Source organism: Wolffia australiana, chromosome 4, assembly GCF_029677425.1.
Source record: "Wolffia australiana isolate 7733 chromosome 4, ASM2967742v1".
In the NCBI taxonomy this organism is placed as follows: Eukaryota; Viridiplantae; Streptophyta; class Magnoliopsida; order Alismatales; family Araceae; genus Wolffia; species Wolffia australiana.
The window spans coordinates 14,282,666-14,354,754 of NC_135838.1; positions in this window are offsets into that span (position 1 = coordinate 14,282,666).

Sequence of the window (72,089 nt, forward strand, 5' to 3'; positions counted from 1 at the left end):
TCTAGGAGGAAGTAAGTTGGAAAACGTGGGGCTCTGTTTATAGATCATATGCAGATATATTGTGGGGAGAAAGATGAAGTTGTCTTTAAAAATCAAGCTGAATCCGCTCAATGATTAGGAATCAGGGGACATCAAAGCAGAAGTTAGATGATTCCTAGTCATTGAGTTAATCTAAATATTTCTTTCTCCTTATTCTTGTTTACACCGTCACATCACTTTTAGGGCTTTCATTTTTGGCTCCCATTATGTTAAATCATCGTCTAATATTTTCCAAACTTGGGATCTAAGATGGATCACGTTGCATCACGTGTCTTGATAGACGGAAAAAGAGATCAAGATTAACAGTTAATTTATTATAATATTACGATGTGGGTGACATGGAGGCACATCAGTGCATGCTTCATCACCGTACTTCTGGTTAAGCGCCAGTGGTTATTGGACACATCATCACCATGTGTATAAGTGCACACAATGTGTACATGTGGTGCCATGTATCTGGTGACACGCCAGGTCGGTTGTCGCAACTTCTGACTTGTCAAAAATAAAAAGAGAAAAGGTAAATTTATTTTATTCCTTCCTATTGATTTCCGAAATTCCATTTATTGTAAATTAAGTCTCATCTTTCACTGATTTGAACACGTCAAGTGTGAATTTTTTTTTTAAAAAAATCCTTAGCAGTCATTCGTCGTTATGGCTTTGCAATTCACAATGTTACAATGGCACTTTTGGCAATGTTTAGTGACTTAATCATCGTGGAAAATGATGATTGTAAAAGATGACGGTTCAGATCCTGGCATGTGGAAAGATCAAAGATTATTCCTTACATGCCTTAATAGTTTAGTTGAATATTAAATAAATGCAGAAAATACAAATAAAATATATTTTCTTACTCTGAAAATATTTTCTGAATAATATGTAGAATAAATAGGAAAAATAATGTTAGACTCAAATTACTTTTTAAGAAGTGAACGTCAGAAAGATCACTAAAGTACTAAAAAAATGATAAAGTTTAAAACATTATTGTAAAAGTTGATTTCATCAGTTAAGTCGCGACAATACACACGTGCAATTACTTTAACAAAAATAAACGTATGAATATTCATATATTGACCTATTAAAATTCATTTTATGAGTAACTTAATGTAATTGTGTTAACATTAAAAATATTATCAGAGCCAAGGTTGTGAGGTCAAATGCTAGAGGGAACGTACTGCGCTAGTCCATGTCCAGCCCCTTTCTATTAGTGACAGATTTTATCACTGTGGTAAGAGCTTTACTCCAACAATCTGAATTCACAAAATTACGCTGGAACTCTCTATCTCGTTAATATGAGACTGATTGGTTAAGGATATCGGACCAGAGATTCTTCCTCGATGAAGAAGCCTCACCACTGAAAGAAGTAGCCGCCCATTCCCCAGACCTGATATATTTGGATCTTTCAAATCACATTTGCAATCTGTGGTTTGCAGTAAAATCTTCCAAGGGTTATTCAACATTTCTATATAAAAGGTGGAGATTCTAAGGTCCTCGAAATACCTTTTAAGGTCCAAAGAAAGACCATAAAATCGGGAAGACATGTGCACAAGCTCTGGATGAATACGAGCATATGATCGTGTTTTTTGTTCTATTTTCTCATTGAAAATACCCAACTGATGGAAACCATGTACGGCATGGAGGTGAATGATAACGTCAGGTTTATATGTGAATTAAATAAACATTTTGTATTGTTACTGAAATAAAAAAGATATAGATCGGGTTTCCGTCATAAGTAGGACTCAAATGTATCATCCGAATAAAACCAGTTGAAAATGTTGCCTTGAAATAGGCGTATTCATCCAGGAATTTTTCAAAAACTATTGACTTCTTTTGAAAGTTATGCCAAGGTAGTCAGAAAATGTCAGTCCTTATCTAAGTGCCAAAAAAATGCGGGAAATCAATGGCGTGTTGATAACGTTCACCCCAGCATGCCAAGAGGTGAAGAGTGGAAAAATGGGTCAGGCTGAAGACCAGGATGAGAAGCCATAATGTCGAGCGACTTTTGCGTATCGAAAAGGGATGTATGTGCCTGCTTGTTTTTGATAGAAGGGGGAGTTGTAGCGAAGGAGAGAGATTGAGAAGAAGAAGAGGAGATCGGGATTGAAGAAGAAAATCCCATAATGTAAACAATAGAATGTCCAAGTATTTATAGGAGAACTAGGCGGTAATGCATTAAGTAACTGCATTAACCATTGTGTTCGATGCCATACTGTCGGTCATAATGACTTGGGTCAGTACTGATGCCAAACTGACCATGCCGCCTCCTATCGTCTTGTGAATCTGTGAAAGCCGTTATAAAGCGGCGTGTCAGAGGCTGACGTAGGCGACCCTCAATGCTTGTGGCGGCGTTCATACTGCCTTTCGGAAGCTTTCGTGTCACATCAGAGTTGAAGCGGTGTGTTGATAGTACACCCGCACTTGAGTATTCATCATTGTACTTGACAGTTTTAAGGGAACTCTGGATGGGATTCATAGGTCATAAACGGAGTTTCTGCCGTGTCGCAAATTTCAGTGAATATGGCGTTTTGTTGGATCGATAAAAATCACATTTTTTATTCGAAACAACCAACTCGTTGCCAATCCAAAACATTGATAAGCGCAAAAAATGGTCAAAATTAACAGGCTTGACAAAAAACAGTTCATTTCATGGTCTTCAATTAGTTGTTTGGGATTTTTTGTTGCGGAATGGCCCTTCCGAGTATCATCAACTTAGTGTCTCTCTTGCTGGTCGGTCTGGTGGGCATGAGAAAATAGAGTGTAGGGGATCTCTTCTTGTCTTCAGTGGGTGAGAGACGACTGGACAATGGGCATTGTACCGTCTTCTAAACTGCCTCTTAACAAGCTATAAAGCAATACGGTGATCGTCCATCTTTCTTACCACCATAAAACCCAGACACAAGCCAAAGATGTTAGATCCGCAGGAGGCTTGCATCGATTCTAAAGGACGATGAATATCGTACATGAATGTAATTAAATGTAAAACATACCTCGATCCATCGCGTCTTCTCTTAGTCGAATCAAACAAGCTTGAGGGTAGGCCTTTTGGATCAATACCGAATGACTTCATGAAGTCTCTCTAAGTAATGGGATGCTCAGGAGAAAAGTCAATTACCTTATGACCCAAGGACCTGGCCCCAATTTATAGGAAGAGGAGATACTTAAGCCTCTTTAGCCTATCTTAGGTAATCCCATCATTATAATTAAGACAGGCTTAGCCTCTACACAATTAATTACCATGCTTATTGTTATAAATGTCTTAATCTCGTCATTAAGTGAATCATATATAAATTGGGATTTATAACTTATAGCTTAGCAATATGCAATTATACATACACATATAATTGTCCATTGATGAAGAAATTAATCTAACAATCTCCTGCTTGCACGATATATATATATATATATCATCACTCTAGGAGCTCAAATTCATGTTATCATTATTAAGACATTTCAACCATTCTCCTCCATCATAAACTGGCATAGAACCATGGGACTTTTGTCACAATAATTGTGACTAAACCCAAACAATGATCACATACACCAATTCAATGAATGACATAGATCAAGTATGGATGTGTGGCATGGAAATCACACAACACGTAATTTCATACGTGTACATTTCCAACTTAGTCCTCCAGATTCTAAATGGAGATCAACTGAAGTTTGTTCAGACGTGCTTAAATTTAGGAGATTACTCATGCATGAAAAGAACTTCATAATGTGTCTAGTACCGAATGAGCATCAAAATACAAAATCCCATTGAATTACATATCCTCACGAGGTATTAAACACATATGAACAGTGTGCTCATGAAAGACATTTGGTGGTAGTCCTTTTGTGAGTGGATCTGCTACCATGAAGTTTGTCCCAATATGCTCAATAGACAACTGCCCTGTCTGAACTTTTTATTTCACAACTAGGAACTTGATATCAATGTGTTTTGATTTTGTTAAGCTCCTGTTGTTATTGCCAAACATAACGACTGACTGGTTATAACAATAGAGCTTCAACGGTCTTTCAATGCCATCAATGATTCTCAAGCTTGTGGGAAAATTATTCAGCCAATTGCCTTGATTTGATGCCTCATAGCATGCTATATATTCTACCGCCATAGTAGAAGATGCTATCAATGCTTGCTTTGCACTTCTCCAAGATATAGCTTCTCCTGCTAACAGAAAAATATTGCATGAAGTAGGTTTTTTGCTATCAACGCATCCAGAAAAATTAGAATGAGAATACCCAATGATCTCCAGGTGATCTGATTTCTTGTATGTGAGCATATGTCCTTTTGTTCTTTGAAGGTATCGCATGACTCTCTTGGTTGCTTTCCAATGATCCATACCTAGATTAATTAAATATCGGCCAAGTACATCAACAATATGAGCAATATTCTGGCGTGTACAAACTACGCATACATAAGACTTCCCATAGCAGAGGCATAAGGAATCTTTTGCATTTCCTGGCTTTCAAAAGTGTTCTTTGTACACTGATCGAGACTAAACTTATCTCCTTTAGCAATAGGGGTATCTAGAGGTTTACAATCTTCTATGCTATATCGTTTAAGGATTTTTTCAATATATCCCTTTTGAGACAAACCTAAGATATTTTGAGAGTGATCACGATATATCTGAATGCTCAATACATATGAGGCTTCACCGATATCCTTCATCTCAAAATGACTCGACAAAAATTTCTTCGTGTCGTGAAGTAGGTTTGTATTGTTTGTGGTAAGTAATATGTCATCAACATATAAGACGAGAAATATGTATTTACTCCCACTAAACTTATGGTACACACATTCATCTGCTAAATTTGCCTCAAAACTGAAAGAGACAATAATTTGGTGAAATTTATGATACCATTGACGAGAAGCTTTCTTTAGACTATAGATGGACTTCTTTAATTTGCAGATCATTGACTTTAGATCTCCGATCACAAAGTTTTCTATTTGAAGAATATATATGGTCTCATTAATGTCTCCATTGAGAAACGCAGTCTTGACATCCATCTGGTGTAGCTCAAGATTAAAATGTGGTACAAGTGCCATTATAATTCTAAAAGAGTCTTTCGATGAAACTGGAGAGAAAGTCTCATTATAATCTATGCCTTCTTGTTGAGTAAAACCTTTTGCACCAAGACGAGCTTTATATCTTTCCATATTACCCTTTGAATCCGTTTTGGTTTGAAATATCCATTTGCAGCCAATGGGCTTTTTACCTTTGGGAAATGGGACACGATCCCAAACATCATTCTCAACCATATATTTTATCTCTTTGTTCATGGCATCTATCCACTTTTGATAGTTGAAATTCTACATGGCCTGTTTTGAATTAGGAGGATCATCTTCCATGATCTCAGAATCAGCCTCATGTTCATGGAGAAAAAAAATATAGTCATCCGGAATTGCAGATTTTGTTTCTCTAATGGATCTTCTTACGGGCACTTGTATTTGAGGTTGTGATGTTTGTTTAACTACAATGGAGGAGCATGAAGCATTATCCTGAATTAGTGGTGCCTTTGTTGGTGCACCAAGTGTGATTAATTCATCTTCGTGGTCATCAACAATAACTAAAGGGGCATCCTCTAATTGTTCTGAAAAGACAATGTCATGAACTTTATCTCCCCCCGCAAACTCAACATCCTCAAAGAAATGAGCATTTCCCGTCTAAAAAATGGCTTTAGTAGTAAGGTCATAAAATTTTAAACCTCTAGACCTTTCAGAATATCCAACAAAATAGCAAGTGACAGTTCTGCAGCCAAGCTTCCGTTCATCAGGCAACAGGGGTCGTGCTTCTGCTTGACAACCCCAAATGTGTAAATGTTTCAAACTTGGTTTACGAGTCGTCCAAGGCTCATATGGAGTTCTCTTAGTTTCCTTTGTTGGAATTCGATTAAGTAAATAGGCAGCTGGCTTGAGTGCTTTGCCCCAGAGGTTCATTGGAAGAGGCAATTCTGCAAGCATACTTCTAACCATATCTTGGAGTGTTCTATTTCGCCTCTTGGCAACACCATTCATGTGGGGTGAACGTAGCATGGTGTATTGAGGAATAATACCACATTCTGATAGATGTTTAGCAAAAGGGCCTGGACATTGTTCACCTGAACCATCATATCGGCCATAGAATTCTCCTCCACGATCGGATTTTATGGTCTTAATCCGCTTGTTTAGCTGATTTTCAACTTCAGCTTTACATTTCTGAAACATTTCCAGAGATTCTGATTTCTCATGAATGAGATATAGGTGGCCGTATCGAGAATTATCATCTTTGAAAGTAATAAAGTAGCGTTGACCATTTCTAGTTGCTTTAGGGAATGGTCCACATATCTATATGAATCAATTCCAAGACATGTGAAGCTCGAATGATCCCTTTTCCCTTAGGTTTTGTTTATTTTCCCTTGATACACTTGATGCAAGTGTAGGTATTCTTGTCATCAAAGGGATCCAGAATACCATTTGACAGAAGATGATCGATTCTCTGATGAGAGATATGCCCAAGTATTTTGTGCCATAATGAAATGGAATTCTTATTCGTTAACTTCCTCTTGGCCCCTTTTGCACTAGTATGCAAAATTTCATTGGATGAGACGTCCACATCAAGTATATAAAGGTTGCTATCACTTAATAAAGAGCCAGTGCTGATTAGACTTGGTTCATAAAAGAGACTAACTTCACTATTTCTGAATATACAGGTATAACGAAATTTGTCCAAAACAGGTACAGAAATTAAATTACATGAAATTTCATGGAAATCAACTTATATAGTAGTTCATGAATTTCAGATTCTTCATGAGTTGCAAACTTCTGTTCAATTTATGCCATAAATTCTGTTGATGTGATGCCTTCTCGAATAAGATCTGCCTCATAGGATTCAGGCACAATGATAACATGCAATTTTATCATGCAAAATCATGGAATTTATAAGAAATTTTCACCTAAAACATTAATATTGCATGTTATCATTATGAAAATATAAGCAATTTCCAAAAAAGTTGATTTTTTACAATTTTATGAATGTTTAGTTAATTATGCACAATTTTATGATTTTATTTTAATGGAAAAATGATTTTTAAAGTCAAAATATATTTTCAAATGAATTTATTTCAGCTGAAAATATATTCTTATAATTTTTCTGATTTTTCCACATTTTTTTAGAATTTTCTGGAATGATTTAGAGCAAGAAATGAAATTTATTTCATAAAAAAAATCATTCTCGGACTTTTTTTATTCATCACAGGCGTAAATATCAAATTTTTATTGTTTTAAGGGCAATTTTTTGATTTTTTAAACCGCGAGGGGTTGTTTACAATTTTCCAGGCGATTTCTATGGTTTTTCTTTGATTTTCCGGGGGTACGTGGCGCTTCCGCAGAAGGCCACGTCGCCCTCTACTGTTACAAAGCAAAAAAATTCCGCTTTTTCTTTAAAAAAAAAAGAAAAAAGAAAAAAAAAAGAAACGAGTGACGTGGCGCAACCAGAACGCGCCACGTCACCCGTTACTGTTCATTTTCGGAGAAAATCGGCTATTTTCGAATAAAAAAATATATTTCTGCCCTCTGTGCATAGCGCGGTGCGCGCCACGCACAGAGGGCCACGTGTCGAGCTCTCGCGCCTTGAGCGCTTTGTACTCACCTCTAGTGTGCAAAGCACACTTATCACTAACCGAAATTTTTGTGTTATGAAGGGGTACGTGGCGCAAATTGGAGGCTTAGCGCTTGAACAAAGGGCCCACCGCGCGGCGAATCAGAGCGCGCCACGTGGATCGGCTAACAACCTGAGGAGAGAGAAATTCAAAAATAGGCCTAAATCTTCAAAAAATCATAACTTTTCACCCTGACATCCAAATGACCTGAAATTTTCAGGGTTTGTTTGTAATAACCCTAACCACCTTGCTGAGCCAAGAACACTATAAATTGGGCTCAGAAAGGTGGCGAAAGAGAACTTTGATTTTGAGATCCAATACAATTGGCCTGGAGGACACAGTTTATTTCAACAGTTCATTTCCGGATTGGGGCCTCTCCAAAGTCTTGTAAGTCTTCATACCTCTTCAGATTCGTGATTTCTTGAAGTTCTAACACGCCAAGGCATAGGCGAAAGGTATATGCCCTAGATTCATGAATTTTTAGAGAGAAATAGAGGATCTTTGGTTAGAAACCAAAAATTCTATCTTAGGAGTTAGATCTAATCATAATTCAACATTTTCTATCAGTTAGATCTGTCAATTTTGAACAGATCTGACTGTTTAGACAAAAATCCCCAAATTTCATGCACTTTCTCTCTCTAGATTAAACTTTCTTTTTCTCTCTCTAAAATTCAAAATTCAAGTTTCAATTCTTTAATTCTCATCAATCTGAACTTCCACACAAAATTTCATTCAAAAATTCTCTCATTCAATACCTTAATCCTAAAAATTTCATAAACTCTCTTAATTTTCTCTCTCTTCAAGTCTCTTACATTGAAATTCCACTTAAATTCACTAATTCACTCAGAAATTCTTGCAGACTGCCTCTCTAGGGTTCGACTCCTTACTCATCATTTTACTAAAATCTAAATTGAGAAAGGAATTATAAATTTCATTGCATAAGCCTAAGCAAACAACGACAAATTAGCGATTATAAACCGTAAAATTTAGGCCTATCACACAACACGTTGCATTGTCCACAAATTTAACCAATTTGATCTTTCCCGTGCCTCCAAGTTTTCTTCATCTGCTTCGTCTGTAAAAACGATCTCACGGCATAATCAAAATTTGAGTATGCAAGGGCAAGCATTACATCTTTCTTCCATGTCTGAAAGTTATTGGGATTCAAGATGGGAATTCTATGCCCTCAAGGCAGTCAATAGCGTCAAGGCAGTCCTGAGGCCCCCTTTGAGGCAGTCGGCCACCAGAGATGCCCTTGAGGCATCTTTAGGCATTCAGCCACCTCAAGGGTTACCTCAAGATTGCATTAGCAATCCTCAGCTTCGGCAGCTCATGCTTGAGGAAGAAGAAGGGAAAGAAAGAAGCTCCGCCACCATAGCGCAATCATTCTAAAAGGTGAAAATACTATCCGACAAAAAGTAAATCTGATCTAATATCGTGTATTCCACATGATGACAATCAAAAAAAAATTTATCTGATTGGACTGTATGATGAAGGAGTTTTGCATGAATATGAACATGCAACTCGTACGATAAAGAAAATTGTTCATCCCTTAAGAACGTATGCAAGATGGCTCGGATACCACATGTTAGATCTAGAGGAGGCTTGCATCGATTCTAAAGGATGATGAATATCGTACATGAATGTAAATCAATGTAAATCATACCTCGATCCATCGCATCTTCTCTTAGTCGAATCGAACAAGCTTGAGGGGAGGCCTTTTGGATCAATACCGAATGACTTCCGGAAGTCTCTATGAGTAATGGGATGCTCAGGAGAAAAGTCAATTACCTTATGACCCAAGGATCTGGGCCCTATTTAAAGGAAGAAGAGATACTTAAGCCTCTTTAGCCTATCTTAATTGATCCCATCATTATAATTAAGACAGGCTTAGCCTCTACACAATTAAGTACCATACTTATTGTTATAATTGTCATAATCCTGTCATTCAGTGAATCATATATAAATTGGGATTTATAACTGATAGCTTAACAATATGGAATTCTAAATACACATATATAATTGTCCATAGATTAAGAAGTTAATCTAACAAAAGAAACCTCAAAAGTTTATTTATAGTGATACATAAGACTGAGAATGAAGACGAAAGTGGCTGCCATTCTTCGCCTTGCGGCCCTTTCAGTCGTTGTTCTTCAGGCTCAAGCAAAATTGACACGGATAAAGATCGTAGAGGACCACAAGCACGCCCTTCGTGTGGTGCGGCTCGCTGTCGCCACGCGTAAAGGGAATTTGTGGTATCCTTTTTTTTGATATGGGGATATCGGATATCAATATTGGATATCGGTTGCTAGAGTGACGATATCCGATATCAATATCCATCTCGATGTCATCATTCGCCTCCCTCTCAGGTATAGGATGACGACATCAGTTTTTGCTGTTGGATATGGAATTTTGATATCCAACATCTAAAACATAATTTCATGTATTTTTGATTAAAAAGAGTTTGGTGCCTTTGTGCACATTGGACGGTGTGGCGGTAAGTGGACAGTGGACGGTGGCAAAGGCGACATGGGTGGACAGCAGAATGTGGTAAGTTCTCCACGTTCTTCCCCTCTCCCACTCCCCATATTCCCCGTTATTTACAGTTTAAATGCTTCCCTTTCTTCCCTTCTTCGCCTTGGAATTCACTTCTTCTTCCGCCAATTCTTATCTTCTTCTTGTTCATTATAATGTTAAAATTTCCAGTCTGGTTGCATGTATTTTAAGAATTTGATTTCAAACTAAAGGATTTGTAGCTATAGTTTTTTTTATCTTCCTCAATGCATTTAGCCTTTGCGAGTTTGTGTTCTAGTATTTTAATTTTAAATTAATTATTATTTTGAACCTTTTCACCCATTGTATACATTTTTGTGTTGTTTTTTTACTGTTGTTCGATGCAATTGAGAATTGTTAATTTTTCATTTTCTTCTTATTTTTTCTTCTCTTCCCTTCTAAAGTTTCATCTTCTCTTGTGTTCTTAATTTATCATCTTCTGTTGTCTTTTTAATTTTTCATCTTCTCTTGTCTTCTCAATTTTGTGTCTTATATTCCCTTCTTAATTTTTCCCTTCTCTATTATCGTTTTCCTCTCTGCTCTTCAATTCTTCTTAAGTGCATCTTATTCCCCTATTCTACTCTTCTATCCTCTTATCCATGCCTCTCTGTTTTCTAAATTCGATTCCCTTTTTCTCCTTCTTTCTTCTCATGTTTTTGTAACTTTTCTTCTTCTAAGTTTTTCTGAAAACTTGCTCAGCTGCTGCTGTTTGTTTTTTAATTCTAGCTTCTTCCCCTCTTTCTGTTTTTCAATTCTCTTTTTCTTTCCTCATCATCTGTGCTCTTCTATTCTCTGCTCTTCTATTCATAACTTTTTTCCCGTATGTTTTTCCAAAATTTTGCTCTCCTGCTGCTGTTTTTTTTACTTCTACCTTCTTCTCCTCCTTTTTTTCAATTCTCTTCTTCTTTCCTCTTGCTCTCTGCTCTTCACTTCTATTTAAGTGGACTCTCTTCCCCTCTTCTACACTTTTGCCCTCTCCTCCACGCCTCTCTTTTCTCAAATCTCTTCCCTTCTTCTCTTTCTATCTTCTCATGTTTTCTTAGATTTTATTCTTCTAAGTCTATCAAAAATCTTGCTTTGCTGCTTGATAACACCCTAATTTCTGTCTTTACTTCATGTTATTAGCATGATTTTATGCATTTAAAGAGCTTAAAATGGGGTTGTTATCATAAATTTACATGAAAATAGTGTTTTCAAGTGATTTCTGATTTTTCCCTAATTTTCTGTTAATTTTATGAATTTTAAAGAATTTATTGAAGCTCAAAATAACTATTTTTGAATGAAAATGGCAAATTTAATATTTAATTTTGACATTTATCAGCATGGGGATGAATGAGTAAATTTTCTAGAATTTTTTACCAATTTTTAGGATTTTTCTGAGATTTATTTGAAGAGGAAATGTATTTATTCTAAGGAAAAAGGTATATTTATAAGGAAAAAAAAGTATTTATATAATTTTTGAACTTTGAAGGGCCTTTTTGCAATGTTTCGTTGCAAAAGACCCTGCAAACAGCTCTCGGTCGCCACTACATGCGTAAGGATCTAATTTAAAATCTTCTAGGGTTCTATTGGAAATACTTTATTTATTGTTTTAATATTTTAGAAGAAAAGCGGAGGAGAGAGAATGCGGGAAGGACAGATACACAAATACTTTAGGGCGGCGTTCACTCGCAATTTTTCATTTTATAAAGGGCTTCATCGGGAAAAAGAGCAAGGAATCTCTCGCGTGTCGACGTGGCACTTTCATGGCCGTCGGATGAGAATCCGATGGGGCGTGAAGAGGGAGAAGCTCCGGGAGGTAAGTTCACCACCCGTGCGGCGCATGCGACACGCACGCACGGGCGATGACGTAGCGCATGCGGATTCATCCGTGCGGTTTAAAAACCATGCGCCACGTGCAAGCTTAATGTATACAAATAGTTTTCTTACCTTTCTATTTCTATTTTTTGTTTTTTTGCCAGGAGGTACGTGGCGCAGCGAGGAAGCACCCGCCTGAAGAAATTGAAACGGCGCCGCCAATGAAATGGCGACACCTCAGCGTGCGGTTAGGAAAAATAAATAAATTAATAAATGAATTAATCCAATGGCTCACATTGGTTTGAATTCATTTATTCATAACTTTTGATCTAGAAGTCCGATTGCGATGATTTTGTTATGGATTTGCTCGTATTGATCCTCTCTTTCTATCTGTATAAGTTGGATCATTAAGATCAAAGCCAGTATTGATAGATATTAAATAATTACTAAATAGGGGTAAAATGGTAATTTATTCCATTTTACCTAGGTATAAAAGCCAAATTTTGAGAGGAGGGGATCATTCTTGATGGTTCTGTGTCACAGCTGCAAGACAGAGAGGAGCCCCAGCCTAGATCAACTTGTTTGGTACTTTTCCCTTTAATTGTATTTGGATTTTTGTGCATTTTGAATGAAATTAGTTCAATTTCTTGTTTCTTCTTATTGATTCTGATCTGAACTTCTAAGTCGCTTGGCTCCAGCGGCATGTACAAGCCCTGATTAGGATTGAGAGGAGAATTTGAGGGATTTAACTAGGCATTCAACCGCATTCCCAAAGAAAAACTCTAAAAATTAGATTCAATTCTTAGGAGATTAAATTACCCACACTTCATTTCTGAATTATCAAACTTGAAAAAACCAACCAAACTCAAATCAAAAATTCCTTCGAACCTCTCTAGTTGAACTCTTTGACCATTTTATTTGGATCAAAAAAGCCAATTTAGAGCTCCCCACTTCTTCTATTCATGTCATCTCTTCTACCCCCCCTTTTTCTAAACTTCTAATTTAATTAGGGTGATTTGATCTTCATTCAAGATCAAATTAACTTTAATTAGTGTCAAATTATTCAAGTTGATCATCAATTGAATTAACTTACTAGATTCCCTTGGACGACACTCGTACTTATCACTATACATCTTAAGTAGAGTTTTTTATAAATTTTATTGCATAAGCCAAAATTCACAACGACAAGGGCTAAAAACTCATAATTTCTACCCCTATTTTTGGCTTATCACTGCTCCTTTTTTTTTTACTTCTGCCTTCTTCTCCTCCTTTGTTTTCAATTCTCTTCTTCTTTCCTCTTCCTCTCTGCTCTTCAATTCTCTTTAAGTGGATCTTCTTCCCCTCTTCTACTTCTTTTCCCTCTCCTCCATGCCTCTCTATTTTCTCAAATCTCTTCCCTTCTTCTCTTCTCTCTTCTCATGTTTTCATAAACTTTATTCTTTTTAAATTTCTGAAAACTTGCTCTGCTGCTCCTATTTTCTTAATTCTACCTTATTCTCCTCCTTTTTTTCAATTCTCTTTTTCTTTCCTCTTCCTCTCTGCTCTTCTGTTTTCCACTCTTCTATTCTCTTCTCATGTTTTCAGAACTTTTCTTCCTCTAAGTTATTTCAAAAAAATTTCTTCGCTCATGTTGTTTTTTTTAGAGTGTTCAATTTCTTTATATTGTTCAGTTTCTTTATTGCGTTATCTTCATTGTATCTCAGATTATCGTGTACGTAGTTGCAAATTGCTATACCTTGTTTAGAGTTTTAAGCATAGTGCATCAACATGCGTTGATGTATGAACCAATCGTTGATAACCAAATTATGCTTCTCAGAACCATAAACTCACCTAGAGGTATTGCCCTGCCCTAAGACTGCTCTATGACAGGAGCCAACTGTCCTGAATGGACGAACATGGGAACATCTCGTGGCGTAGAGAGTCACCCTGGTTTGAACCATTCAGCGATGTAACACGACGGTCAGAATATACAATTCCTGTTACGTCAAGAGGGGAACTCTGAAATCTGATGTTAATGACGTGGAATATTAAGATGATTTGAGAAAATAATAAGGAGAAGTACGTCAATCGTTGGGTGACCCGAGACACAGCTCAATTGGATGACACATGATGGGTTATGTCACGAGCAAGCTCCCAATGACCCGTGTGAGCAAATCAGGAGTCGGCGAGTGGGGAACCATCTCATCCTACTATGTCGTGAAAGAAAAGCATCTGTACCATTAGTGTAATCGATCAGATTCGATACGGTCAATGAAAATCCATAGTCCAGATATGGTGGCTAATCCTAAAAAGATCACGTTTTAAACTCGCTCGAGGCAGAGGAGCCGTCGTAGAAATTCAGCGCTGAAGGACGCAATTAAACTGCAATTTAAAAGGGAACGGAGAGAGGAAAAAGTGACCTCTCGATTTGAGGCATGTCAACAACTTCACAACTGGTACATCAGCATTGGATCCTTGGTGAATAGTTCACTTCCACCCACGTAAAAGGAACCACAATAGTCTAGGATGGTGGATGGAGTTGTCCGTGGGCAGTGGAGATGATCGGGTGAGGGGAAAATCCGTAACAGGTCGGTCAACGCCTCAACAATCGGATGTAAGACTCGTCGGGCGACAAGTGCCGTGAGCTGAACTCGGGTAATCACAATTACGCAGTGAGAATTAACGCCCAATGCTGGATCAAATTATCAGATTCCCCCTGTCGACTAGCGAAAGTGGAGAGCAAAGCAGGACTATGACGCAATGATTTGTCCGCCGTCGTTCTTCCGCTCTATTAGAAATACACCCCAACGGATATTCTATGATGTCTGGATTCAAGGGATGCGGTAAGGTGCCACAGAAGACCCGTCGTTTTGCACTATCAAATCTGGAAATTGTGCTGCGTGCCCTTTGATTAGAGCAAATTTCCAGGTGCGGGACTACACAATAATTTCTTTCCTTGCAGATTCTCCACGATCTCCTTCTAAACCAAAATAAACTTCAAATTGATTGTGAAGATATCTCTCAAAAGAATAAAACTTCTTTCAAAGTTAATTTCTTTGATCAAGAAAAAAAAAAAACTGCAATATCAATTTCAGAAGCCACGGATCATACGATCGCTGCCAGCTTCTACCGCACGGGTACCGAATTGGAACTCTTCTTCTCTTCTCAGCAAAGAAGATACGACTTTTTCCTCCCTACTTCTTCAACGATTCCCTCTTCTTCTTCTACGAAATCTTCCTCTTCTTTTCAGAAACAAAACATCACGATAACTTCCAACTCAAAAGTCAGATCTGGATTTTTCACAATAGAACAAGCCTGTCCTCCGACACCCACTCCTCCCCGTTCTTCATAGAGAAGGATTGGCTGTTGCGGGAGGCCCAATTAGGCCCTCTTTTAAAGGGAAAGCCTATTGGGCTTCGCCTTGAAAGAGCTATTTAGGGGGAGAAGAAGTGCAACTTGGATTTCCTCCCCCTAAAGATGGCAATTAAGCATAATTAAAATAAAAAAACACACACAAGAGGCCGATACTCATGCAGGAGGGGCCTCTTGACAATCCAACGGTGATGAAAATGAAATTACATAAAGGCACACGACATGAAGTGAGACGATGATGCCACTTCTCAAATCTGATAATAGAAGCATGGGTTCTTCATGTCGGCTCAGACTTTGCGAGGTGGCTGGTGACAGGTTGGGGCTCGATCTACTGGATGATCCTCCATCATTTAGTCATTATCGACTACTTTGAACACATTGGTGATGGGTACTACACATGCCTACTATGTCGTGAGAAGAGCCTGCACAGTAAGAGAAAAGCAATCAAGCGGTAGGCCAACAAGAGCACCAACGTATTTTGGAGACATTTCCAAGCTTGTCATTCTGCTCGTTTTGCAGAGCCAAAGGGCTTGGTGGTGGTTGACCATGATCAGCCGTGTATAACGGAGACAACGCAAGACCAACAACAAGGAGAGCCAAGCTGACGAGGAGCTATAAGAGGGCATACGCCTGATGAGACGAAGAATGTCATTGCATGATTTATATGTTTGAAAAATTCAGTGTAGAGTATTGTCAGAATGTGGAATTTAAGGAGCTGTGGCACTACGCAACACAGTTGGACTTGGATCCCCCCAATGTGAAGCTCATAAAGTAAAGGACGATCCAAATGCATGGATACATGAAGGAAGAGGTGAAGAAACTTGGATCCCTCACTATTGACACATGGACCACGGAGAATGGTACTGGACTTCTAGGCATCACCGTTCATTGGGTGGACGAGAAATGGGTGTACCGAGAGTGAGTATTTGCCATCCGAGAGATCGTCGGCAAGCACGATGGGGACACTATGGCGTCTATGGTTCTCCATGTCCTAGAAGAATTCTGCCTGCAAACAAACGTCATCATTCAACATCAAACTTATCTTTGTAATTAAAACATGTGATTTTATACGTGAACTGTGTTTATGCAGGTTTATGCTGTGACTACTAACAACGTCTCTACAAATAAGAGGATGTTGTCAATGATTGCAAAGAACATAAAGAGCGTCAACCCGACGTTTGGCGCCAGAAGGCACGTCCCATGGGTTGCACACATTCTGAACATTGTCGTCCAAGGGGTAATTAAAAGCTTTGATATTCCTTCGACCCACATAGTAGAGCTCGATGAAGGTGATGTGAGCAGGACAACAGAACAGTACGACAATGACGAGGACAATGTGCATGGAGATATATACTCATTGTCTGAAGATAATGACATAGCACGTCAGCTGTTATATCTGGGTGATGCAGTTGTGAAGGTGCAAACACTAGTGCGTAGTATTCAGAGCTTTGCAAAATGGATAAAATAGTATGCAAAGGCATGTGAAGACCACCCCAAAGTTGAAGATTCTAACATGGTCATGTTGGACTGTCTGATTCGCTGGAACAACACTTATGCTATGTTATCCACTGCCGTGAAGAAACGTGATGTCATTGATGAAGTGTCAAAGATTTTGGCCAGAAGGGGAAGTTGACGAAGATGTCGAAGGACCAGTGGGAGTTGTTGATAGAATTTTGTCGCATCCTTGGGTGGTTCGGTGCATCCCCCTATCATGTTTGCAAGATAGTGATGCCGACCATGTGTGATTTGTTATTTCTCATAGATGACCTCATGCGCCACATGGAGGAGGAAGTCCAGAAAATCGAAGAGGGCACTTTCTTCACCTACGTACGGCGGATTCATGAAGAAGATTGTCCTAACATGGCGCAAGCATGTAAGGCGATGCAATGCAAGCCAGCACAGTATGCAAAAATGGGTGAACAATGCAATCACCGGCGGGGCATAGATGGACCCATTCCAAAAATGGGTCAATGCTCCATGAGAGGGGCAGAGAGGCAACCATTGCATATGTACGATCTTTGTTACCATGTGACTCGCCAAGGCATACATTGAGTGGGAACTTTGAAACTGGGCACCCAAAACGTAGAGCGTTGGACTCTTGGCTATAGAGCACTATGCGAAAAGTCCAACCGGAAACTATGTCAACGAGGTCGGCATGGGACGAGGTCAACCAATACCTAGCAAGGGTTGTGCCAAATGAGGGAGTGTTCATCCCACTATCTTGTTGGGCCAGAACAGGTGCGAAACACTTCCCCTTACTTGCCTCCATTACAAGGGAGCTATTGGCCATATGTGCAAGAAGTGCTCCTGCTGAGCGCATGTTCTTGACGGGCAACGCTATTGTCACGTACAGGACAACACGTTTATCACCGACAAGCATCAAAACACTCATCACTATGAAGTGCTACCGGCGTGCGGATAACAAGCGATGGTACACTAATGTGGAGCTGGATTTGGATGGCGAGGATGGCCGGAATGGGGTAGTCGCATCTGCTGGAGGTACACATCACTTACATTGACTACCTTAAAATGCATATTTTACAAAATCATTGTGTTTTTTTTGTTCTCTGTCGCTATGCAGGTGATGACCAAGTAAGCAGAACCGTTGATGAAAGCGTAGAAAATTCTAAGGTGAGGCGCATATTTTGACTGTCAAATATTACAGAAGTAGTCAATTTTATTGCACAATTCTTGTGTTAAAAATTTTCAACATTTTTCAATAAAATTTAAATTTTCCATCATTAAAAATTTATAATCACCCAATGTAGATACTGCAAATTTACTAATACAAAATTTAAAATTTGCACTTAATTGACTAATATAAACATTGGTATTTAAATCATGATTAAGATCAAGATAGTATGGGCATCTTTTGCTAAAAATTTTCAACATTTTCCAATAAAATTCTATATTTTTCCAACATTAAAAATTTACAACTGCCCAATGTAGATACTGTAAAATTACTAATACAAAAATTTAAATTTGCATTTAATTGACTGATATAAATTTTGGGTATTTAAATCATGTTTAAGATCAAGATAGTACGTGAATCTTTTGTTAAAGTTTTAAACATTTTCCTATAAAATTGTAGATTTTTCCAACATTAAAAATTTACAATTACCCAGTGTAGATACTGCAAAATTACTAAAAATAAATTAAAATTTTCATCTTAATTGACTAATATAAAATTTGGGTATTTAAATCATGTTTGAGATCAAGATAGTATGGGCATCTTTTGTTATAGTTTCCAACATTTTCCTATAAAATTTTAGATTTTTCCAACATTAAAAATTTACAATTACCTAGTGTAGACACTGCAAAATTACTGAAAAAAAATTTAAAATTTTGCACTTAATTGACTAATATAAAGGTCAAGATTGTGTGGGCTTTTTTTGGTAAAAAGTTTCAAAAAATTCCTAAAGAATTCTAGATTTTTCCTACATTGAAAATCTACAATTCCCAAATGTAGATGCTGCAAAATTACTAATACAAAAATTTAAAATTTGCACTTAAATGAGTAATATAAATATGAGGTATTTAAATCATGTTTAAGATCAAGATAGTATGGGCATCTTTTGTATTAGTATTTTTCCAGTATCTTCATTGGGTAATTGGAAATTTTTAATGTCGGAAAACCCAACATTTGGTAATTGTAACTTTTTAAAAAAAATTTCAACATTTTCCTATAAAATTTGAGATATTTCCCACTTTAAAAATTTACAACTACCCAATGTAGAAACTGCAAAATTACTAATACAAAATTTAAAATTTGCACTTAGTGCCCGATATAAATATAGGGTATTTAAATCATATTCAAGATCAAGATAGCATGGGCATCTTATATTAAAACGTTTCAATATTTTCCTATAAAATTCTAGAATTTTACAACATTAAAAATTTACAACTACCCAATGTAGATACTGCAAAATTAATAATATAAATTTTTAAGATTTGCAGTTAATTCCTAATATAAATGTTGACTATATTGTGTGTCTGTATGTATTTAAATCATGTTTAAGATTAACATAGTGTGGGCATTAAATGCAGACTTGTCAATATTTCCCAATAAATTTCTAGATTTTTATAACATAGTAAATATTTAATTGTAGAATTTTCAACAAAGTGTGGGCATTAATTGTATAATTTTTAATATTTCCGAAAACGTTTATTCATTTATCAGGGATTTAGTGGTTCATAAGTAGACATCTTCCACATACATGATATAACTTTAATAATAATAAGCTTCAAGTTTACTTTATAATTTGGAGGAAAATATTTTAAATATTCCTTGGACCCCATAAAAAAATTAGGTTATCCGTTGCATGATTATGAATCCAAATTAATTATTTATAGGGGCTTAACTAATAAACTTTTATTTTTTGTATAGTTTTCCTACTGAAATTTAGGGAATCTAAAGTCGGAGGGGCATTTCTCTAATAATGTCACAAGCAGCATCCGTTTGTGTGCACAACATAATACAGGGGTTTATATGGAAAAAGGCTGGACCAGGTTTAAACCTTAAGAAATCTTAAAAATATTCCATATGGGATTGCAATGGTTTCGGAAAAAATATTCGGAATCAGAATTTTGGATATCAGTTATCGATAACCGAATTTGAAACTGATGTGCGGATATCAAAACCGATATCCGAATATCAAAACCAATATCCGAATATCGATAACCGATATTCAGTATCCGAGATCTGTCTCATCCGTAGATCACCGGTATCCGTCATGGGTATCTCTCCATACCTCAAAGACTGATATCGACTGATATCCCATATCCGATATTAGAGATCGTCCCGGTTTTATTGCCGATATCAGATATCGGTTGTCTGATATCAGATATCGGATCGATATTGGTTGGACGAACACTAGTTTGTGCGCATGTACAGGGGATACATGGATGGTCAGTTTTATCAGATGTTTTTTCAGGTCTGGGATCAGCTCATATACCGCAAAGCTACTATTGAGGTTTTAGAGACAGCCCCAATAAGGAAGTAAAGCTCCTTGCATTTGGCTTCTCCTCTTAAAGTACTCACTGACGTCTGTTTTATGAACTATCCTTGAAGTAGGGTCTCGTCAAGTGATTGCTCACATGCTTTGCCTCACCTCTTTTTAACTATTTTTGCAATAAAACACATGTCTTAGAACCTCAAGATTGAAGAACATGGAGTAATTCTTGATTATTGAGATGCCGACTCTTCTACACGCATGTGTCAGTGTAGACGTCTTTAGTGAGCATCCCAATTGTAGTTTTGAGGGTCTGGTTGGTTGTGTGAGGCCCCGAATATGTTTAGGAACTCATACAGGCACCTGTGCGCCCAACATTCATACTAGTGGTGCGGTAGCCACGAGGGGGCCTAGGGTGTTGGAACCTAGCTCTCTCACTTAAGCAGCTCACATAGAGAAGAGAAGCACATGCACTCACTTTCCTGATCTCAAATCTAGAAAAACAATTCAGATCTCATTCTTTTGATCTCACACACAGAGAGAAATAAGAATAAAGAACATTTTGAGAGAAGAAGGAACCAATTGATGCACACAACATACTACAACGAAGAAATTCAGACATATTTATCAGGATTGTCCCGTTACTACTGCCAATAGACTTGAACTAAGCATCTCCACACACATGTCCATTTACTTGTTCCTCCAAGACACCCAGTCTTTTGTTCCTCAAACTCAGCTCCTGCCTCCATATCTCCCTATACCATGCTGACTTGGTTATTTTGTTGACTTATTCTAGTATAAACTCCTAAATAACTCATTCAAGATTACTATCCAATATGGGAACCCATAGGCGCACACTTTGGCCACACTGAGAATGGCAGAGAGGTCCCATCTAGACGCGCTCCCATTTGCATCCAACATGGACAGGGAGTCTTAATACAAGTACACAAGAGCTGAAATACTATGTGTTCTTGGCGCTGGTGGCACATACATTGTGGTACATGCGTGATGGGTCTACATGCATGCGATATTTGTGCCACTAATGTCAAATGCAGAAGAATTGAAGGCGAAACAAGATTCGGACAACACTTGGCCAGTGATACCCCTCATGATCCTAGGCGATGAGTAACACAGAGTTGATGCTAATCTTTGCACGAAGCATTGGCGGACCAGGGATGGTGCAGCGTTGATTAGGGAGATCTCGTGCACATAGGGTGTTTTACACGGAGTAAGCAGTGGAGCTGCCTTTTCTGGAGATCCATAGGGAAGCAGTGTGCCAGGTGGGATCGACCCCAAGCATGAGGCAGCAGAATCAACATTCTAGCTGCAGGTCAGGGTGATTACCAGAAAGGTTAGGTACAGTACATTCCCACCATTGCAGATGTAATGACAAAGCGTGAGATTCACAAGAGGCTGTCAACTTTGTAAATTCTCTTGCCAATGTAGTATGTACCACTCCCTTTGAAGGGGCTGACTCCTCTACATCTTAGTAAAACTTTAATATACTAAAAGACTTTGATTGAAATTATAAAAATTTCTTGACTTGCTGAACAAGATCAAGGCCGGTGGGCTGCTAAATAATGAATTTGCCACCCCTCTCCCCAAAGATTATCTACATGAAAACTTGGTGCTGGATCCAGGCAAAAGTGGATACTACTCAGCCAATTGTGTCAAATATGACGTGAGATGGTGGACTAGAGATGATACACGCGAAGAATACTAACCAGATAATTCTCTTGTTGAAAGACAAGGTGGGGATGCTCCCCAATAAATATGACAGATTGCGGTCCCGAATAGATAAAGTGGAAGCTGCGATTTAGGGGGTGGCCACCTCTTGTGTGTAGGAAAATGCTCAAGTGTGGGAGTAGTATTCATCTCATGAGCCAATATATTCAAATAGTAAAGGTTCTATTTTTCCTTGAATTTTTTTTCTCGTGCTAAAACAGTCCAAAATATTCTATGAAATTATAATATATTATTAAAACTTATCAAAAACAAAATGTTTTTTTATTACACTAATTTAAAACAGTTTTTACTAGTTTTAGTTTATTTCATTAATTTTTTTCCTACAAAAATTAGTTACTAATCCAGAAAAATATAAGTCACATTAACATAATATTTTAAAATATGTTTGATTTAAAATTTCCTCTCTCATTAATTTCTTCTTGTGTATTTGACCGGTACCCCATAATAAGTAAATAAAATTTGCAAAAAAGGTGCTCAGCTGCCTAGCGCGTGGTTGGGCAGCAAAACTTTGCTACGAAGGATGGCAGATTGGAAAAAACATTAACTTTTGCTATAGGAGGAATTTGTGAATGCACTTTGATGCATTAAAAAGCTTAAAGTCTATCCTGGTCTAAGTAAAAAAAGAATAGAACTAAACATTGAGGAGGTGTTAGGCTGGCTTAGGAAGGTGTGCTACTCTTACATATTGACTTGAAGAGTTGGTACCACCAAGTGTGGAGTACAAAGGGCGATGAACAAAAGATGATGGGTGTGATGTGATAATGATTGTATGAAATGGGTGTCATGCCTTTCAGCTAAAAAACGCTAGCACTAATTTTTACACTATATGGAATTTACTTTCAGTAAATACATTGAGAACTTTATTCTCATGTATAGCTAGAGCTTAGATTATCATGGTGGGGACCTAAGCAAACTGTTGGTGAAGATGCTCCAGCATCAGTTTTATGTGAACACGAATGCTCCAATACGGTTGTCTTTCTTGGGTACCTGATCAGTAAGGATAACATGTTGATGGATCCATTTAAGGCATGTAGTATCGAAGACTGGTTAGTGCCAAGAGGAATGCAAAACTCGCGTTCCTCCCATGGATTGGAAAATTACTGCAGAAAATTTATTATGGATTTTTCATGGTTAGCTCTACCGATGCCAAATCTCTTGAATAAGAATGTAAAGTGGCACCGTACAAAGAGGTTTTAAGGAACTTTAGATGATTTAAAGAGGGCTGTTACATGTAAACTATTCCTCTGTTACTTAAGTTTAGCAAACCATATGACATTTACACTAACACTTCTGACTTCACTCTTAGGGGTGTTTTGATGCAAGCTATACATAATGTTGTGTTTAAAAGTCAAACATGCCGAGGTGGTACTCCATGAGTGAGAAGCCAATGACAGTGGTGGTACTCAGCTTGTCCTCTTCATGCATGTGAAGAAGCTGTATGTTTTACATGTATGCACAAGCTTAGATACAAGGCGGTCGACACACCCCATGCTTGTCAGCAAAGCTAATTGCACACGCTAGCATTTTACCTAGTAGTCAGCACTTTTTAGGTATAAACAGGAATGTTGGGCACACATTCCTTCATGTTTGTTCTGCAAGCAAGACAAGATGCATTGGCCAAAAGGCATGGGGGACACTAGAGCCTTCGATGGAATCTCTTTCCGTGCACTTTATGATCTACCTATTGTGACTAGACGAGTATGCCACCATCCTGGTAGCTTTTTATTGTTTTTCCAACTATGTAATATATATATCTAAACTTATTCAGCTCAATGCATGAAATATATCCCTGATCAGAAATCGGGGCTGTGGAATTCCTGGCCGGTAATCTGGGGTTGGGGTGTCTAAACAAGTAGTTGCTAAAAAATGTAACACTAAGTTAGTGAAAAAAGGGAATTTTACTACACTATGACATAGAATTTGAGATCATCACATCAAGTCAAGATTAGCAATACATATAATGTTCCGCGAGTCTCTGCTCAAGAGATGCATGGTGGACATAAAATGTATAGATAAGAACAACTGAAATTGGCCTCTGCCCAATCTTAGGGCACAGTTCATCAAGGATCTGGAAGCCATCTCAAACAAAAAAAAAAACTCAAGGGTGGAGGCTTTGACTGCAACAATATAGTGTGGTGTTCTTAGTGAAGTGGACAAATCACATCGTTGAGGAAGTAATATGGATGGGTGACTCCAACTTGTTGGAGTTAGAAGCTTGCGATGATGTTATAGGAAGGAACCAAAAACCAATGGCAGCATCAACATTTTTTTCCTGGGGGGGAATGTGTGTGTGAGGCCCCCAATATATTTGAGATTCTCTAACAATAGTCATGCACCCAAAATAGGTGTTGGCACTGCAACTTCTGCACAAGGGCTTAGGTACGCAACGCTCACACCTTGGAACATGTGCATGGTAATGAGCCACCATCTAGGACCATGATAACATCAAATTAGATCAATAAAATTATCTTTTTATAATTTTTTTACAACATATTTTTAGATTTGTAGTAGCATTATTCACCATTTAAAGATAAAATGAGAATTTTTTTGATTTGTTTTCCTAAGCTCTATGTTTATATATTTATTGATTTTTGACTAACACCACTTGAGCCCTTAGATTCACATGGATTTCTATTATGTTCTTGGAGTTTTATTTGAAAAACAGGAGTTAGGAAAATGCAAAGGTGAGTTTGATATAAAAATGGAAGGAAAGTAGAAACCTAAGCCATCTAATAGATGATAAGAAGATGCCAATACCCAAGAAGCCCAGTCCAGAAGCCCATTCAAACCTCCTTAAGGTCTAGGTCAACTAAAGGCAAGAATTGTGGAACTAACAGACAACTTAAATTTGAAAGGCCTGTTTTCAAATATCCAAAGAAGGGAGCATGAACCAAGGCTGGAAATAAGCAAATCCTAGCCCTATAAGCCACTAGAATTACATCCAATGGATGGTAGACATAGTACATTTCTATTTATTCTCTTCTCCCCTTTCTTTGTATCTCATCTTGGATTTGTGCTCTTAATAATGAAACACAAAGTGTCGGGATCAAGCAGCTTGTGTTATACCACATGAAGGGGCAATAGTGCATGAGACGAACATGGGTAGATGATGTGTAAATTTTAAAACCCAATGAGAAGTACGACACGAGGAGTCATGGCCCGGACAAGCTCCCAATTACTTAGATGATCGACTCAAAGGGCCGACGTACTGGGGGACAATCACAATCTATGAGCATCCCGACCATCACCAGGAGCGATGCAAATTTGATACCAAAAGAAGAAATTCCCTAATGGCTTGTCCATAGATACGTAAACTCTGGGCACCGGAACAGACGAGGATGGTATTAAAGACGGTAATAATATTGTAAATAAGGGAAGGGATAAGATATGACCTATGAGCTCGAGCCTGGACATCCAAGGTGGATCGCTGGTATCACTATTTGTCAAGGACGTCTTGAGGACGGAGAGGGCTCAGATGTGGGTGGCATGACAAAGATCGCATGCAAGTGCGGCGACTGGTGTAACACAACATACTTAGACCTGGGAGCTGGGGTTGTGGCCTGTGAGTTTCGTGCACATGGGAACACTAAAACCACGTTTGTGGCAGCCTTTGAAAAGGTAGGGTTGGTCAGGGCGACGTGCATGAAGGGAAAAGGGCATCGACACCACGGTCACCCGCACCTGACAGAGAGAGATTAGGAGTGGGTGACTGACGGTGGACAAATATATTTATAGATCAACTACGAATTGGAAACAACAGTTGGTTGACACCAAGATCTGGCAGCCCGTGATGAGGGTTAGCGCCGAGTTTTGACGGGTGCAGTTTTATTACCCTTGGTGACATCCTGAAAGGCCAGCGCAATCAATGTGTTGCAGAGAAGATGCCATTCGATAGCGGTAGGCACAGTAGGGTCGGTAACTGGCCGAGCGTTGAAATGAGAGATGGGTCATTATTGGTAAGTGTCAAGGTGGCAGGAGCACCTGATAACTCTACAGAGCCATCCCGTGTGGTGACGTCAAGGCGGAGACGCTCAACACTATGGTGACTCCATAAATTGGGATCAAAACATGAGGGATGAGCGGATCCAAGCAGCAACAATGGTAGCGAACGCAGACTTTCCCAGTGGTCATAATTGATCTCAGCAGAGGTTGGCTAGCGACAATGACCCGGGATGATGACCCGTGCTCCTATAAATTCTTCTATGGATGTTGACCTAAAAGAAACAAAAGCAGGAACTAGGCTTTGGGTGGGGGGGATGATGTAACACGATTAGCGCCGGGATCGGACGGCCCGTGCTACAACATGAGATAGGCGGTAAATGTATGTGACGAACGATTGATCCAACGTATCGATAAAATGAATGAAAAATGTTTTGGCGATTAGCTGACTAGTAAGATGATGGAATAAAGTTTATGGAGTGAACCATCATGGCCATACTTTCAATTACTCGACTGGATTAATTAGACATCTACGAGGTGGGGGACACGTCGTGTCTCGAGGCATCCACATCTTCTTTTTGATGGCGAGGACGCCAACACTTCAGCATCGAACGCGTCACACGGTCAACCAGAGTCAACACGCCCGCTATGGACCACGGTCAACCGGAGTCAACCAAAGTCAACATGCCACAACCGTCGTCAAGCACATCTCCACCCACGCACGTCCCTACGCGCATCATGACACGATGCCACAGGCAGATCCACAACTGCCCCTTGGCGTGACATGGCGCACGTCTTTATTTTTTCGTCATTTTCTCTTTCCTCCAAGGCCTATATATAGGCCATTGTTTTCAAGAAACATCAGGCAGTCTTTAATTCAAGAATTGAGTTTTGTTAACTCTTCTTGGAGGACTGCCCAGCCTTCCCTGTCCCTCTTAACCCTAGCCTTCGTCGCCGCCGCCACCGCCGCCGCCGCCGCTGTCGCCGTCGCCTCGCGATGTCGGCCTCCTGTCTCCTCTCCATTCTGTCTCTTTCTCTCTCTCTCTTTTTCTCCCTCTCACCCTCTCTCTCTCAACCAGGGCCGTTCAACGCCCGGAACGTCCAGCCTCGTCCTCGTCCAGTGGGCCGCTCAACGTCCAGATTCGCCCAGCTTCGTCACGATCAGAATTGCCCGCAACCTCTTCACGCACTACGGTGCCAAGGTACGCTTGAACTCTTCTGTTCCTCATTCAGTGTTTTCTCGAGAAGTTTCCACCGCCTAGATGAGGAAATCTCAAGCCTAGATGAGGAAATCTCTTTCAACCTGGAATGAACTCAAGGCTTCCTTGGGCATGCCATCCCTTTATATACAATAGGAGGGATGCCCAAATGGACCAAAATAGGGGAAACTGTCACATGATGAGAGATTTACCTTAAAACATATACCAAAATAAATAAGGAATTTAACATTGGATGAGGTCTAAAAATGTCAGCCCATCCACAACATTCAAAAAATCAAAATACAGGAATATAAAATCATTACTTCAGGGCTGCTGATGTGCCGAGAACTTGAAGTTGGCTTTGAAGGCGTCAACTCCATCTTCACGACTAGGTTGTTGATGTCCCTTGGTCTAGTTGGTGAGATGGTCTCCCATCAGGCGGGGAAAAGCGGAGACCTAAAGGAACACAACAACTTCAACATTTCTTCCAAAAGATTTCTTCAAACACGTGTGATAATTGTACCCCTTTATATAGTAGAGGAGGTTGTGGTTGCTCTAATTGTCCATTCGCTCCCTTGCAAGGTTAATTACCTCATTTAGTACTGACTCAACATTCTCATGCCTCATTGGGGATACGGTGGGTGGAGATAGGTGGTGTCTCTCACTCACATCACTACTATGGCTCGAGGGGCTATGAGGCTCAACAATCGCTGCCATAGGATGGTATTGAACCAGATTGCGAACATTGAAGGTGGGACAGATCCCCTAATCTTGTGGGATACCCACAACTAAGGCATTCTCGCCAACCACACGGACTATTGCGAAAGGCCCGACACTACGGGCATGAAGCTTTTTAACGACCTTAGGAGAGTATCCTTCGGGCCTCAATTTAGCTAACTGACCTATGATCCACATCAGAGGTGATCGTGTACTTCTTGTTTTTCATGACAATGTGAGTATGGATGTCAAGGTGCATGTCCCTAATATGTTGTGCGAATGCAAGACCATCCTTAGAAGTCCTGGTATGCGGATCTACTCGAATGAGGTCTGAGGGTCTATGAAGTACCTTGCCATCCACCATTTTGAACAGTGTGCAACTGATGATATGGTTCATAGAGGAGTTCAAAGTGAACTCAGCTCACAGAATCACACAATCTGAAGTGGCCCCAAAATGGAACGGAGCAAGTTCCCTAAGCTACGATTCACCACTTCTGTCTGCTCATCTGCTTGTGGATTGTGGACTGTGTGATAGAGGACCATCTAGAAGATCAAGCCCGTCGTCATCAACCATGTTGCAAAGTGCGAGCCGATGTGAAGAACCCAAGTTTCTGATATCCAATGTGACAACAGCTTCTTAGCGTCATTTCCATATAGTACCTATAGTACATGTCATATCCTTTGACTTTATGGAGCCCCCCCTCCATACAAGCCTCCTATGTTCGCATTTTCTTTTGTTGTTGTTATCGTTGTATTTTCTTCGTTAAGAACCTTAGGGGGAGAGTCCGTATTGGACCTCTCTCCTAAGTAGGCCCATTAGGGCAAGCCCCCCACACCCCCTACTGTATAATGAGGGTAGGGTTGTCGTTTGAAAGTTGGAGACTCTTGTAGAAATTTCAAAGTGTTGTTGCACCCCTAGGGTCTCTGCCCTCCCCCACCAGGGCAATGCTTCGACCATTTTCTTAGGCTGGTCTAGAGAAGGAGGATTGCCGATGGACATTTGCAACCATGAACCTTCTCCACCATCCAAAGTTGTTCATTGCAACCAAGTTACCAACAAACCGCCATCAACTCTACAGGTAGAATTGGCACCGCTGCCCTCAAAGAATCTTGTTTGTTCAACACAAAACATTACCACTATAGTCCTACCCCGACCGCCATCGTGATGGTCATCGAAGGTACTTGTTCCCACCCAGCTCGCTCATACACTGTACAGTGAGACATTTGCATGTGCTCGATTGCCAACGTGTCTCACAAGCCTGCCGATGTAACTGTTGACTCGATAATGGGAATTTGATCCACAAACATCTTCAAAGAAGTCAATGCCAGACTTCCCACCTCTAGGGTTGGTCGCGTGTTAATCCTAGCATATCAGGCCACAGAACAGCTGGCGTGATGAAGCGCGAACTGCCACCACAATGGATCTCTCCTCGAACTGCCACCTCGACACTCTTTCCTCATTGCTGCTGACTTTGAACTTCCTCGCTTCCTGCTGGATCATTGGGGTGTCTCTTGTTTGAGAATTCTCCCCTCTCCCTCCCCCCCACCCCCTTCATTTCATGGTTGTCCAGCTAGCACCCATGCCCACCATTGTCGGTGGCCAAACTTCAGACACTAGAAACGGATTGTCTCCCCTGGTCGCCTATTCAGTCAAACTCAATGGCCTTGGAAAGAGTCATGGTCCATCAGCTCAACCTTGAGGGTTGAGGCCCAGTCCTAGGCCACATTTCCAACCCCCCCCCCCCCATCTTTACAGTATAGAGACGTTTATGTGTCATGGGACTAGCCACCATGTCTTGAATTAGGGAATTTCTTCCTCGGTGTCAGTTCTGCATCGCTTGCAATGATGGACATGGACGCCCATGGATGGTCACTATCCCCCATGCCATCGGTTTTCAAGTCGATCGACTGAGTCATTGGGAGCTTGTCTCTGCCCTGACCTTTCATGTTGTCATCTGTGCTTTTGTCCTAGACCAGTAGGGTTCCATCATACTTCTCATTGCTTTTCAAACAAACAATCATTTATACACATTGCATCACATGTTCTCCTCCGTTTCCTATGGTGTGACACACGCCGTTTGATCCCAACACTTTGTGTTACATCATATTGGCATCAGAGACAATTGAGCAAACCTCTGTGCTTAGCACCATCGCTCAATTTTTTTTCGTTTCGTCACATAATTGCATGCATTACATATTTTGAAATTCATAAGTACGTGCATCATACATTCATATCATCTCATCATCTTAGGGACCCCTATCTTATACATTGTATCAGGCTAGAACAACTATTTGTACACGTAGCACCGTCAAAGGAGACTACGTGTCAGATTCGGAATGGGAAAGTGACTGCGACACTAAGGATGTTCCTTGCGATTCTACCACACCTCATGGACCAAAATGGCCCAGTCGGCATCGATCCCAGCGGTATCAGTCTCTTGAGCTGCTTGATGCTAATTTTTATGGAATAGGCTAGACGTGTGGGATGTTTTTTTCTCCACCGCCCCCACGACCCTGCCCACCTTTGTAGGCGTATCCTTCTCTATAGGAGTACACTTCCAATTTTCCATATTTGCCGGTACAGCCACTTTATGTGCATCACGCGCCCCCGTACTTGACGGTGCTAACACGGTCATATCCACCCCCGGCACCTTACTATACGTATGACCCACATGGGTATGAATAACCCCATGTTCCATCACACTCGAAGGCTCCGCAATATCCCGTTGTGGCATCGCCTTATGTAGTACCACTAGCACCCTCAGCCCACTTGAGTACCTTGTGCCATATGCGCATACCTATTAACAGTCACACGTGGAATACTATTGCCTACTGACCCCCCAAATAGCACGGGCCCCATATGCCCTAGCTCAAACCCATGCACCCTCGTATGACAACATGCTCCTCCTGCACCATATCCTTATGAGGTGCCTCACGCACCCCTAGCACATCACCCACCATATGTGGTGGCACTGACCCGTGCGCCCCAAGTTCCTCATGTTACACACGACATGCCTCCAGCTCCGCCTATGCCTCTGCCACAGCAGGCCTACAAGTCGGGATTGTCAACTGAGCATTGTTATGCCCTGGAGCCTCCTGCCCCACCATATGCGCCCACTCCTTTTGCACCATAGGCGCCCCTGGTCCAATATGGGCAATATGGGCCATTGGCATCATGAGTGCCTGTCACTCCGATTGCACCTATGGAACATCATAATAGGTGGCATTTAGATCACATAGGACCTTAGACCTTGACCCGCCCTCCTTGGGCTTACAAGCTCACTCCAGATACAACGCGATTTTCACGTGACCCCAAGACTCTAGAGGATAGGATATAATTTGTATGAGTGTCAGGCTGGACGATCTGATCTGCCAAACATTATCCCACTATTGTCACTCTTCTACCACACTGCCAACTGAGCCTACCATCCCTACCAGCCCTACACGCGCTTACCAAACTACACAACTGCATGCTTTTGCAACAAGTTCCCCAATGCCCACCCATGTAGAAGCTCCTCGATCCCCTACTTCCCCTCCTTGGGTCATTGATACCGCTCCCATGTGGGCTTCCCCTGCCATTTCGTTGCGTGCTTCTATGATAAGATCCGTGAGTCCTGCCCTTGCCGAGTCTCCCTGAATTCCTATTGCCCCTATATGACCCTTGAGATGGCCCCCGCATGGGCTTCTCCTATAGTACCATTGTGTTCTTTGGTGACAAGGTCCCCGAGTCCTGCTCCTACGGAAGCTCCCCCAGCTCCTACTGGCCCTTCGAGGGTTCTCAAGACCATCCCCTTGTGGGCTACTCCTACTACATCTTCCCGTATATCTTTGACAAGGTTTCCAAGCCATGTTCATTCATTGCGCGCCCCTACTCCGACTACTCCATAGTCAGCCTAGCAGCCTACCCCATTACTGATACTATCATTTGCTTTGTAGTTTGTGATGGGGGACCATCCTGTGGACGCCACGACGGGACGAACCCAGCCACGCCGAGCTGCTCACGCCAATGCTCACCACCCGGGGTTTAAGTACTTCGAGTAAGCATCTTATCTTTTCTTTTATTTGTTTTGTCTCTTTTTTGTTTTCGTTATTGGATTTACGGACTGGGCCAGTGTTTTGGGCCTCGTCCGCATTATGTTTTCTCTTTGAATGCAACCGTTAGAGAGAGACCGAACCACGTCTCGCGACGGTTCGTCCTCTCCACGATCTCACTTGGCACCTATCCTCATCATATAAGGGGTTAGGATGCCCAAGTGAAGGTTGAGTCATTTGTTGAAGAAAATTTCCAACTTGTGTCTCCGCCTTATCGTAGATAGGAATTAGATAGTAGAGAGGAGTGGCTTGCCTCGCCCACGTAGAGATTACTCAGTAGTTAGACCCCGCGCCGTCACGTCGAGATCACTCTGTGATGACGTGTCTCAACGTCCTCGTAGAGATTACTCCGAGGATGCCTAAAGATTCAAGAAGTATCCACGTTGGGAAGGCATCATCGACCGTCGTCATCGAGATCACTCCGGGTACGCGTCTTCGACATCTCCCTCTCCAAGATTGTCAAGAACCCTCCTAGAGCCCTCCAAGAAGATCAAGAAACGCTGACTCCAGCAAGGTCTTCTTGGGTGGTTATTTCCAAGAAATCTCCTTCGTGGAGATCTTGCACCACCGACCTCCTCCGCGCCTCCACCTCCCCTGCTTGCCTTGCACGCCTGCCCCTCTGGCGCCCTCCGCTGAGCCACCTCCCCGCCCACCTCTACCGGCCGCACACGGGTCTCCTGCCCACGCGCCCTTGCTCCGTCCGCGCCCTGCGCGGCCCCTTGTCTGCACGCGCCCGCGTGGGCCACTGTTTGCCCACGCCCGGCGCACTACCCCGGCGCGCCCCCTCGCCCCGGTCTGCGCGCGTCCACGCGCGTGCCCCGCGCACGCCTGCGTGTGCCCTAAGCCAGACTCGCACCGCGTGCGCGCCGTGCCCACGCAGGACCCGCACGCGAGTCTGCGCACACGCCGTGTCCGCGCGCACGGTCGCACCAGGCTAGCATGAGCGCCTGCGCCCGCGCCTTGCCTTCGCGCGCTCGCTCACGTCCACGCCTGCGGAAACTCCGTCGCCCATCTCACCAGCCAGCACGCCGCTGTTCCCGGCGAGCCTCCAGCCCTGCCGATCGCCCTCGCCGCCCACCAATGAACCGCTCGCTCTTTGACACCGCGGCTGTCCACTGTCTCTCTTGCAACCGAGCTACAGTCACCTCCACCGACTCGCGCCATTACGAGGATTCGTTGACAGCCAAGCACCCCTGAGTCCTGCCTCGTTTCATGGACGACAACTCAGGTACTTATTTGTCTCCTCTTCATTAATCAGGTATTATTACGTCTTTTAGTGCCGTCTTCTGCTATCTCTTCCTCTGCCCTGGTTTACTTCGATAGTCCTTATAGGATAGCCACCTTATCGGGCGACAGGACTTTCTTGCGGTAAAAGTTTAATTGTTGATTCTAGACGCTAGACATCATTGTGCCATTAAACGCCCCTCATTCCTTAGACGTCGTAATCGGTCCCAAGGGTCATCAGGAGCCTAATCCGATCAATATCTTCCTTATTGGGTGACGTTGATCCTCCTCCCTCTTCGGTGTCGCCTCCCTTGCTCATTAAGTGGTTTATTGACGTGCATTCATTTCCATAAATAATTACGAATTAACTCATCTTTATCCTATGACGTAATATGAGACGTCCAATCCCGGCACGCCCATCGTATTACATCAGTTTGGCACCCCTACAACCCCACATTGAGCCCTCGAGGTCGTCCTTGCACAAGCCTCATCGACATCACCATCACGCCACTCAACAATGATACCTGTGAGCCTTGTAACTTTACACGGGGCTCTTGATCGTATTTTTGGGAACTTACTATGCTCTAGTATTGGGACCGTGAATCTTATCATCCCAAAGGGTCGCTATGAAGCTTCATGCTCATAGTGTCGGGCCTTTCTTGACAGTCCAAACGCTTGGGAAGATTGCATGAATTTCTCCACCAATATGCCATTCCCTTCGGGCTAAAATAGTCCACTTTCAATTGTGAGCAAGTTTGGAAGTCTACCTTGCCCATTCTACCCCCCACTTAGGCAGGAGAGCATATAGGAGGTATTGGGGGAGATAATTAACGTTGCAGGGAAAGGCGACACACGCCGATTGTTTCTGATTTATTGGGAGGATTGCCTTCTTGACGAACGACTCTTGGAAAATGGAAGATGATCTCAGATAGCCTGTCCAGGTTGCCTACCTTCCAGATGATGTAGTTGGTCTCAAGCTTCATGCAGCCAAGATTCCCCACCCTGGGAGAATGATGGAGAACCATCTACGTTCAAAGACCCCGTCTCAACAACTTCATTGAGCAAGGTCTTGCCGTGAGATCTGGCCTTCTAAGTGAAAATTGTTGATTATAAATTCTATGAATTTCAGAACATAGAGAATAATCAAGATTTAGGTTTTGGGTAAAAGAGAAATAAAAATATAGTTTAGTTTTTTCAAAATCCATAAGTTTCAATTTTGTGTGTCTAGTTTATCATAGATAAAATAAAAATGCTATTATGGTTAGAGTTGCAGGAATATTTTAGAAAAACAGAGAAGTAGACACAAAATTTTTTAAAAAAGAAAGGTAGTTGGTCGTGAGTGGTGTAAAAAGAAAGAGGTAGAGAAAAATAGGCATTTTTTTCAGCTACGGGAAAGGAGAAAGTCTGTTGTGGGAAAGGAGAAAGGCTTGCAATCGTTTTTCAGCTGCGGGAAGAGAAAAGACCTTGCAATCTTTTTCTTTCAGCTGCGGGAAGAGAAAAGGCGTTGCAATCTTTTTCTTTCAGCTGCGGGAAGAGAAAAGGGCTTGCAATCTTTTTTCAGCTGCGGGAAGAGAAGAGGGCTTGCAATCTTTTTTCAGCTGCGGGAAGAGAAAAGGGCTTGCGATCTTGAACTCCTGGGAGAAAGCCTGTCTGGTGACCTTTTTTTTTTAGCTGCAGGAAAAGAAAATCTGGCGATCTTCAGCTCTTGAAAAAGTTTGGCAATCTTGAGCTCTTGGGAAACACAACTCAGATTTCAGGGAAACGTGGAAGACCTTGTGCGGCGACTCAGATCATTCTTGTGATCTTTGACGTTGATCAAAATTGTCAACCCTGAAGATCTTGGGTGAAGGTTCTAAACAGCATTGGCATCATTGGTAAGAGCAACAGATTCTAGGACCTCAGCATTCCTGGTAAGAACAGAAGATTAAATTCATTGATATTTGAGTTTCTTTGGCAAAATTGAATGTTTGAAATTCGGAAAATAACAATTAGGTTTGGATTCTGAAAGAATTGTCATTACTGCTGAAAAATCGAGATTAATCTTCTTTCTCATTTGCAGAATAAAAATTTTTGAACGAATTACCATTCCTGCTGAAAAATCGAGATTAATCTTCTTTCTCATTTTCAGAATAAAAATTTTTGAACGAATTACCATTTCTGCTGAAAAATCGAGATCAATCTTCTTTCTCATTTGCAGAATAAAAATTATTGAACGAATTTTAAATTCCTGCTGAAATCAATATTAGTTTCTCTTTTCACCTACAGAATTTAAACTCTAAACAATCGAGAATAACCTGCTGAAATTGTTGATTAAGATAGAAAGAGATCAAGATTTATCTCTCTTTCCATTTACTGATTTTAACATTCTGAACGAATTAGAATTACCTGCTGAAACCATTATTTGAAAGGAAAAGAGAATTGGATTTCTTTTTTTTACTATTGAATTCAAATCTGAAAAGGGATCAGATTTTCAATTCTCTTCTTTTCAGAGTTCTGATATCTTAAGAAAGTAGTATTATCACACTATCAATCTTATTCTTTAAGTTTTTTTTAAAATAATAAGAACTTGACAAATACTCATATAAAAAGATTATATTGGAATATTGGTTTTGCTCTTGAGCTAACCTTTCAGCTAAATCGAATACAAGTGTTTCAATATTTCACAAGGTCTTTCAACACTTGTGAGAATAGAGACAATATTTTGAGTAAAGGAGTTTTTGGAAGCTGAGGACTTGAGTGGTCCATTGGAAGTAGAAGTGAAGGCAAGGATACCATCAAAAAGGCTGAGGGGGCTCAAGGTTATTCTTGTTTTTCATTTTCTAGATAGGAGGTATCCGTGTATCCCTATTACCAGGCTGTTTTAGCTTGGGGGCTATAAACTTGGTTAGGGACATATTAAAACTCCGGCTGGATACCCCGGGACAGGATTAAGGGATTAGCCCTAACCTGTATAAAAATTCTGGGTGTCCACTTCTTCTCTCTTTATAATTAGGTAATATGTATAGATATCAGGAAAATAACAAAACAAGAAGAAAAATAAAAACAGGGAATAGTCTAATTCAACCCCCCTCTTAGACCATTCATAGGATATTAATCCAACACTAAGTACTTGGCCTCACCAACAGTCCCTAGACGTTTGATATTACTTTTTGCTTATTCTTCCCTGTTTGGGCATTGTATGTCGGCTGCGTAGGTGTTTGTGTATGTTTTCACGTGTGTTCTAGCCTCTGTATGGTCCTACACATTTGTGCATGAGGGAGCCTATGTGTATGCATCTTCGTGGGTCTCTCTCCTACTAGGGGCCTAGTATTGGGCCTTCTCCCCTTTTATTTCAGAGGGGGGAAGGCCCATATTTACCCCTATAAGAGGGGGGAGGAAGTTCTCATAGGAAGAAAGGAGAAAAAGAAATGTATAAGAGTGTGACTCTTGCTGGTTTTTTCTACTTCACATTAGGTATTTACAAAAAATGCAACAACGAAATTGAGTTAAAAATCCCTAATCTTAATTGCTGGAAATCGCCATCGCCGCTAGCGCCGACACCTGAGCTCTGAGCACTGCCATTGCCAGCCATTCCCCATGCAATCGCCGCTCTTGAGGCCACACGCATCGCGACTACAGCTGACTGTGCCACCCTGCGGCATCCCAGCTGCCAGCCACAGCCATAGTCAAAGGGTCACAACCTCAAGCGCGACTACAGCTACAACTTCGACCATTGTCGCAACTGAGGTCGTAGCCACCAACCGCGATCGCCCCTACAATGGCGGTCGCCATGAATGATAACCACAGATGCTGCGGACAGCAACCACAGTCACTGATGCAACTACCAACCACAGACATGGCTGCAACCACAGCCGCAGCATTGATTGTACTCGCATTCATTCACCATTGTCGCGACTGCCAGTAGTAGCTGTAGCTGCAACCAAAGGTAGCCGCGTGGGCACCCATTGGCAGTGGTCACAACCACTTATCATGACCGCAGACCACCTAAGCGCTAGACGAGGCTGACCTTGCCGGCTGCCAAACCGCCGTGTCTTACTACTGCCACGTTGCCGTGGCGTGCTGCTGCCATGCCATTGAACTCTACCGCCATTGTGCCATCGCACCTTGCGACCACCGCGCTGTCGCACCCTACCGTCCCTGCGCTAGTGCACGCTGCCGCATCCGCCCCCTACCGTTGGCGCGTCGTTGCATCACCGTGCCCTACCAATGGCATGTCATTGCGTCGTCGCGCGTTGGCAGCATCGTGCCTTGCCACTGCTATTCGGCTACGCTGCCATGCCTTGATGGTGCCACACCTCCACGTCTTGTCCTTGCCAAGTGGCCCCATCATCAGCGGGCCAAGCCACTATCATTTAGCTGCATTCTGCCCGCGCTACGTCTTGTTATTGTTGCGCCTATCGTCATGCCCGTCGTTGTGCCTACCTGTATCGTCATCATGCCTATGTGTTGCTCGCCTTGCACTACTTCTGAATCAGACATTACACGTGCCTACCACTATTGGTACGCTCATCAACTAGCTCTCAGCGTTAATATTATTTCTTTCACTACGTCTAAACAATTTTTTCACTGCTGAGGTTAGGTTATTGATAGATAGGAATACATTAGTGGGAATAGGTTTTATCAGTACGACCTTGGTTGGCACGTTGATTGGTGCATTGATGTAATATGACGTCGGCCGGGATCGAGCGGTTCATATTACGTCACAGGAATTGTGATGCGATGACGTGAGATGTAATTCAATGCATGGGAAAATAGCGGATGAGCAGTAGAGGGAATCGGCGGATAACGGTGTCGGCCGTGCCGGTCAACGAGAGAAGAATGATCCCTAGATCAAACTCCCAAATGACCCGCGAAATCAACTAGACGTCTAGACAATGAGGGGCGTATGACGGCCCTGGAGTGTTCGACGTCTAGGCCAAAGAATATCCGTCAACCTCAAAGAATTCCTACACTCGACGAGGGTGGCTATCCTATCCGTGAATTGTAATGAAAATAATGGCAGAGGACGCGATAGCGGAAGACGAGACTGGAAAAGATAATAATGCTGGTAAATGGAGGGGAGACGAGACTAACCTTAAGTCCCGCTAATCCACGGCGTCAAATCTCATTCTGGCAGGTGATGTGGTGTAGATGGTAACGTGTTGGTAGACGACTCTGGCGTGATTGCTCGGACATCAAACCGATCAGCGTAGGAGGTGATCAAGTCAACCAACCTTGGGACCACGGCAAAGGATGTGGCAGCAGACGGGCACGCGCGGAGGTGTTTTGGTGTGCGCGCACGGGCCGGTGCAAGGAGCACGACGCGCGCACTAGCAAGCGGACGCACCGCGCGGTGGTCGCAAGCGAGGGCACGCGGACGCCTGCAGCGGCGGGCGGAGAGGCGCACGGGCGCCAGGCGATGAACGGTGGAAGGGTGGTCGAGCGGGAGGTGAGGGCGAGGGGCCAAGAATCGAGAGGAAAGAAGTGTGGGAGAATTGAGGGTTCAAGAATGATAATGGGGAAGGGTCAAGAACGAGATGGGGAAAGGACCAAGAATGAGATTGGACGGATCAAGAACGAGATGGGAAGGATCAAGAACGAGATGGGGAGGGTTCAAGAACGTGGAGGGACAGATCAAGAATGTGATGGGAAGGGTCAAGAATGAGAATGGAAGGATCAAGAACGAGATGGGGGGTTCAAGAACGTGAAGGGATGGATCAAGAACGAGATGGGAAGGTTCAAGAACGTGATGGGAAGGATCAAGAACGAGATGGGGAGGGTTCAAGAACGTGGAGGGACAGATCAAGAACGAGATGGGGGGTTCAAGAACGTGAAGGGACGGATCAAGAAGTTCAAGAAACTAGGTCGGACGTGGTAGAATCAAGAAACGGGGCGAGGGGAAGGAATCAAGAAAACGTGGGGGAGGGGAAAGAGGGGAAATTCAGGAAATGTGGGAGGATGTTCAAGAACGGTGGTGGGGTGGATCAAGAACGAAGAGAAGGGTGGGGTATGGATCAGGAATGGTGGAAGGGTGGGAAAAGGTACCAAGAAATGGCTTTCTTGGATTGTAACAACCAAGAACCCTCCAAGAAAGAGGAATTCTTGATGGATCTGGGGTGTGCTCCCTCGACGGAGCAGATTTCCCCGGTTGATGGCGTGTCAGCGACGCTTCTTGAATCTCCCAAGACCCCCGGAGTAATCTCGACGAAGGCCTCTTTCGATTCTTAATGGCGGCGGCTTCTTGAAACTCTTTCCTCGCACCGGAGTGATCTCGACGGTGCGTTTTAACACGTCTCCCTCGGAGTGATCTCGATGGGAGAGACGTAGGCTCTACCCACGGAGTGATCTCAACGTGGGGTGGGGCTAGCCAAACCCCCTACACTACTCTCTACGATAGGGGGGGAGATGAATTGTGAATAAACTTTTCAACAATGACTCCAAGGTGTTCCTTGGGCATGCCATCCCCTTATATAATGAGGATGGGTGCCAAGTGAATGTGGGAGAGGACGAACCATCGCAAGACGTTGTTTGGCCTCTCCGTACAAATTCAAAATACAAACATAAAAAGTAAAAACGACGAGGACGGGGCCCAACAACATTGGCCTAGTCCAGGAATCCAAAAATACAAACACACATGAAAATGAGCATAAGTAAAAAGATAAAACTTCTTACGCGGGGTACTTAAACCCCGGGTGGCGAGCGTCGGCGCGAGCTGCTTGGTGTGGCTGACGACGCCCCGTCGCATCATCCTCGAGATGGTTCTTCGTCATCGTGGCGTCGTCCTCGAGATGGTCCTCCATCATGCATGAATGAGTGACAACAGTTGTACTCCTGGGATTCCGTCATTCCGTGTGCCGAGTTTGCGTACAACACGTTAGTTAACCGTCCCACTAGTATGAGTCCATTTGAGATAGTGCATGGTCATCCACCTCGTAAACCCACCGACCTTATACCCATGTTACCGCATGCTAGAGTCTTAGTTGATGGTCACGAGTTCACCAGTCATATTAGAAGTCTACATGAGGAAATTCATACATGCATCGTAAATAGCAACACCTCATATAAGCAGACCGCATATTTACACCGGCGTTTTTGTGAATTTCAAGAAGGTGACATGGTGATGGTGAGGGTTAGGCTGAAGAGATTCTCTTCCAAGCGGGCTACTAGGCTTCATGCTCGTAGTGTGGGCCATTTTAAATCCTCAAACGAGTAGGGGAAAATGCCTATGCCGTCGACATACCTTCCACGTGGGGGATAAGCACCACTTTCAATATTTCGGATTTAGTCGCGTTTAAAGCCCCACCTCCTTCATCTAAAGACCTTGTTCTACCCTCGGACTTGGTGAGCGAGTTTGACTTGTCCACTCCACCATCACTACCTTCTGATTGGCATGAGAAAAATCACGGATATACTAGACGAGGTAATCACCTTAACCAAAGGTGGAACTGTGCGAAAGTTTCTCGTTCGTTGGCAAGGCAAGGCATCAAGGACGACACGTGGATCACGGAGGAGGATCTAGCTCGCCTATAGTCGTCCATTTCCTCATCGTCCTACAGCAGAGAGTGCAAGAAAGAAAGAAGAAAAGTGAGAGAGAAAGGAGGGTGGGTGGTAATCGCCGGCGGCAGCGACGAGGGCGGTGACGACGGTGGCGATCCGAGGAGAAGGGGAGGCTAGGGTTGGGGCAAGTACTCCAAGAAGAGAAAGATAACTCAATCCTTGAAATAAACTTGCCTAACTGTTTCTTGAAACAATGGCCTATACATTTAGGCCTTGGAGGAAAGAGAGAATACAACTTAATGACGAGAAATTAAAGACGAGAGACGTGCTTTGTGTCACGTCAAGGGGCAGTTGTTGATCTGCCATTGGTGACGTTTCATGATGCGTGAAGGAGCGTGCATGCGTGGAGATGTGCGTGATCCGGTGTGTTGACAGCCGGGATCGACGGCACGTATTACATCAATACAATGCACAGAAAGTGTTATTAATGGCGATGAATTATGCTATTTAGGAAACTCTAATGAGCAAGAAGGACAGTCCAACTAAGATGAACAATACAATACATCCTCGAATAGATGAATAGATCAAGTAGACTCTAGATGACCCTCAAAATCCATGAGCAAATCTACGACGGAGAGGCATTTTACGGCCCGTCGGAGCTAAACCTTTAATATCAACAACCTAGTCGTCAATCGCAAGAAATCCCAATCTCTCGACAATGGTGGCTATCCTATCCAATCTTAATAAAGGCCGGCAGAGGAAAACGATAGTGGACGACGGCATTGGACAACGTAATAATACTCAAAGATAAGGGGAAGTCGAAAGTGGAACCTGTCATACACGTCCCGAAGATTCTTGTCGAAGATGACGCGTAAGGGCGAAGACGGGTTTGATCGGTGGCGATAGGACGGTGCTGGATCAATGTTTGGCGTGGCCGAAGGCAATGCGATAGCATCCGGAGGTATCAGCCAGCCCAGGTGCACTGCAGATTGGGCGCAGTCGAGGAATGTCGTGACCAACGCAGAGCGTGGGCTAGGCTATGCGCAGCAGAGGGCAGCGAGGATGGCGGGGACCTGTGTGCTATTGAGATGTGACCAATGGGCGGTGCCGACAGCGCGAGTGCACGGCACAGCGTTGAGCGGCCAATGAGCAGTGCAGTCAACGCGGGTTTGCGCAGACAGGACTGGGCGTGACCGTGAGTGGTGTGGTCAACGGTCTGCGCGTTCAGGGCTGTGGGAGGCCGAAGGACGGTGCGGCCAAGGATCGGCGCGGCCGACATGCGATTGCGCGGCAGGGCTGGACGTGACCGTGTGTAGTATGGTCAACGGGCTGTGCGGTCAGGGCCATACGCGGCAGGGGAACGACACGACTGTGGAGCGCGCAAAGGCGGGGTCAGGGCCATGAATGGCCTTTGGAACTGCAGGGACTAGTGTCATCAACATTCGAGGAGAGACAACAACGGCAGGAATTGGCCGTCGGTGCGGCTTCACGCCTGGTGAAGGTGCTGCAAAGAACCAGGCTCCTCCCTCTGAATTCTGGCGATTCTTGATGGCTAACTGCCAAGAAAATGCAGATCTTGAAGAGAAGAACTTCCAAGAACAAAGTAACAAGGACCTTCGTCGATCGGCGGGACACGGAGTGGTCTCGGCATGTTTGTGGCTCGAAGACAAAGGCACAATCTCCATGATCTCACGCTAAGGAATCTAACTATCTCCCTCAAAATAAAAGAATGGAACAAGAACGATACGTTTTCAAATTTCTCAAGTCCCTCTATCACTTGGGCATGCCATCCCCTTATAGAGGGAGGATGGGTGCCAAGTGGCCATTTGTGGAGGAAATCGTCGCATTCCATATGACGAAAGGGAAATAACGAACGAGGCCCAAGACAGTGGGCCAATCCAATTGTTCAGAAAATTACAACTAAACCAAATAATGAAGAAAACTTACAAATCATCATGCCGAATACTTGAATCCGGGGTCGCGGACATCGGCATGAGCTGCTCGGTGTGGTAGAGCTCGTCTTCTGTCGGTGTTGGTGCGATGGTCCCCATTAGTTGACTTTGTCCGATGATGGTGGCGGTGTGTCTGTAGCGGCGGCATTGACTTCGGTTGACGGTGGTCAATTTCTTTTTGAATTGACGTTTCTTCTTCTAAAAGGAAGTTGCCCAAGCTGTCTCCCATTCAAGCTGCTGCCGCTGCCTCTAGCCACTGCCGTCACCATCAAGCGAAGGCCACCTGTCCTCCTACGCCTGCCCGCACTATCGACTACCTGTGTCGTTGCGTGAACGTCCACCTATGCCGGCCACAAGCACAGCCGGCCGTCCACGCGGTCCCCCCCCCAAAGTTGTCACATGCCGGTGCCTGTCGATGCGGCTGGCATGCGCAGCTGACCGCCCACATGGTCATCGCACGCAGTCAAATGCCCACACGGCCACCGCGCATAGTCACCTGCCAACGCGGCTGTTCACCCATGCGGCCACCGCGCATAGCCGCACGCCCATGCGACCGCCACGCGCAGTCGCCCTCCCATGTAACCCTTGCATTAAGCATCCACAGCTTCAAATCATGCGTCCTGCAACATCACACCTCATTTACAATTTAGGTTTCGGGGCGCTGCCCCGAACCCGCAAGGGGGCGAGTCCCCCCCTTGACCGGTCGCGAACTGACCGCACAGCTGGATCTATGACCACCTTTAGAAGCACACGTCACTCGCTCCTGCCAATGACGCATCGAGAATTACCCGTAGTGCCATGGCGCACTACTCTAGTGCCGAGGTAAATTCTAGCCTCTTTGGTGTTGACGTTCTTCCTCCTGTGTTCCTTGATTGTTTCTCCATCGCCATTGGATTAGCTGATTTGGCTTTTGAATGTTCTCGCAATTAGTTGATCAGGCCTTTGAATCTTCCAGTGATCTACCATTCGATTTATTGAAATTGTTGCATTGTTTTCACCACGGTGGCTGCAAGACAGTACTCTCACCCTCGAACGAGGGAAGGGGCTGCACCATCAGTATTTATAGCAGACATAAATCTTCAAATTCGATCGTGTGAATTGTGGTCCGATTTATCCCACCTTATAGTAGATAGCCTTTCCTACCCGGTCTCCCCTATGATCTTGCATAATTTGGCATCAGAGCCTAACTTGTGTCAGCCAACCCACTACGCATTCCTAGACGTCATCCATCTTCATTTCATTTGCATGCATCTTCATTCACGCAAACTCATCATCGCCTCAATGATCGATCCTTCCCTAGATAATAGTGAGGCCTCTATCGCTATCTAAGGCTCGTCTCCACCTGCCCCACCCTCCTCATAACGTGGGGATGTTGACCGCATGTTAGACGTTGTGCAAAATGGTTTTCCTGATGTAAACACATGTCTAAACAACATGGATAACCGCCTAACTAGTTCCATTGATGCGGTTAGTGAGCGAACTTACCAGTTAGAAACTCGCGATCGTGATACAAGGCGACGTGGTCGCGACGACTCGTACCCACCTGATCTTAGGCCTCCGATAACTTGCAAATTAACATGATTAATTGATGAACTTTACATCATATTTATGTGTTTTAATGACCAAATTTGCATATTATCATATAATAATGAAGATAAATGACTAACACTTTGATTTTACTATTATTTCTAATTTTTATCATTTTTTACATGGTATTTAACCTCATTTCATGGAAGAAATATTTTTTTACAGGCCTTAAATACTTGGCTAACGGTTGGTAAGGGCTTTTCTAATTTTTTTGGAAATTTTCCATATTTTTTATAATTTCGTGACCATTATTTAGTCAAGAAATGATTTTAGAATTAAAAGAATTGATACTTATTAATTTATTTAATATATAATTACAATTTTTGAATTAAATAGGTGGCATCCACGTCATTCCCCCGAAAATTCGGGCGAATGATTAGAAGCGCCAACAATTAAACAATTATTGGCTCATTATGATGCTGGACAACTAGAAGAAGGATGCAAACAACTAATGAGATGGGAAGGATGGTGGCAAGTGCTGGAACGGGATTGGTTTAGGAATGGTAGGGATAAATAAGACATCAAATCCACACGATCGGTTTCGTAAACATAAATCTGACAAAATAATGGTGGTGCAGCCCCTTTCCTCGTTGAGGGCGGGAGTACTGTCTTCAACCACCGCGACGATGCCTAAGTAACAAACCCAATATTTTCGAATTCACGTTCGCGAGAAAAGTCACGAAAGACCTAATCCACTAGTCGTTGAAATTCCAAGAAATTCAAAGCAAATCCGAAGGCGGTGGTGATAAGCTCAAATTATGTGAATCTTTTTTCTGGTTAATGACTGGTAAATCGTGTGAGGAATTGAGCTATGCAACAATTATTTTTTACCTCACAGCCTTAGGGCGAGTAAGGTGTCGATCCACAGGGAGCAGGTAAAACAATAGCAAATCTTTTCAGTTTACTTTAGATTATCAGTTCTAAATATTCAATCTTAACAATCAAAGACATTATCTTCAGTACAGTTCATTGAATTTCCTCAGAAAAGTTATGTAAGATGATTTCTCAAAGGAATAACAAGTTCTTTCTCAGAATTAAGTCACAGCAGTTCACCAATTTTATCCACAGATTCACGTCTATGGATTTGTCAAATCAACAAACACCTGGAGCTCATACGCACGGGTGCGTCCCACGCACGGCAGCCACTGCGCGCGGGATACGCCTGCGCGCGGCGGTTGCTGCGCACAGGTTAGGCCTACGCGCGGGCACGGCTGGGCGAAGCTCTACTGTGCGCGGGCGAGGCCTGCTCGCGGCATGGCTGAGCGCAGCTCTGCTACCCGTGGGCGAGGCCTGCTCGCAGCGCGGCTAGGCACGACTCTATTACGCGCGGGCGAGGCCTGCTCGTAGTGCGGCTGGGCCCAGCTCTGTTGTGCGTGGGCGAGGCCTGCTCGTGGCGCGGCTAAGCACAGCTTTGCTGCGCGCGGGCAAGGCTTGCTCGCGGCGTGGCTGGCCGCGGCTTTGCTGCGCGCGGGTGAGGCCTGCTCTCAGCGCGGTTGGGTGCAGATCTGCTGCGCGCGGCCTTGGCTATGCGAGAAGAACAAATTCGAATGAGTTGGGTATGGAAGAACGATGGATTTTCTTGGGGGAATCGAGAGGAAGAACAACTTGAATTGAACAACAAATTTTCAATCAAACAAAACAAGAACAATGTCAATTGGAAACGTTGGAAGATCATTGAGATGAATCTTCCAACACAATCTAGATTGTCTGAAAGGGAGAGAATTACATTGTACTGAACTTGATAACTTGCTCCAACTAGGTGTCACGTTCCTTGCGACAAGGTGGAGGTCGTCAATCCCAAGCTATTCCTCAGCTTGCTCCTTCTCTCCAACTCCAATGCTCATCAGCTCTTGGAGGGTGCAGAACCCTTCTTCTCCAAGCCCTAGTGTGTTCAGTTGGAAATTCTGGACTCTCTAAAATGAACCCTCAAGAGGCTATTTATAAGTCTCTCTCAATTATGCTTCTTGGAGATTTTTAGGGCTTTTTCTTCCTTATAGTTTTTCGCCAGCTCCTCTTAGTCAAATGCATTTCTCTTGATGCTTGATCCATATCTGAACTCATTAAATCCAATAAGTGAGATCTAATCCACTTGATTCGAAGAATCAAGTGGGGTTAGTAAGTAGGAAAATCTTATACATGAAATATAACCAATATGGATTAAATGAATGCAAATGATACTTTAATGCTCAAGAAATCCTTAATAATTGATGACATACTGAGAGTCATCAAACAGCCCCCAACTTAGATCATTACTAGTCCCTTAGTAATGAAATACAAGTGAGAATAAATGATAATCTCTAGTTGACTCCTAGTTTTTGATAACTTTGACTCATGTTCTTGTCAAGGAATGTCTTTGTCAATTGAGCTTGGCCAATTTAGGGAGACTCCTGAGGATCTATTTCAGCCTTCAACCACAACTAAGTGCACTTCTGATCTATGGATTACATATAGTAAGTACATATCATATGGAATAAGGTCGAGTCAACACCCCAAGCGCACTACTGAACAAGGCGTAGAGAGCGGTGCTAATGCTTGCTCAATTCTAATGGCCATAATAACATCGGCTCAAACACATGGGAGACGGCTTTTCCACTTTTTTTTTTTCAATTATATTTGCTGCATGTTGGTCATTTTGATGACAATCAACTTGATTTCTAAGGTGCAAGCTTTATACTTGTATTGCTTGATGCAGTTTTTTACTTTGCATTTGATGGCGCTTATCCACTACCCATGTGCCGTCCTTAGTAGATCGGCAGCTTATTCCCCCGAAGAGATTTTGTATCCCTCTTGGTTCAGGGAGGTTCACTCACATCAACAAATAATAATGACATTCAGCCAACACTAGCCCTACTCTCCACTAAAGCTAAAGGTTTCATGCATGTAAGTGTTAACTCAACCCGAGGTGGATGGCGAGATGAGAGAAATATCATGATAAGATTTATGGATGTCAGCTAGTATGAATCATTTGTGCACCTAGCTACGCATATTTCACCTTGGATCTCCTTAGCTGGCCAGTCTTTCAACTCTAATCACCCTTGAAAAGAACACTAATGTCGTGTCTATCATTGCTTGAATATCTCCTAAGATCATCAAATATCCATGGTTTGGTGCATGCAAAAAAAAATGAAATTTTTTTTGATAGATGACGGAAACAGTTGTCCATGAGACTCTATCCCCCCCCCTTCCATAAAAATGGCATGTTCCTACATGACGGGAAGTAAAGTGGAGAAGGAGAAAGAGAGACTGATGCCGGACGTCATCTCAACGGCGTCCGACCGTCACCGAGGGTAGGAACTCGGTGTCGGATCACTAACTAGTCGGTTCACGTCCGCGACGTCAACCGAGGGGTATGCGGGAAACAGGAATGTATGTATGACGATAACGATAATGATGGCCCTAATCTGGTACGTGCAATGCGCCGACAAGCGAGGGTATGCCAACCCGGGGCAGGGACGGAGTCGCCAAGTGGGGCCGAACCGGTCTTCCAAGTCGTCCGAGAGGGGGTCGAGGGCGCGCACGCCGTCGAATGGGGGGTAGTCCCCACTGGGTTGCTCACACGCGTCGGGGTGTCCCGACTCGTACCGGACGGGTAAGACGCTCGTTTGGTTTTCATCGTTCGCTCAACCTGTCCCACTCACCTATCTAACCCGAGCGCGGTGGAGGCAATACGAAAGAATACTGAAGGAAATAAATGACGTAAAGAAGCGAGGGAAGCAGAGTACCTTCGTCGCGAGGCGACGGTTGACTCGTGTATGAGCTTCCACGAGAAGGACCAGAGGTGTGGGTACGCCGTCGCAAACACCGGGCAGGAAGGCAGCGCGGCGATACCGGCCGCCAAGGCAGCAGTAGGGTCGGCGGCGGGCGGCTAGTCGCGCGATCGGGCGGCTCGGGCTGGCAGCGGTGTGAGGCGGCGGCGCTGCAGCGGCTGGCGGGCGCTGGCCACGCGGTCGGCGGCTCAGGATGGCCGCGAGCAGAGGCGCGAATGGCGGCGTGGCGGCGGTGCAATCCCGGGCGGCTGGTCGCGCCGACGGCTGGGTTGGCGCGAGCAGCGCACGAGGAGATTGCGCAGCGGGCGGTACGCCCAATCGCGCGGCGGTGCAATCCGGCCGCGCGCGCTCGGCGCGGCGCGGCTCGCGCGGCTCGGGCGGCTGGCAGCGAGCAGGCGCGGGAGGTTTGCGGCGGTGCAGTCCCGGCGGCTGGTCGCGCGATCGGGCGGCTCGGGCTGGCGCGCGAGCAACAGCGCGCAGGCTGCGCCGCGGCGCAATCCGGCTGCGCGGCGCGGCTCGAACGGGCGCCGCGGGCTCGCCGGCGGCTCGGGCTGGCCGCGCGAGCAGGCGCGGGAGGTTGCGCGCGTCAGTGCAGTCCCGGCGGCTGGTCGCGCGGGCGGCTCGGCTGGCGCGCGGCGCGGCGAAGAGGCTCAGCGGCGGTGCAATCCGCCTGCGCGGCGCGGCGCGCGCGGCGGCGCCGTCGACGGCTCGGGCTGGCCGCGCGAGCAGAGGCGCGGGAGGTTGCGCGCGCGGTGCAGTCCCGGCGGCTGGTCGCGCGCTCGGCTGGCGCGCGGCGCGCGGCGCGAAGGATGCGCGCGGTCGCGGCGGCGGTGCAACCGGCGCGGCGCGGCTCGAACGGCGCGGGCTCGGTTGGCGGCCGTGCGTTCTCGACCGGGGTGGCACGGCAGCGGTTCCCTTCCCGTCCCCTCTTTCCCCTTCCTTCTCCTCCCTCTCCTTCTTCTTCCTTCTTCTTCTTTCTTCTCCTCTTCTTCCTTCTTCTTCTTTCTTCTCCTCTTCTCCCCACGACCTGACGCTTTTCTTTCAACGTACGATTCTTCAAATTAGGTTTAGCGTGAGGGGAAGCGCCCACCTCTTCCCCTTATATATGGGTGAAGATGGGCCCTTCCTTAAGTCCAAAAACAACAAAACAAAAACAAAAAGGAAAGGAAATAAGGAAAGGAAATAAGGAAAGCAGGCTTGTCAGGCCCAACATAGAAAAAAGGGGGGGGGGGGGAAGAGTTCCTCATATGGGCCCTTCCCCCGCTACACGACAACACGATAAGAGCGAAAAGCTATAGAATAAAGTAACCGAAGGTGTCGGTGTGCCCCGGTGGTCGGCGTCCGCGTCATGCCGTATAACGGAATCCGGGATCCCGTGTTGCTGCGGCGGCTCGTCGTGGTGGCTGGATCCGTCTCGGTGGCGAGCTGGGTAGTGACGGCTCCTCGTGTGCTGGGTCGGTGACATCCTGCTGCTCCTCTGCTGCTGGCTCGATGACGATCGGTGGCGACGCGCCATCAACCCTCCCGGGGTGGGAAGGACTGGACTCCGGCGAGTCAGGGTGGAGGATCGGCGACGGTGGAAGGAGGTCGGGACGAAGGCGTCGGAGCTCCTGTTCTGCCAGCCAAGTGTCGTCCGCGCAGGTGTGGCCCGCCCACCGTACTAGGGACCTCCTCAATGCTTCCCCACCTGCATGGTCAATTACCTCCTCCAGTACACAATCGATTGCCTCGTGCCTATCGGGCGAAACAATCGGGGGAGTGGTCGCGGCAAACTCACTCACGCTGAAGGGGTCTAGAGAGGCTGGGGTTGGGGAGGAAGAAGGGGCCCGGTACCGAGCTAGGTCCGCCACATTGAATGTGGAGCCTATTCCCCACGTAGGAGGAATTTCGACGGCATACGCGTTGTCGCCCACTCTTCGGAGGATCCGGAACGGGCCGGCGCTGCGAGCATGCAGCTTCGTTGCCGTCCCCGGAGGGTATCTTTCCGGCCTGAGGCTAACCATCACTAGGTCTTCCACATCAAATGGTCTGGGTCGGCGATGCAAGTCGGCGGCTTGCTTGTACAATGCATTTTGCTGCGTGATCCTATCATGAATGCGATGATGTAATGCAGAGACATGCTGGGCAAATGCAAGTGCGTCCTCGGAAACCCTAACATGAGGATCTATGGGAGCTAGGTCTAGGGGTCGACGGGGTGCTTGGCCGTAGGCGATCTCAAAGGGGCTCAACCCGGTGGTTCTGTTCACCGAGGACTTGTATGCGAACTCAACGCGTGGTATGATGATATCCCATGACGCGAGGTGTTCGCCTACAAGGGAACGGAGTAGGTTGCCCAAGCTACGATTGACCACCTCCATTTGACCGTCGGTCTGCGGATGGTAGGTAGTCGAGAACTTGAGCTTCGTGCCCAAGAGGCTCCACAGGGTCCTCCAGAAGTAACTCGTGAAGCGTACGTCACGATCGGACACGATCGAGGATGGCAAGCCGTGGAGGCGCACGATCTCCCGGAAGAAGATCTGGGCGACCTTTACGGCGTCAGATGTCTTCGCACAGGGCACGAAGTGGGCCATTTTCGAAAACCTAACCACGACTACCATGACGGAGTCGTGGTGCCTCGCTGTGCGGGGCAGTCCCAAGACGAAATCCATGCTCACGTCGTCCCATGGACGCTTCGGCGTCGGTAATGGGGTATAAAGTCCGGCGCTCTTCTTGACCTGCTTGGCCAAGGCACATACACGGCACTGGGCAACTATGTTGCCAACATCGCGCTTTAGGGAAGGCCAGTAGAATTGGCCTTCCATGGCTGCGATTGTCTTGTCGCGGCCAAAATGACCGCTAAGGCCTCCGGCGTGACATTCCCAGGTGAGGAAGTCACGCAATGATGTGCGGGGTACGCACAATCTGTTCTTAAAGAACATATATCCATCCGTAAGGACATAGTCCTTGTAGTCTAGGGATGGCCCTCGGTGGACTTCCGCGATGATAGGGCCGAAATCAGGGCAGCTATCGTACCCATCTCGGATGGTCTCAAACCCCAAGACTGTCACCTTCATGACGTTGAGCACGTGGGTTCTCCGACTAAGGGCATCGGCTACGACGTTGTCCTTGCCCTTCTTGTGATTGATGACGAAGGTGTAGTCCTGTAGGTACTCTACCCACCTGGCGTGCCGATCGCTCAGTTTCTGCTGCGAGTGCAGATACTTGAGCGCCTCGTGATCCGAGAAGAGCACGAACTCCGATGATAGGAGATAATGTCTCCAATGCCGTAAGGCTTGGATGACAGCGTAGAATTCCTTGTCGTACGTGGAGAACTCGACGGGGTGGCCTTCCTGGCTAAGGACGCCTCCGATGCCGATGCCCGACGCATCGCATGTAACCTCGAACACTTTCCCGAAATCGGGAAGCCGTAGTACCGGCGCCTGTGTCATCATGAGCTTTATCTGTTGGAAAGCTCTCTCTGCTGCCGGTGTCCACGCGAACGACTCCTCCTTGAGGCAGTCGGTGATGGGGGCCGTAACGGAACTGAAGTTCCGTATGAATCGTCTATAGAAAGTTGCCAGTCCTATGAAACTCCTAACGTTGTGCATGCTTGCCGGGGTCGGCCACGACGTGATGGTCCGGACCTTCTCCGGGTCGGCGGCAACGCCCTGGGCGGACACGATGAACCCTAAGAAGGCAACCTCGGACGTAAGGAAGCTACACTTCTTGGGGTGGGCATAGAGCTGCTCCTGCCGTAGGATGGTGCAGACCTGCCGAAGGTGGTCCGCATGCTCGTCTCTGGATCTGCTGTAGACGAGGATGTCGTCGAAGTAGACGACCACGAACTTCCCTATGAAGGCGCACAGTACCTCGTTCATGAGACGTTGGAAGGTACTAGGCGCGTTGGAGAGGCCGAAAGGCATAACCCTCCACTCATATAAACCGTCCTTTATCTTAAAGGCGGTCTTCCATTCGTCGCTAGGACGGATCCGTACCTGATGGTATCCACTCCTCAAGTCTATCTTGGAGAAGATAGTGGATCCTGCCATCATGTCGAATAGATCCTGCACACGCGGAATGGGAAAACGGTACTTGACCGTTATCTTGTTGATGGCACGGCTATCGCAACACATGCGCCACGTGCCATCCTTCTTCGGCGCTAGGAGAGCGGGTACCGCGCAGGGGCTCATGCTCTCCTGAATGAGGCCCTTCTCCAAAAGCTCCCTCACTTGCCGTAGCAACTCCTCGTACTTCGGCGGCTCCATGCGGTAATGCGGTAGGTTCGGAAGTGACGCGCCGGGCACCAAGTCGATTGCATGCTGTATGTTCCTCATCGGGGGTAATCCGCTTGGTAGCTCTTCCGGGAAGACATCTCCGAACTCCGATAGGAGAGCCTCAACCTCTGGGGTGCGAGGGGTCACTGCACTGTCAGCAGGGACGTCAAGGGTGACGGCCAGACACAAAGGCGTATCGTCACCCTCGCGGCCAAGGTCGCGAGTGAATAAGGGTCCTCGGACTATCACTAACCCTACTGGTCGGGTCGCGGCCGGCTTGCTGGCCGGCTTCGTGGTGTACGGGTGCCACGTAACTCGTCGCCCCTGGTGCATAAAGGAGCAGGTGTTCACGCGCCCTGCTAAGGTGACGTCGTGATCATATAACCATGGTCGACCGAGGATGATGCTACCCACCTTCGTGGGTAGTACATCACAGAGTACGTCCTCGGCGTAGGTGTTCAACTTCAGGGGGACGCGGCACTAACGCTTCACCGATAGTGATGAAGCGTCGATCCATGAAACATCGTACGGCGTGGGGTGCTCTATCGAAGTCAACCCTAAGCCGCTGACCATAGTATCTGAGATCGCGTTGATGCAACTACCTCTATCCACGATCACCTTGCACGCCTTGCCGTTGATCTTGATGTACGTGTAGAAGATCGATGTACGGGTGGCCGCATCAACGAACGGTGTCGGCTGATGAGCAGCCTGTGGAAGTCTAGCGGGTTTGTCAACCCGCAGTGATGCCCTATCTCTACTGCTGCCGGGTGTGTCGACAGCGATGTTGGCTAACGCCGGACGGACGCACGCCTGTCACGGTGGGGCTCTCGCGCCTCGATGATCTGGATGAATCCTATCTGTCCATCGGGCTCCTCGTATTCAAGGGCGCATTCCTCATTCCCGTGATAGTGGTCCTCCGGGTACGTCGGCTCCATCGCATAATCCTGTTCGGTTTCCGACATCAATCAAAAGTGTAGATGGGCATTGGTGTGCCCGGTGCCTCGCCCTGGCACTTGTAGCACGTGATGTGTGCTTGACTTGGTGCAGCGCTACGGTCGGGCATCGCCGGTCGAGGCCCGGCTTGCGGGTAGACCCCACTGAGGTGGTTGGGGTCGCCTTGGCCCTCGGTGACGGTGCGACCCGAGTGGTCGCGGTAGGGTGGAACGAGCGGTGCAGGCCGAACCGTAGGAACTCGCGCGCGGTGTGCGCGTTAGGCCGGGCGTCTTCGACGGGCGGATCCATGTGTTCCACTAGGTGGTATGCCTCGCCGACCTCTGCCGTTGGCAGTCAGGACCTTTGCGCGCAAGGCGGGCCAAGGCCGTGGGCGAAGAGGCCGATGATGACGCGATCCTCCACGAAACGGCAACGCATCCGCATTCCTCGAAAGCCTCGATGTACTCCGACACCGGGAGTCGACCTTGCTTAAGGTCGAGCCACGAGAGGAATAGTGTCATCTGGTACTGACGAGGAACGTACTTGTTCCTTAGCTTCCGCGCCATTTCTGCCCACGACATGATGGGCTGTCCTCGTCGTTCGGCCGAGAATTGCTCATTCTCCCAGAAGATCTTGGCTTGTCCGCTGCCGCGTTCTCGCGCACTCGACGCAAAGGTCGCCATCCATCCTGTACCACCTGAAATACGAAGTTCATTTTTGATTCCCAGTCAATGAACTCCTTGGGCTTCCTCAAGCCCTCGTAGACGGGTACGTCGGCGCGCACGCTCCTCTGGATGCGTGCACGATGCTCCTCGCGCCGACGCTCGTTGTCATCATAGTGCCGCTCGGGCACGGGGTAGTCCCCTCATCGCTGGTCCATGGGGCGACGGGGCGGGAATGGGTTGTGTCCACGGTCGTCCCCGTGGTAGGGACGACCATCCCGCGGTGCTCGGTCCAAAGGCACCGGACGATGTGGGGGTGGGTATGCACCGTCAGCCCCGTAATATGGCGGGGGTGGCGGCCGTGGGTAGTCCTCGCGTCGTGCCTGTGGCTCGTCGAACCGCGGACCACGGGGAGGGACGGGGTCGAACCGACGAGCCGGGTAGTCACGGCTTGGGTCGTGCTCGTACTGACGTATAGGGAGATCAGAACGAGCATAAGGGTCCCCGTCGTAGCCACGGGCGTAGTCGTCCCGCGGGCGATGCATGTCCCGAGCGCGGACATCCTGTGGGTCGCGCGCGGGTTCCCTAGCTAGGCGTACCGGTGGCGGTACGCCGTAAAATGGGCGATCAGGGACCTCGTAATCATCAGCGAGGTCCGGGTCGGGGTGACCACGGTATTCGGGTCTACCAGCCCCGTAAGGGGGGCGAGGGGGGCCTCGTGCAACCGGTCCCGCCTCAACTCCGTGCTCGGACACTCGGGTGTCGGCGAGCATCCGCTCCAAGCGCTCCGTCCTAGCTGCCGATGCGCGACGATGGGCTCCTTGGTCTTCCGGAAGTTCTTCTCTTGGCGGGTACTGGCGAGTGGCGCCTCTTCGTCCTCGTCCTCTACCCCGTGCAGGGGTCGCTCTGGGGGTCTACTCGACGATGGGAGATTTCCCGTGTGGTCATCGTCTCGTGGTATCCCGGTCTTCGGAGTCACTCGATCGGGAGTCGTCGAGGACGCGCGGTGTGCCGCGTGGGGAGTGCTGTGATCGGCGTGAACCACCGGGCGATGCCGGTGATCTCGATGCGCCTGGGGCACCCGTGACGTCTGGTGGGACCGACGTGTCCTCGACATGGTGTAAGGTAGGATCCGCAACCGGCGAGGCCGGTTGAGGTCCCGAGAGGGCAATCTCGTTGCCTCTCTCGTCTCGCGACGGTTCGACTCGTCGCGGGGAGGTAGAACCTCCGCGTTGCGCCATCCGTGCGGATCGCGTCCCTACGGCCATTCCCTGGGTACCTATATGAATGCACGTAAAATCGATGGATGCGATGCACTAGATGCGATGCGACGTCGGAGACGTGCTGTGGGCGACCACAGCCGGGCTCTGATACCAATTTGATGCCGGACGTCGTCTCAACGGCGTCCGACCGTCACCGAGGGTAGGAACTCGGTGTCGGATCACTAACTAGTCGGTTCACGTCCGCGACGTCAACCGAGGGGTATGCGGGAAACAGGAATGTATGTATGACGATAACGATAATGATGGCCCTAATCTGGTACGTGCAATGCGCCGACAAGCGAGGGTATGCCAACCCGGGGCAGGGACGGAGTCGCCAAGTGGGGCCGAACCGGTCTTCCAAGTCGTCCGAGAGGGGGTCGAGGGCGCGCACGCCGTCGAATGGGGGGTAGTCCCCACTGGGTTGCTCACACGCGTCGGGGTGTCCCGACTCGTACCGGACGGGTAAGACGCTCGTTTGGTTTTCATCGTTCGCTCAACCTGTCCCACTCACCTATCTAACCCGAGCGCGGTGGAGGCAATACGAAAGAATACTGAAGGAAATAAATGACGTAAAGAAGCGAGGGAAGCAGAGTACCTTTGTCGCGAGGCGACGGTTGACTCGTGTATGAGCTTCCACGAGAAGGACCAGAGGTGTGGGTGTACGCCACCGCAAACACCGGCAGGAAGGCAAGCGCGCGCGGCGATGCGTCAAGGCAGCAGCACGAGGGTCGGCCGGGCTGTCGCGCGGGCGGCGGGCTGGCCGCGCGAGGGGCGGTGCGGCGCGGCGGCGCGGTAATCCGCCGCGGTGGCAGCTGGGCGGCCGGCCACGCGGTCGGCGGCTCAGGATGGCCGCGAGAGCAGAGGCGCGAATGGCCGGCGTGGCGGCGGTGCAATCCCGGGCGGCTGGTCGCGCAGTCGACGGCTCGGGTTGGCCGCGCGAGCAGCGGCACGAGGAGATTGCGCAGCGCGTACGGCCCACCGCGGGCGGCGGTGCAATCCGGCTGCGCGCGGCGCTGCTCGAACGGCGGCCGCTGGCTCGGGCTCGCTCGGCTGGCCGCGCGAGCAGAGCGCAGGGAGGTTGCGCGGCGCGGTGCAGTCCCGGGCGGCTGGTCGCGCGGCCGGCGGCTCGGGCTGGCCGCGAGCGGCGCACGAAGAGGCTGCACCGCGGTAGTGCAACCCGGTCGCTGGCGGCGGTGCAACCTGGCGCCGCGACGCGGCTCGAACGGGGCCGGGCTCGGTTGGCGGCCGCGTTCTCAACGGGTGGCACGGCAGCGGTTCCCTTCCGTCCCCTCTTTCCCTTCCTTCTCCTCCTCTCCTTCTTCTTCCTTCTTCTTCTTTCTTCTCCTCTTCTTCCTTCTTCTTCTTTCTTCTCCTCTTCTCCCCACGACCTGACGCTTTTCTTTCAACGCATTTATTCTTCAAATTAGGTTTAGCGTGAGGGGAAGCGCCCACCTCTTCCCCTTATATATGGGTGAAGATGGGCCCTTCCTTAAGTCCAAAAACAACAAAACAAAAACAAAAAGGAAAGGAAATAAGGAAAGGAAATAAGGAAAGCAGGCTTGTCAGGCCCAACATAGAAAAAAGGGGGGGGGGGGGGGAAGGGTTCCCCATATGGGCCCTTCCCCCGCTACACGACAACACGATAAGAGCGAAAAGCTATAGAATAAAGTAACCGAAGGTGTCGGTGTGCCCCGGTGGTCGGCGTCCGCGTCATGCCGTATAACGGAATCCGGGATCCCGTGTTGCTGCGGCGGCTCGTCGTGGTGGCTGGATCCGTCTCGGTGGCGAGCTGGGTAGTGACGGCTCCTCGTGTGCTGGGTCGGTGACATCCTGCTGCTCCTCTGCTGCTGGCTCGATGACGATCGGTGGCGACGCGCCATCAGTGACCAAACCAAGGAATGGACAGCTGCGATTGGCGACTTGAGTTGTCCATCTTGTGGTGTAGGCGAGCTTGGATAAGTAAGGCTGCAACATGACGAAGAAAAAAAAAAATGAAGAAACAAAAGCAGAACAAAAGGCAAGATAAAGAAAGCTAAATTACTATTCAGGTCATGCTGCTATCATTAGGAGGTTTTTCTAGAGCGATATTCATGGGTCCATGTAAATCTTCATCTTGTAAGTATGGCTTAAGTCTTTGTCCATTAACAGTGAAATGTTTTTGAGATTTAGGATCTAGAAGCGTGACTGCTCCATTTTCAAAGACTTGTTGTACTATGAAGGGGCCATCCCATATAGTTTTCAATTTCCCCGGAAATAATTTCAACCTCAAATTGTAAAGCCAAACTTTTTGATTCTCTACAAAGGTTCTTCTCCTCAGGCTTTTATCATGAAATGTTTTCATTTTGGCTTTATAAATCTTTGAATTCTCGTAAGCCTCATTCCGGAGTTCTTCCAACTCATTCAATTGAAGAAGTCTTTGTTTGCCGGCTTGATCTAAAGCCAAATTGAGTTTCCTAATAGCCCAAAGTGCCCTGTGTTCTAACTCTAAGGGTAGGTGACAGGCTTTCCCAAAGATTAGTCGAAATGGGGACATTCCTAGAGGTGTTTTGTAGGCTGTCCTATATGCCCATAATGCCTCGTCTAGTTTCCTAGACCAATCCTTCCCATCTGGACGCACTATCTTCCTTAAGATTTTCTTAACCTCTCTATTGCACAATTCGACTTGACCATTAGCTTGAGGGTGATACGGGGTAGTGACTCGATCATGTACAACAAATTTCTTAAGGAGGGTTTTAAAGTTATAATTGGTGAAATGAGAACCTCCATCACTAATAATGGCTTGTGGGCATCCATATCTATAGAAAATATTCTTTTCGATGAAATTACTCACTACCTTACTGTCATTGGTCTTTGTGGGAATGGCTTCTACCCATTTGGACACATAATTGACGGCCATCAAAATATATTCATATCCATTGGAGTTAGGAAAAGGGCCCATAAAATCTATTTCCCACAAATCAAAGACTTCTACCTCTAGAATGGGCTGCAAGGGCATACGATCTCTCTTGTTAATATTAATGGAGGCTTGGCAAGCTAGACAGTTGTTATAAAATTTCTGGGCATCTTGAAATAGAGTAGGCCAAAAGAAACCAGATTCTACAATTTGATGGGCAGTTACCTTAGCCGAGTAGTGCCCTCCTCCTGGTTTTGCATGGCAGAATTCCAAGATGCTCTGTTGCTCGCTTTCGGGTACGCACCGCCTCAAGATTTGATCTAGCCCTTGGTGAAATAATTTCGGGTCTTCCCAAAAATAAAACCTGCTGTCCTTCAGCAGCTTTTTCCTCTCATGGGATGTCCAACCTGTAGGAATTTTTCTTGAAACAAGAAAATTGACAATATGTGCAAACCAAGGAACCGATGTTCCTTGTGCCGTTAGAACATATTCATCAGGAAACTCATCATTTATCAACTCAGGTTGGGTGCCTGCAATCCTAGATAGGTGATCTGCAACTACATTTTCAGACCTTTGCTTATCCTTAATCTCTAAATCAAATTCTTGTAATAAGAGCACCCATCTAATGAGTCTAGGCTTCGCCTCCTTCGCTAATAAGTATCTAATAGCTGCATGATCAGAAAAAACAGTAATTTTACTACCTAGCAAATAAGACCTAAATTTTTCTAATGCAAAGATAATCGCCAATAGTTCTTTCTCTGTAGTTGTGTAGCTCAATTGTGCGTCGACTAAAGTTCTGCTGGCGTAGTAGATGACCACTGGTTTCTTATCAATTCGTTGACCTAACACTGCCCCTACAGCAAAATCAGAAGCATCACACATTAGTTCAAAAGGAAGGGTCCAATCGGGCCCTTGCAAGATAGGTGCACTCACTAAGGCTTCTTTCAAAGTATAAAATGCATTTTAAGCTTCTAGTGTTAGTTCAAAATCATTATTTTTAGACGATAACAGATTAGTAAGAGGTTTAGAAATTTTAGCAAAGTCCAAAATAAAAAGTCTATAGAAACCAGCGTGGCCAAGAAAACCTCTAAAGGTTTTTAGGTTGGTTGGAGGTGGAAGGTCCTGAATGATTTTGATCTTGGCCTTGTCCACTTCCAGTCCACGGTTGCTTACCATGTGACCCAGCACCACTCCCTCCTGCACCATGAAATGAGATTTTTCCCAACTTAGTACAAGGTTGGATTCAATGCATCTCTTTAATACTTTGGTGAGGCTTAGGAGGCAATTCTCATAGGTAGATCCAAAGACAGAAAAATCATCCATGAAGATTTCTAAACATTCTCCCACTAGATCGGAGAATAGTGCATTCATGCATCGCTGGAATGTGGCAGGTGCATTACATAACCCAAAAGGCATACGCCTAAAGGCATATGTGCCCACAGGACTGGTGAAAGTAGTCTTCTCTTGATCTTCAGGATGGATGTTCACTTGGTTATATCTTGAATATCCATCAAGAAAACAAAAGAATTGCTGCCCCGACAGTTTTTTCAATATTTGGTTCATGAAGGGTAGTGGGTAGTGATCCTTCTTGGTGGCTTTGTTGAGCTTTCGATAGTCGATGCATACCCTCCATCCAGTGGTTAAGCGTTTCTGCACTTTTTCTCCTTTTTTATTCACTTCTACAGTCACTCCTGACTTTTTGGGAACCATGTGTACAGGGCTTACCCATCTACTATCGGAGATAGCATATATGATTCCTGCATTTAACCACTTCAATATTTCCTTCTCAAGGACTTTTCTCATATAAGGATTAAGCCTCCTTTGATGCTCTCTACAAGGTCTAGCTTCCTCCTCCAAAAAGATCCTATGTTCACAAATCGAGGATGGAATTCTCTTAATGTCATCAAACGTCCAACCTATGGCTTACTTATGCTCTCTAAGTACCTTGAGCAACTCATCTTCTTGTTTTTTAGTAAGTGATGAAGAGATGATCACAGGTAAAGTTTTCTTGTCATCCAAATATGCATATTTTAGGGATGAAGGTAGAGGTTTTAACTCTAGGCCTACCTCAACTGAAGGAGAGTCCATAATCTCATCATCTAGCTCTCTCCCTTCTACATGTGATAAATACTTCTTTACAACTTCCACCTCTCCTTCGTCTTCTGTACACAAATTTAATTCTTCATTGCTTCCTAAGGGGCACTTCATCATTTTCGATATATCAATTTGAACTCTCTCTTTTCCAATCTTGAATTCTACAGTCCCCTTCTCCCAATCTATAATCGTCTTTGCCTTGACTAAGAATGGTCTTCCTAGAATTATAGGAGCTAAGCTAATATTCCCCGATATCTTTACATCAGTCACTATGAAATCTACAGGGATTTCACAGTTTTCTACAGTGATCATGACATCAGTTAATCTTCCCTCAGGTTGCCTAACAGTTCCATCAGCTAGGAGTAGGTCCACGTGTATTTCCTCCAATTCTCCAAATCCATACTCCTCGTACAAAGCTGTTGGAATGATACTTATGCTCGCTCCGGTATCTAATAAAACTTTGGGAAAGGTTTTTCCTCCTATTTCACATGTAATGAAAGGGGCTCCTGGATCCCTCATTTTGATAGGGATGACATTCAAAATGGTAGAAGCATTTTCTTAAAGTTTCACTACTTCCCTAGGTTTTCTAGTAGTGCAAGAATCCTTAAGGTATTTCTTTAAGGAGGGTGCACACCTAACAATATCTTCTACAGTAACAGTCATGGTGGCCTGTTTGAAGTTTTCTAGCAACCTATTTTCATATTCATGGACAGGTTTTTTTCTACTTAGAGCAGAGGGATAAGGAACGTCATAAGTATGAGTGGAAGGTAGAGGTTCCTTCACGTAGGAAGGTTCCTCTTCTTCTCTACCTTGCTCATTTTCCTTCCTTGAATTCTCTACAGAATTTCGATAAGGATCCTGAATTTCTTTCCCACTTCTCAATTTTGATATTGCTAGAACTTCAGGATCTTCCTCCTTCATCTCATCATGAATACAATGTTGTATATGAAGTAAATTACATGGATTTATCATGGGTTTAGTATGGAATCTACTAGATGTACAGTTAGGTTCTAAATGTGTACCTTGAGGTTCAGCAGTTCCTGGCTTAAAGCTCTCCAGCAGCTTTCTCATCTGCTCTTGAGACTCCAACATTTGCCTTGTTTGGAACTCCATCATCACCTGCATCCGCATCTCCATCTCTGCCCTCAATTTCTGATTCTGCTTCTCTATCATATCTGAAATAACAGGGGTTAGTGCTGAAAAATCAGGTTGCGTTTGAGATGGAACCTGGTACTACTGCTGAGGTCTAGGTTGGAACTGCTACTTCTGCTGAAATTGGGATTGAAATGCAGGCTTGTTCCCTTGGTGGAGGCTCTCTCCACCTTGAAAACTAGTCCTCTTTTGTCCAGCCCATGGTTGTGGTTGTTGGTTGAACGCTTTCACCTCCTCCATGGACTGGCAAGCTCCATCTTCATGATCTCTGCTGAAACAGAGAGAGCAAATTTTAGCTTTAATTATTGGAGAGTTGTTCAGGAAGACATTTCTCAAGGTGGAGGTGAGCTCCTCCAACTTCTAGTTTGTTTCCTTAAGGCCTGCTTGCAGCTCCACCTCCTTGGCATTGACTTGCAGCACTCCTGCCCTCTTTGGCTACAGATTTCTCCCATTTTGATTTGCTCCGATTTCCTGCAGGTCAGTTTCTACAACTCTCTCCAAAATGTCAAAGACCTCATCCTCATATGTAGTATAAAATGTTCCCCCGGTGACTAAGTTGACTTAATTTTTCATGAAATCTGACAGAGATTCATAAAAAATTTGGGCTAATTGACAGTGCTCAATTCCATGATGAGGGCATTTCCTCAACAGGTCATTGAACCTCTCCCAAGCCTCGCTAAATGCCTCGCCTTCATGGGGATGGAAATTATGGATTTCCCTTCTATAGAAATGAGTTTTGGAGAGAGGGTAAAATTTCTGCAGAAATTTTCCCTGCATCTCTTCCCAAGAGTTGAAGGTGATTCCTAAATTACGATACCATGAGAAAGCTTTATATTTTAAAGTCAAAGGAAAATATTTCATTTTTAAAATCTCTGTAGATAAACCTGGAACATTTTGGGAAGACCATCTAATATGAAAATCATCTAAAAATTCCAAAGGGTTTTGTGCAGACAATCCATTAAATTCAGGTAAGGATTGTATTAATGCATTGTCGTACCTGAACATGATACCCTCACCTATGTTCAGATTTACATCCGTTTGTCTCAAGCTTCCTGAGGGTGTTGATCTGTCCAGCATGGTTCTCTTTCTTTCATGCTGTTGACATCCTTCTGCCATGTTTCCCTGCTGATTTTTGGTTGTGTGACTGTAGATTCTGGAGTGGAGTCTCGTGCAGCGTCCTCTACATATCTCTCACTGGCTTTGGACCTTGTCACTACCATAGACTTCAGAAGAAAGTTAGAAGGACAACAAGCTGAGGATTTTCAAGTCCTGCAACTTAAGGAGAATGAATCAACAATGACTGAAAAGAAAAGTAAAAATTACTACTGTAAAACCGTGCTCCCCAGCAACGGCGCGAGTTGATAAGCTCAAATTATGTGAATCTTTTTTCTGGTTAATGACTGGTAAATCGTGTGAGGAATTGAGCTATGCAACAATTATTTTTTACCTCACAGCCTTAGGGCGAGTAAGGTGTCGATCCACAGGGAGCAGGTAAAACAATAGCAAATCTTTTCAGTTTACTTTGGATTATCAGTTCTAAATATTCAATCTTAACAATCAAAGACATTATCTTCAGTACAGTTCATTGAATTTTCTCAGAAAAGTTATGTAAGATGATTTCTCAAAGGAATAACAAGTTCTTTCTCATAATTAAGTCACAGCAGTTCACCAATTTTATCCACAGATTCACGTCTATGGATTTGTCAAATCAACAAACACCTGGAGCTCATACGCACGGGTGCGTCCCACGCACAGCAGCCATCGCTGCGCGGATACGCTGCGGCGGTTGCTGCGCACAGGTTAGGCCTACGCGCGGGCACGGCTGGGCGCAGCTCTGCTGTGCGCGGGCGAGGCCTGCTCGCGGCGTGGCTGAGCGCAGCTCTGCTACCCGTGGGCGAGGCCTGCTCGCAGCGCGGCTAGGCACGGCTCTATTGCGCGCGGGCTAGGCCTGCTCGTAGTGCGGCTGGGCCCAGCTCTGTTGTGCGTGGGCGAGGCCTGCTCGTGGCGCGGCTAAGCACAGCTTTGCTGCGCGCGGGCAAGGCTTGCTCGCGGCGTGGCTGGCCGCGGCTTTGCTGCGCGCGGGCGAGGCCTGCTCTCAGCGCGGTTGGGTGCAGATCAGCTGCGCGTGGCCTTGGCTGTGCGAGAAGACCAAATTCGAATGAGTTGGGTATGGAAGAACGATGGATTTTCTTGGGGGAATCGAGAGGAAGAACAACTTGAATCAAACAACGAATTTTCAATCAAACAAAACAAGAACAATGTCAATTGGAAACGTTGGAAGATCATTAAGATGAATCTTCCAACACAATCTAGATTGTCTGAAAGGGAGAGAATTACATTGTACTGAACTTGATAACTTGCTCCAACTAGGTGTCACGTTCCTTGCGACAAGGTGGAGGTCGTCAATCCCAAGCTATTCCTCAGCTTGCTCCTTCTCTCCAACTCCAATGCTCATCAGCTCTTGGAGGGTGCAGAACCCTTCTTCTCCAAGCCCTAGTGTGTTCAGTTGGAAATTCTGGACTCTCTAAAATGAACCCTCAAGAGGCTATTTATAAGACTCTCTCAATTATGCTTCTTGGAGATTTTTAGGGCTTTTTCTTCCTTATAGTTTTTCGCCAGCTCCTCTTAGTCAAATGCATTTCTCTTGATGCTTGATCCATATCTGAACTCATTAAATCCAATAAGTGAGATCTAATCCACTTGACTCAAAGAATCAAGTGGGGTTAGTAAGTACGAAAATACTGTACATGAAATATAACCAATATGGATTAAATGAATGCAAATGATACTTTAATGCTCAAGAAATCCTTAATAATTGATGACATATTGAGAGTCATCAGGTGGACAAATTCTCGTGGAATACTGGACGAAGAACACACAACACCAAAGAGTTCAGGGGTACCACTGCACCATGTGTGTGTCAAGGGTATGGGGAATTCTCGACGTATCGCTGATTAATGAGGGACGCTTGGCATTCCGGGCGTTGAGCAGCCCTGGCAATGACTTGGTTGGGTTTGGCCGGGTTACTCGAAGATCCAAAGTCCTTGGGAAAGGCAATCGCGTGGTGTGCGTAGAACGACGAGCGTGCGACATGTGTCGGCGACCGCGCGTGCGTGTGAGTCTGGCGGGTGCTGACGTGCGTGGGCGCCGGCGGACGCTTGCGTGCACAGGCACTAGTAGGCGCTGGCGTGTGTGGCACCGGCCAGCGTTGGCGTATGCAGGTGCCGGTAGGCGCTGGTGCAGGCAAGTGCGAGCGTGGCGCCGACGTTCGCTGGCGGGGAGAAAGGTCTCCATGTCGATGGCGGCGGCGGCGGTGACAAAGATTCTGCAGGGTTAGGGCTGGGGCAAGTCTTCCAAGAAGATAACTTAATTGTTGAAAATAACTTGCCTAAAAGTTTCTTACAACTTTGGCCTTCATATAGGCCTTGGAGGAAAGAGAAAATATGGGAAATGATGTAAAAATAAAACGTGGGTGATGTGTAATCATGTCACGTCAAAGGGCAAATCTAGATCTTTTGTTGACGACGTGTCATGATGCGGGACGTCTCGAGAGGTGATGGTGGCACGTCTGAAGTCTGGCAGTTATTTAGTTGATGTCGATGACGAGTCTGCATGCTCAGCGTGTCAGATGATGTTGGTGGCGCATCCGGTGTTGATGCGTTGACGTCCGGTGTCAATGCGTTGACGTCGTTGCCACCACATTATGACATCGCGAACCGCGATGCCATAATGAACCAATCATGATACAATGACAAGGCGTGGTCAACAACGGAAGAGGTACGTTTTTATTATTTTGATTCTTTTTGTGCAATAAATGCACGCAGAGAATTGATATGTGCGTGCATTTCTTAAAACAAGAATATTCTGTCTCTTAGCCGTGTGCATTGAGCGCACGTGGCAACTAACTGCTGCATTTTTTTAAGTTAATAAAGACATGCTTTATTTAATATATGCGGTGTTGGTTAGCCGCGTGCATTCATTGCATGCGGCAACTGACAGTCGCATTTTGAATTATTAAAGACCCCATATTATTTAATATATGCGGTGTCGATTTGTTGTGTGCATTAAAATACACGCGGAAATCAATGCTATTTTATTGTTTTAGGTTTTTAGGTCCTGACGAGGTGACATGGAGCATTTTTGGCCATTTAAAAGCTGTGATCCTCATCCAATGATTGTGCGCTTTGGACACAAAAAACGAAGCACCAGAATGCAATCTAAGAAAGCAAAAAATGAGAAAGAATGCGAGAACTAATCAGAAAATGATATTTTCCTAGCCTCTTGGAGGAGAGATAAAATAATCCAACGACTAGGATTAATCCTCAGTAAATCAACAATATCTTGAGATCTACACGTCTGATGTTGCTGAAATTTTGAGGGCATGTTTGTCTTTTCCCCCTCTACACTTCCTATGGTTGAATCTTTAAATATAGGTCTAGAAAAGGGCAAAATTCACTTTTTGAAGCTCTTCCCAAGGAGTTGGCCATGAAGGACACATGAGTTGCTTTGGAAGTTCACAGATCTTGATCCTGCATTCAAAGTTGTAAGTTTCTCATTTTTATTTTGAACTTCTTCTTGAACGATTCTAAAATGCCGAGGCATGGGCAAAATTTACATGCCATAGAAGTTGTTTTGAATGAAATTAGCATTGGATTTTGAGTCTGATTCAAGATCTGATTGTTAATCTTTAGTTTTAAATAGACTTGGAACAATTCTGAATTTTAAGATCTTTAATTTAGGGTCGGATTTCATATTTTCCCTAAATTCTTCACTTTCTCTATCTAGGATAAGTCGTCTAGTTTCTCTCGCTAGATTTCAAAATTTATTGTTTGGAAATTTAATTCAATATATAAAAACCCTAAATATAGATTTGTAGCAATAAATTCGTCCATCTAGAACTCCACTTTTGAAATCTCTTTCTTGATTATTAAATTTCCATTTTCATTCATAAAAATTGTCTTAAAATTTAATAATTATTGGGCAATTAATAATTCAAATTAATCTGATCTTATAATTGAAATAATTCTATCTTGACCTTTTTGACCGAAATATTCAAAAAGAAAATTAAGTTTTTACTTGATTTTGATTAATTAAAAACACCATTAAGTATAATTAAGGTTTATTAATTGCAAAATTAATTCATCCTTGACTTAATTCATTAAAAATTGGATACAAATTCTTTGCTTACTTCCTCCCTAGGGTTTGACCCCTTGCTTGCTCGATATTCTATATTTAGTGATTAAGGGTATTTATACATTTTATTGCATAAGTCTAAACGTCAAATTAACAATGTAGTTACACACATTTTAGGCTTATCAGCCTTGAGAGCGTGATAGAAACCACCCAAAAAATCATGATCCATATCAGCCTGAGAATAGACCTAGCGGTCATAACTAGAATCGTCCTGATGGTGATGATCTGAACCTTCCCGAGGCCACAACTGATGGTGAAGCCCTAAACATATCCGCAACTTTTTTTTCTTAGGTCTAGGTAAATTTTCATCTTTTTAGGTTCAGTATTTTCCCTTTATTTCTTTCTCATGGTTCCTATATAAGGAACCCCTTGTAATAGAATAAACAGATTTTCCCTTTGAGAGAAACAAATTTTTGGAAAAGGTCCAAGTGACCTAAAAGAAGGCGGCTCCGCCGCCGTTGGCACCGTCCATGGCTGCCTGCGCCACCTCGCTGCACCCTGCGCCGCCCCACTGCGCCCCGCGCCATTTCGCCGCGCCGGCCCCGCCACGCCGCGTCGCCAGCCACGCCCGCGCGCCGGACGCGCCCGCTGCCTCGCTGCGCCGCGCCTCTTCGCGCCCGCACCACCTTGCCGCACTCGTGCCACCTCGCTGCGCCTCGCGCCGCCGCGCCTGCGCCGCCTCGCCGCTTACCGCATCGCCTCGCCACGCCCGTGCCGCCTCGCCGCGTCACCTCGTCGCGCCCTGCGCCGCCCTGCCGCGCCCAGCCGCTCGACCCTAGCCGCGCCACTGCGCGCCCAAGTCCAGCAGACCGGCCCAATGGGCTGGCTCCAACTGGCCAGGCCCACCAGGCCCAGCCGCCAAAGGCGGGCTTGAGGCGCCGAAATCCCGCGCCCTTAGGCACCATTTTCTTGTGGTTGCAACATCAGCCCTACCCCTGGTGGGCCTTGGTTACTGGGCTGTCCCTTGCCCAGGCCTTCGGCCCAGACCGCGGTCCAGCCAGCGGCCCAGACCACGGCCCAGCACGCGGCCCAGACCTGCAGCCCAGCTCAGTCGCGTCCAGCCACCTCCGCCACCAAGCCGCCCACTGCAACTCCTGCCGCCGTCGCCTCCGGTTGCCGCTGCCTCTGCCCACTACCGCCTCTGGTTGCCGCTGCCTCCGGCCACCGCCGCCGTCGCTGCTGCCGCTGCCACTCGACATCGCCGCCGACGCCGATTATCGACGCCGCCACCAGCACCTCGCCGACTACCCGTGGAGCATCGCCCACACAAAGATAGAGGCACCCTTCGGCCCTGACGAATTGAGGACCTCGTGTAGGACCTATCCGGGACACCCCCACGGACAAGCGGGACGTGCAGTCCAAGATCACTGTCCTTAGAGGAGGACGAACGGACCACGCTCCTGCTGCAGGACGTCGACAACGTTCGTCCTGCATCAAGAACCCTAGGTCACGATAGGAATCATCGAGACGATCCTTATCAACCTAAGAATAGAACCTTAAGCCGTGACAGGAATCATCCACCGTGGAATGATCCCTATCTGCTTGAGGATAGACACCTAGGACAAGATAGAAACTGTCTGCCGCGTGACAATTACTATCTACCTGAGGATAGGATCCCAAGTCGTGATAGGGATCATCCACCACATAATGATCCCTATCTTCCTAAAGATACTGTCAAGGTTGGAATAGCAATCATCCTGAACAGGGCGATCCCTATCCTCTCGAGGATTGGGTACAACCTTGTGATCACCATCGTCCAAATCTGACAATCATTGGCAACAGATTTAGAGGAGTGTCAAAGTCGATGTCCCGTATTATGAGGGATCTAGAGACCCTAAGGAATATCTTGATTGGGAGTCCAAGCTAAACTGTTACTTCAAATGGTATGATATACGTGAGTGGCAGAAAGTTCAATATGCCAAAATGAAATTTGGGGGTGACACCAATTTTTTTTGGGAGAACCTCGAGTGTTCAATCTATAACTGACAAGAGACACCCATAGACACGTGGCCCCAAATGAAAGATAAGTTACATGAGAAATATTTCCCTTTTGCTTATTTAGATAATCTCTTGGATCAATGGCATAAGTTACAAGAGGGCAGGCACCACGTGTCGGAATACATCACCCAATTCAAAGAATTTTATATGAGGGGTCGAGTTGAGGAGAACCCTCGAGTTGTCTTTTCCCAATTTAGAACGCGACTTAATCCTTATCTAGAGAAGGAGTTATTGGTTTGAAAGGCTGCCACGCTTGAGCCGGCCTATCAGATTGTAGAGGATCTGAAACTCTACCAAACTCTTTAGAGTAGCCGTGTCATCAGTGGTCTCCCGCTGTTAGCAATCGCACCTATCCTTCTTATTCCAATAGGTCTACTCATCGCAACCGTCCTCTAGCTCTCTTAGCACCCCTACCCACTCCAAATCATACTCCCGCTGAACACCGTGCTCTTGGTCCCACACCACAACCATCTGCTCCATTACCCCCCAATAGTCGTACCTCTTCCTCCCTTGACTCACCGCAAGGGCCCCAACTCAACCTAACCCAGCACAAATTAGCTCGTCCGGCTTAACATGCTGTAAGTGCCAAGGATGAAGCCATAGAGCCTCCCAGTGCCCCTCTCGAGCCTTACACATAGGACATGAGTCAATTGATATAGAACCTACCTTAGAAGAACAACCTATGGACGAGGAAGAATAGAGGGTAGAGAACTATGGAGTAGATGAATTTGTGCACAACTGTGGTATGGTAAGCTTCATAAGAATCACTGACTGCCCACCATATCCTCCTTGAGGTTACCCTTCTTCTTTAGTTAGGGGCATTGTTCATTGCACACTTACCCACATCCACTGAAGATTCCACTTTGAGGACTTCCATATTTTACACCTATGTTAAAATCGGAGATAAGATAAGCAAGATAATCATAGATAGTGGCAGTTGTATCAACGCAGTATCCGATGCCATCACTTCGCGATTGGGGTTGCTGTTGATTGATCATCCCCACCCGTATTATGTCTCATGGATCGATCCACACTGATCCTTGTGAAAAACCAATGTCTCCTTCCCCTCGCGATACAATCATACGAAGACAAGGTTTTGTGTGATATATTACCCATGAAAGTTGGGTGCATTATCTTAGGTCGTTCTTGGCTCTATGATAATGATGTGCAGCTTTACAGTAGAAGCAATACTTGTTCCTTTATATACAATGGCCGGATGATTACATGGCACTAGTACACTCAAACTCCTAAAACTCCTGTACAGAAATTGACGTCCTTAGGTTTGTGTCTTCTCAACAGGAATTAGATAACGAGCTATCTGTCTGTCTTGCCATGATTCCGGATCATTCCAAGGAAAGCTTCACTCCTTTTTCCCCTGAAATCTCAAAATTACTGAAATAATTTGAAAGTGTATTCCCAGAGGATTCACCTAACTCTCTTTGGCCTATGCGCGACATACAACATGCCATAGATTTCACTCCCATTTCCTCTTTGCCTAGTCTTCCCCACTATCACATGTACCCCACATAGTATAAGGAACTCCATCGACAAGTCAAAGATTTGTTGGACAAAAGATTCATTCAGGAAAGTCTTAGTCCGTGCGCAGTTCCTGCACTATTAGCGCCAAAAAAATGGGAGTTTGTGCATGTATTGATAATAGGGATATCAATAAAATTACCGTTAGATACTGCATTCCCATCCCACGGATCGTTGATATGTTTGATATGATGACTAGTTCAGTCCTCTTTTCATACAATCTTAAAAGCGGTTATCATCAGGTACAAATCCACCCTAGGGATGAATGGAAAACTGTTTTGAAAATTAAGGATGGCTTATACGAATGGAAAGTCATGCCTTTTGAATTGTCAAATGCCACGAGCACTTTTCAGTGATTGATGAACTATGTCCTTAGACAATTTATTGGGGATTTTTTGGTGGTTTACTTCGATGATATACTCATATATAGTAAATCTATAATTGATCATATGCAACACCTCTGCCAAGTGTGCGAAGTTTTAAAGGCTAAACAACTATATGCACACCCGAAGAAATGTTAATTTTTCGTTGATCAAGTCTCATTCATTGGGTTTATTCTATCTGCACAAGGTTGGATCTGGCTAAAATTGATGCCATAACTGATGTCGGACGTCGTCTCAACGGCGTCCGACCGTCACCGAGGGTAGGAACTCGGTGTCGTATCACTAACTAATCGGTTCACGTCCACGACGTCAACCGATGGATATGCAGAGAACAGAAATGTCTGGATGACGATAACGAGGATGATGGTCCTACTATGGTACGTGCAATGCGCCGTCAAGCTATGAGAGCCAATCCGGAGCGGGGACGGGGTCACCAAGCTGGGTCGAACCAGCCCTCCAAGTCGTCCGAGGTGGGTCGAGGGCGCGCACGCCGTCGAATGGGGTAACTCCCACTGGAATGCTCACACGCGTCGGGGCGTCCCGGCTCGTACCGGACAGGTAAGACGCTCGTCTTTGTTTCGTCGTTCTCTCAATCTGTCTCACTCACCTATCTAACCCGAGCGCGGTGGAGGCAATACGAAAGGGTACTGTAAGAAATAAGGAACCGAGGATCAAGTGGAGAAGCTACCTTCGTCGCGCTGGCGACGGGGCTTTGGTGCCGTCGCCCAAGGTGGCCTAACTCGTTGGCTCGAGATGATCCGGCGCGGCAGCGCACCAGTCGTGCAGGATCACGGCGGTCGGTGCAACTTGCTCGGTGCAGGACCACGACCGGATCAGCGGAGTCCAATGCGGCCTGGCTCGCCGCAGGCGAGATCAGTGCCGGCTCGCGGCGGCTCGACGGCCGGCTCAACAGCGGGCGGGCAGGTGAGCTCGGTGCAGCCTAGCTCGGGCAGGTGACGGAAGCAGCAGCATCACGCGCGCAGCGTCGACGGTGGAGACGGGTGTGGCGGCGCGCGCGGCGGCGCGACAGCACGCACCGGCGGCGACGGCACGGCGCGGCGGCAGTTCGCAGCGCCGAGCGGCGGCTCGCGCAGCGGGTACGGCTGCCGGAATGGCAGCAAGCGGGGCGCGCGGCGCTCGCGGATCAGGTTCGGCGCGGCGGCGCTGTGCAGCGCGACGATTCGCGGCGGGAGCGGTGGCGAGCGACTGCCGCGGCAGGAGCGGCGATAGGATCGCTCGCGCGCGTTCGCGTGGTTCCGGTTCGGCGCGCGGCGCTGCGCGCGGCGCGACGCTCGCGCAGCGGCGCTGCGGCACGGCGCGCGGCAGTTCGCAGCGGCCGGAGCGCGCTCGCGAAGCGGTACGGCTGCCGGAGTGGCAGCAAGCGCGCGCGCGGCTCGCGCGGATCAGATTCGCGCGCGGCGGCGCTGCGGTGCGACGATTCCGGCGGCGGAGCGGTGGCCGAGCGACTGCTCGCGCGATAGGATCGCTCGCGCTCGCGCGGTTCCGGTTTGGCGCGGCGCGCTGCGCTGGCGCGACGTCTCGCACAGGCGGTGCGCTGCGGCACGGCGCGGCGGGCGGCGCCAGCAGCGGCAGAGCGCGCCCGCGCGTGGCTCGAGCGGCGGCGGAGCTGCTGCTCGCGGATGCGGGAGCGGCGGCGGGGCCGGCGGCTCGCGGCGGCGGGAGCAGAGCTGGTGCAACTCGCCT